At 46.5% G+C, this 72089-nt stretch overlaps 1 protein-coding gene across 1 annotated transcript; it reads left to right on the top strand.

The window, feature by feature from the left end:
- Positions 1-35046: 35046 nt before the first annotated feature.
- Positions 35047-61935, top strand: LOC132835317 (equilibrative nucleobase transporter 1-like). The gene is made up of 13 exons (XM_060854763.1): positions 35047-35224; positions 39655-39787; positions 40708-40754; positions 42164-42240; positions 44496-44588; positions 46006-46145; positions 48516-48748; positions 50357-50515; positions 55193-55287; positions 56149-56348; positions 57933-58056; positions 60583-60693; positions 61009-61935. Exons 1-13 carry the CDS (start codon positions 35047-35049, stop codon positions 61933-61935), a joined length of 2517 nt encoding a protein of 838 aa, XP_060710746.1.
- The last annotated feature ends 10154 nt before the right edge of the window (positions 61936-72089 follow it).

The raw sequence follows: 72089 nt of genomic DNA, 5'->3' as shown, positions 1-72089 counted from the left end.
TAATCCTCCCAGAAACACTCAGAAAGAACATTAATCCCATTTTTCACCATCTTCACGATGCACCCAGAAAACTCTCACCCACAGTAGCTCACAACAGCTCCCGAGTCTATGCACCAGCCCACGGTGCATGGGCAGGGCTTAAGTCAAATCCTTTTCTGTTTGGTCCATTATTCTGCCAATTACTATTATCTAACCAATTAGGAGTTAGAGGTGGGCCTTTTCCGTGCTCGACCTTGCGTTCTAATGATTTAATTGGTCATTGTTTGAAGGAACGGGTCGGGGATTGGTTAGCAATGTGGCCTCGAAACTTGCCTTTTTTCTTCTCCGTAGATGCAGCCGGACCTGCTCAGTTTTTCCACCTGTTTCGGATTTTCTTTCTTACTTCCAGCGTCTGCAGGTCTGAAGTTGTTTTTGTTGTGGGTTCAGTGGAGTCCAGAGTGAGGTCGAGAAAGGGATTGGCCTTGAAATTAGAAAATGGGAGATGGAATCATAGAGTTGTATTTTCAGCACAGAAACATGATATTCAGCCCATCACATCTACGCCAATCATTAAATATCCGTCTGGTCTTAATCCTATAGTCTATGCTATGATGCTGTAGGATCAACTAAATGATTTTGAAGTGGTTGCGATGATTCACACCTGTACCATCCTTCAAGGCAGTGCATACCAGATACTCACCACCCTTCAGGTGAAAGACTTCTCCTTCAAATCTCCTGCCCCTTATTATTGATTCCACTGACCCACAATGGAAAAGTTTTTTTCCTTTCAACCCAATCTATACCCCTCATGTTTTTGCAGACCACAATCTGGTTCTCTCGCTGCCTTCTCTGCTCCAAGGAAAACAACACCAGACTATCTAGTCTCTGTTCAAAGCTGCAACACTTCAGCCTCATCAACATTCTGGTGAATCTCCTTTTGTACCTTCCAGTGCAATCCCATCCTTACTGTTGTGTGGCAACCAATACTCGCACACAGTGGAAGCATGTGGCCTAGCCATTATCTTATACAATTCCCTAACATCGTTGCAATTGTATTTAGTGCCTAGTCTCATAAAGTAAGTATCCCATGTAGCTTTTTAACTACCTTCTAGATTAGAGTGGTGCTGGAAAAGCACAGCAGGTCAGGCAGCATCTGAGGAACAGGAAAATCGACGTTTTGGGCAAAATGTGCTTTTCCAGCACCACTCTAATTTAGACTCTGATTTACAGCATCTGCAGTCCTCACTTTTGCCTTCTTAACTACCTTGCCTACCTGTCCTGTTGACTTCCTGAGGTCTTGCCATTTATTGTACACTTCCTTCTCTTGTTAGTCCTTACAAAATGCATTCCCCCACTTGTTTCAGGGTGAAATTCCATTTGCACAGCTCTGTAGTCTCAGGCTTTTGTCCCTGTTAATTACTACACTAATTTTCATGTCACCAGCAAGTTTGTATCAAAATCATTAATGCACTTTAAAAAAAATTGTGACTGGGGAAGCACAAGCAACCAGAATTAGAGGAACACAGAAATCCTGGAACACAAAAAATTGAAACCACTGGAAAATCTCAGCAGGCCTGGCGTCGTCTGTGGTGAGAAATCAGAAACATTTCTGGTCCACTGTCACCAGATTTTTAAAACAAGTATCCATACTTCACAGGAGTCAGTCGAATGATTTTTTCTGAACTATTTCCAATGCATTTTAATAAAGGAAACCAAAGCGGCATGAATATAGGAGTTGGGAGGTTATGTTGCAGCTGTACAGTTAGGCTACTTTTAGAATGCCATGGCCAATTCTTGTGTCCTTGCTACAGGAAGGATGTTGTGAAACTTGAAAGGGTTTAGATAAGATTTACAAGGAAGTTGCCAGGGTTAGAGAGTTTGAACTATAGGGAGAGGCTGACTATTAAGGCTAGGCCTATTTTCCCTGGTGCAGAGAGGTTTATAAAATCATGAGGAGGGTGGGGGGTGGACAGGGTGTATAATCAAGATGTTTTTTGCAGCTTGGGGAGTTCAGAACTAGACAACTTTGGTTTAAGGTGAGAGTAGAAAGAATTAAAAGGGACCTAAGGGGCAACTTTTTCATGCATAGGATGGTACGTGTATGGAATGAGCTGCCAGAGGAATTGGTGGCTGGAACAGTCATAACATTTAAAAGGTATCTGAGTGGCTATGTTGTGTTATATATGGGCCAAATGGTGGCAAATGGGACTAGGTTAATTTAGGATATCTGGTTGGCATGCACGAGTTGGACTGTCAGGTCTGTTTCTATTCTGTATATCTCTGTGACTCTAATACTTGAGGACTGGGTCAGGTTTTTCAAACAATCATATCATCATTAGACTTCAGGTACTTTTAAAACTGGAGCTCAGCTTCCACAATTTACCCTGGTGGGACTTGAGCCCAGCATTGATTAATAAATCTAGCAATAAGGCACTCGACTGTTGGCTCCGTATAAATTAAATGACAGAGTATGTGGTTGAATCCTGCTCCTAGTTCTGAGGTTTTTCATATTCTGACTAGAGAGTAATGTCCTTGCACAATGACAGATGCTTATAGTCCATTGCCTGGCAGACAAGAATTGAAGGTCCAAATGTGGTCCTGAGCCACGTTTTTCAATCTCTCTGCCAGAGGGCTGGAGGAGAACTAATGTTGCTGCACTTTAAAGTAATTCTGGTGCAGCTAAACCAAGGAACTGTAACATCTGTGATGGGGAAACTATTGGAGAAAATAGTGAAGGAGAAAATTAATCTCTGTTTTGAGACACAAGGTTTGATTCGAGGTATAGCTTTGCCAGAAGCAGGTCATACTTAACAAATTTGGTGACATTTTACAAGATGGCCATATGTTTGTTTGAAATGAGGATAGTTGATGTAGTTTACATGGCCTTTGGCAAAGTCCCACATCGGAGACTGATAAGAAGTTAAAAGTTCATGGGATCCAGGGTAACTTGACAAGATTACTCCAAAATTGGTTTCATGACAGGAGTCAGAGCGGGAGAGAGAGAAGGGAAGAGAGAGAAGGAGGGGGAGAGAGAGGGGCAGAGAAAGAGGGAGGAAGGCGGAGAAGGGGGAGAGAGAGTGGGGGGCAGAGAGATCAGGGAGGGGGGGCAGACAGAGTTGGGGGACAGAGGGGCAGAGAGGAGGAGGGAGAGAGGGACAGAGAGAGAGTGTGAGAGAGGGGGTGAGAGTGAAAGTGAGAAGCTTTTGTCATTTCTATCATATACAATTGATACAGTAAAAACGAGACAGTGTTCCTCCAGTGCCGAGGGTGCTACATGAACAGCACAAACTACACCAATCGTACACAGCATAAGTGCATAAGAAGTGCAAAACACAAGGATGATGGAATATGAACATCTTTCTAGGAGAATAAGAGAGAATTTCAGATTGGAAAGAGTCCATTCAGACAGTGTTAGGGAGCCTGATGGCTTGAAGGAAGGAAATGTTACACAGTCTGGCTGTGAAAGACAGTACGCTCCAGTATCTTCTGCCAGATGGCAGGAGGGAAAGGATTTGGAGACGCCGGTGTTGGACTGGGGTGTACGCAGTTAAAAATAACACAACACCAGGTTATAGTCCTACGGATTTAATTGGAAGCACTAGCTTTCGGAGCGCTGCTCCTTCATCAGGTGGTTGTCAATGAGGGAAAAGAGTTTGAGTGAGGGGTGTGTGTGATCTTCCACAATTCTGTTAGCCTTTCGAATGCAGTGTATGGCATAAATGTGTATAATGGGGGGGAAGAGAGACCCGATGATCCTCTCAGCTGTTCTCACCATCCGTTGTAGGGTCCTAGATCCGAGACGGTGGAATTCCTGAACCAGGCAGTGATGCAGAAGCTTGGGGTACTTTTGGAAATAAAGGTAGTCACCAATCATCCTAGAAGGTAATCCAGGTAATCATTACCCCAGAGAGATTTAGAATGTGGACCTCTCTACAAAAGAAATTGATCAGATGATTACATGGATGAAAGCTGACTGAACAAAGGGAAGGTTTACAGGAATACAGGTGAGAGAGGGTATGTAAGGAGCACTTGAGGCAAATGAGGCATAGACAATGTCAATGTGGGAAGGCAGTGACCTAATGGTATTACTGCTAGACTGTTAATTCAGGAACTCAACTCATGTTCTGGGAATCTGGGATCAAATCCTGCCATGGCAGATGGTGGATTCAAATTCAATGAGGAAACTGGAATTAAGGGATTAATGATAACCATGACTCCATTGTCTATTTTTGAAAACAGCTCCTCTGGTTCACTAATTTTCTTCAGGGAAGGAATTCCGTCATCCTTCCCTAATCTGGTATGTGTGAAATTACAGACCCACAGCAATGCGGTTGACTCTTACTGTGGGAGGCTCAGTACTGAGGGAGTGCTGCATTATTAAAGGGTCAGTACTGAGGCAGTGCTGCATTGTTGAAGGGTCAGTACTGAGGGAGTATCTTAAATGATAAATTGTACTCGCCTCACCACTACCTCTGGCAGCTCATTCCAAATGCTCATTCTAGACCTGCTACATTGGGTCTTCTGCAAAAGTACACTTACTGTTTCATAGGGTCCGAGGAAGGTGCACTTAACTGGAAGCAGTCACAATCCACTTCATCAGACTACCAGACCACTCAAAAGTAAGAAACCTGCAAGGAAACAGGGTATGTGTGTCAGCCTGCTAGTAAGATTGAGGCTATGCGGTTTCAAGACTCCCCTTCCTAGCTTATTCCTAGCAAATGTACAATCTCTGGAGAACAAAATGAATGAAGTCAGATCACGTTTCAGCTTCCAGTGTGAACTGTTGGACTGCTGCACTCTGCTTCACAGAAACCTGGCTCAACCCATCCATTCCCGATTGAGCATTTCAGGCTGATGGTTTTTCTATCCATCATATGGACCGTACAGTGTCCTCGGGTAAGACAAAGTGTGGAGGGGTTTGCTTTTTAATCAACTTGTGGTGCACAGAAACTGCAACTCTGTGCGGCCACTGCTCCCTAAACCTTGAATTCCCCTTCTATCTACTATGGGAATTTATACTAACTACTGTGGAACATACCGTCATGAGCAAAGGTTGAGGGAGCTCTGGATGTGCTGTACTCCATCACTAACACCCTGGAGATGGAACACCCCAAGGCCATGTTCATTGTAACTGGCCACTTCAATCAAGCTGTGGAAGGTATTGTCCAAGTACCACCAGAACATTATCTGCCTCACCAGGTGCACGAAAGTTTTAGACCACTGCTACATCACTGTGAAAGATACCGCTCCATCCCCCGCCCTCATTTCGGGAGCTCCGACCACAGTGCTGTGTTTCTTCTCCCGGCTTACAGGCAAAAGCTCAAGCAGGAGACCCCCTTGCGGATCGAAGTTCACTGCTGATCGGAGGAGGCAGAGGATCAATTCTGGTGCTGTCTGGAATCAGCTGATTGGCCCGTGTTCAAACAGTCCACATGTACGCCACCACCGTCACAGACTTTATCAGCAAGTGTGTGGCAGACTGCATACCAAGGAAGTCAATCCGGGTATTCCCCAACAGGAAACCTGGATGAATCAGGACATACAAAAACTACTAAAAATCAAGTGTGAGGCCTTCAGGTCAGGAGACCCACTCAAGTTTAAGGAATCCAAGTCTGACCTTCGCAGAGCCATTAAGACAGCCAAGGACCAATACCGATCCAAACTGGAGACCCAGATAGACACCTGGCGACTATGGCAAGGACTGAACGACATCACAGGTTCGAAAAAGAGACAGTGCAAGATAGCGGACAATGACCCATACCTCCCAGATCGTCTCAATGCCTTCTATGCTCGTTTTGAGCAGAATTTCAGTGGAGAGGCAACACTTATTCCGACAAGTCCTGACAAACTATCCCAACAGTGACTGCATCAGAGATTAGAGCAGTTTTCCTTCGTGTGAATCCAAGGAAAGTGATGGGACCAGACTGAGTACCAGGCCATGCACTCAGAGCAGGCGCAGATCAACTGGCAGAGTTCTTCTTGAATACCTTCAACCTCTCCCTGCATCAGGCCATGTCCCCGCCTGTTCCAAGAGGGCCAACATCATCCTTGTGCCTAAGAAGGCTCATGCAGCATGTCTCGATGACTACCGCCCAGTGGCCCTAACTTCGATGGGTTTTGAAGTGCTTTGAAAGGCTGGTCATGGCATTAATCAACTCCAGCCCCCTCTGACTACTCTTGACCCACTCCAATTTGCCGACCTGGCCAACAGATCCATGTCAGATGCCATATCACTTGCCCTTCACTCCTCCCTAGAACATCTTCATACCAAGAACAGCTACATAAGAAATTTGCTCATTGACTACAGTTTAGCCTTCAACACTATTATCCCCTCAAGATTGATTACTAAACTTAGTGATCTCGGAGTAAGCCCCACTCTCTGCAACTGGATCATTAGTTTCCTGACCCACAGGCCACAATCAGTGAAGTTTGGGGACAATATTTCATTGTCACTAACACTCAACACTGGAGCCCCCCAGGGGTGCATACTCAGCTCCCTACCGTAATGCCACTTACAAGTTCGCTGATGATACCACCATAGTCGGTCGAATCTCAGATGGTGATGAAACAGACCACAGACGAGAGGTGGAAGATCTGAAAAAATGGTACACTGAGAACAACCTAGCTCTCAATGCTGGCAAAACTAAGGAACTTATTATTGACTTTCAGCAGGCTGATCCTCATGCCCACCCTACACATTAACAGCACAGACATGGAATGAGTAGAGAGTGTTAAACTCCTGGGAGTGGTCATCAGCAACAAGCCTTCTTGGACTCTTCATGTGGATGCACTGGTTACAAAGGCCCAACAACGTCTCTTCTTCCTCAGACAGCTGAGGAAATTTGGCATGACGGCGAATACCCTTAACAACTTTTATAGGTGCGCCATCGAGAGCATTCTATCTGGATGTATCACTACCTAGTATGGCAACGGTACCATTCAAGATCGGACACAGTTATAGAGAGTGTTTCCACACTGTAAGTAATCTAATCTAATCTAAAAAAAACCTCACAAATTTCTGAATTAAACTCCATCTGCCACTCTGCAGTCCAATGATCCAGTTGATGAAAATCTCGCGGCATTCCCAGATATCCTTCTTCACTGTCCACAATGTTGGTGTCATCCACAAACTTACTTACCAGACCCTCCTAAATTCTCATCCAAGTCATTTTATATAAATGACAAGTAACAGTGGACCCAGCACACCCTCTACCACTATCCTCTATTTTTTACCATCAAGCCAATTTTGTATCCAATTGGCAGGTTCTCCATGGATCCTGTGAGATTAACCTTACTCAGCAACCAACCTTATCAAAGATCTTGCTAAGGTCCATGTAGAGAACATCTACCACAATGCCCTCATCTACTTTCTTGGTCACTCTTTCATCAAACGTAAATTCATGAGACATGATTTCCCATGCACAAAACCAAGCTGACTATCCCAACTGAGTCCTTGTCTCTCCAAATTCATGCAAATGCTGTCTCTCAGAATTCCCTTGAACAACTTACCCATCACAGACTTGAGGCTCACCGGTCTGTAGTTCTCAGGCATTTCCCTGAAGCCTTTCAGAAATAATGGCACAACATTAGCCACCCTCCAATCTTTGGGCACTTCACCTATGGGTCTTGATGATACAAATATCTCGGTTGGGGCCCAGTAATTTCCTCCCTAGCCTTCTACAATGTCCTGGGACACACTTCATCAGGTCTCGGGATTTAACTACCTTAATGCATTTTTAGACTTCCAGCACCTCCTCTTCTGGAATGCACTCTCCTCAAGACTTAGCTATTTATTTCCCCAAATTCCCGAGCATTCATACCTTCTTCAATGGTAAATACTGATGATAAATATTCATTTAGGATCTCACTCAGCTCTTGTGGCTCTGCACATAGACAGCCTTGTTGATCTTTAAGAGACCCTATTCTCTCCCCAGTTACTCTTTTACTTTTCATGTATTTGTAAAATCTCTTTGGATTCCCCTTTGCCTAGTGTTCTCTTTATGCCCTCCTGATTAATCTCTGAAATGTTCACAGACACCCTGTATACTCCTCAAGGTACTCACTCAATCCCAGCTGTCTACACATGTTATATGCCTCCATGTTTTTCAAGACCAGGGCCTCAATAACTCTAGTCATTCAGGGTTTCCTATTGCTGCCATCCTTACGCTTCACTCAAACAGGAGCATGCTGCCCCTGAACACTCATTAACTCACTTTTCAAAGCCTCCCACTTACCCGACATACTCGAGAGACAGCCTCTTCCCAATCAACCTATCCAAGTTCCTGTCTAAAATCATTAAAATTGGCCCTGCCCCAATTTAGAACTTTAATTTGTGCACCAGATCTAAACTTTTACCATAGCTATTTTAAAACTAATAGAATTATGGTCACTGGTCCCACAGTGGTCCACTGCTAACATTTCCATCACTTACGTTGATGTAGAGCCATCTAAATATTGCATGAGAACTTCTTCCAGAACACACTTAACAAGTTTCTCTCCATCCAGGCTCTGAATACAATGGCAGTCCCTATTGATGTTAGGAAAGTTAAAATCTCCTCCTATTGCAAACTTTTATTCTTGCGCCTATCTGTGATCTCTTATATAATTGCTCCTCAATCTCCCGCTGACTATTAGGGGGGCTGCAGTACAATGCTATCAAAGTAATCTCCCCATTTTTTATTTCTCAATTCTACCCTCATACAATCAGTGAATGTACCCTCAAGAATATCTCCTCTCAGTCTTGCTGTGATATTCTCCATAATCAAATTTTACCCTCTCTGATGTTTGTAATATATCCTGCCCAAAATGTTGATACAGAGCTAAAATCCCAGATAATGTTAGTGTTTATATCATCGTGATTTATAAAGGTAATGTGATTTGTCTATTTGATGATAATGGTGTATGTACCATGGAATTATTGGGTTTATGTATGTTAGAAGTGAGAGCTTTAGTCTGGATCACGATGCAAGTGCATCAATATGCTCTGGTTACATTTTCCATGTGATTGACCTGATCCTGATGTTAATCTTCAATAATTAGTGTTGCATTCTAAATATGATTGTGTTGGGATTATATCTGGTACATTCTCAGGGTACTGGAAATGAAGGCATCAGTCCATCAATTGTGCAGCATTCCTGTTCGGATGGGTCTCCTGAGAATCAGCGTTTGGGATATGTCGTTTCCACTTTCAGCACCAGGACTGATCCCAACACCGACAGCCAAGGTCTGTGGTGTGGAGAAGGCAAATGCAATTGGTTGCTTGTAGATACATGAGAAGCGGATCTGAGTGTCACTCTCAACAGTCAGGAGATGCAGTCATATGCCCAATCAGTCAGGGTTAATGCCCTGGTCATGTCCTGGGGATCTGGGTTTGAAACCTGCCATGGCAAATTATTTGTAAAAAATAAAAATCTAGAATTCAGTCTGATGATGATCATGAATCCATTGCCTATTGTCAGGAAAGTTGGTCCAGTTCACTACTATCCTTGAAGAAGAATACCTGTCCTTACCTGGTCTGGCCTATATGTGACTCCAGGCTCACAGGAACATGGTGGACTCTTGACTGCTTTCAGGGCAATTAGGGATGGGCAACAAATACTGCTTCAAAATAGCTGAGAGAAGGTGAGTCAAGGCTTCATCTAGCAACGCCCACATCCCATCACAAGTTTTGTAAAAATCCATATTCACGACCAATTTGGATGGTCACGGCCAAGGAATCAGGAGCGGGATCTGCCTAGCAAACCATTCACACGTTCAGTCAAATGATCCTCATCCCCACTTACAGGTAGCTCTCCTATAACGTGGTGGTGATCGCTTCTCGGCCTTTTCGCTAAGATCAAGTGTCTGTTCATATCAGGACGGGTGTCGAGTTGCGAGTCGTCGGAGCTGGTGGAGATCATCGCTGGATCGTGATTGGACGTTGGAGATCGTTTGGTTGTGCTGACCTGCTCTTGGTGGATCTTTATGCTGGCTTTGGCCTAACGCCAATTCAGGGACCAGTCAACCTCAAGAGCTATGGCCTCAGCAGCCGCTCGCAGCCCTAGACAGGGGGTTCAAAACACAGTCAGGATGACTGTGAAGAAGGTGGAGGGTCATACACCGGTCGACCGCATCCTGTTTATTAAGAAAGTGCTGTTGGGATGCTCTGGGTTTGCTGCAGAGGGTCAGGTCTGCTCTTTGCCGAGTCCATCAGGAAGGATGTGAGCCTGAGAGGGGTGACTATTCCGGGCAGCGGGGGCCTGCAGGTTAAGGCCTCCCTGTACATGGATGACGTCGCCGTTTTCTGCTCGGATCCGCTGTCCGTGCGCAGACTCATGTGCATTTGTGACCAGTTCGAACGGGCCTCGGGGGCCAAGGTAAACCGAGGCAAGAGCGAGGCCATGCTCTTCGGGAACTGGGCCGACCAATCCTCGATCCCCTTCACCGTCAGGACCGACCACCTGAAGGTGCTGGGTATTTGGTTCGGGGGGGCTGGGGCGTGCGCCAAGTCTTGGGAGGAGCGTATCAGTAAAGTGAGGCAGAAACTGGGCAGATGGAGGCTACGGTCGCTCTCCATCACGGGAAAAAACCTGGTCTCATCAGGTGTGAGGCACTGTCATTGCTGTTGTACGTGGCACAGGTCTGGCCTATTCCCAGAACCTGCGCCGCTGCAGTCGCCCGGGCCATCTTCCAGTTCATATGGAGTTCAAAGATGGACCGGGTCCGAAGGGACTCACTATACAAAGATCTGGGCAACGGGGGAAAAAATACACCCAATGCCACCCTCACCCTGATGGCCACCTTTGTGTGTGGCTGCATCAAGCTGTGTGTGGATCTCCGGTACGCAAACACCAAGTGTCACTACGTACTGAGGTTCTACCTGTCCCCGGTGTTGCGAAGGATGGGCCTGGCCTCGCTGCCGCGGAACGCTCCGAGTAGTTGGACCGTTCCGTACCACCTGTCCTTCGTGGAGAAATTTCTGAAAAAAAACACCTTTGACCACAAGTCCATCAGGAAGTGGTCAGCACGTAGCGTCCTCGAGACCCTTCGGGAAAAGGAGAGGGCGGATCCTGTTGAGTGGTTCCCTGAGCAGACTGTCAAAGCAATTTGGCAGAATGCCTCATCGCCAGAACTTTCCAACAAGCACCAAGACATGGCTTGGCTGGTGGTGAGAAGGGCTCTACCTGTGAGATCGTTTATGCACGCCCGGACTCTCAGCCGCACCGCACGCTGCCCTCGAAGCGGCTGCGGGGGGGACGAGACTGTCACACACCTCCTTCTGGAATGTGCCTATGCAGAGGAAGTCTGGAGAGGAATGCAGTGGTATTTGTCGAGGTTCGTCCCGAGCAGCGCCGTGACGCGGGACTCCGTGCTCTACGGCCTCTTCCCCGGGACGCACACCGAGACGAACGTCAACTGCGCCTGGAGGATCATCAACTCGGTGAAGGACGCTCTCTGGGCGGTCCGAAACCTGTTGATCTTCCAGCTGAAGGAGTTGACCCCGACTGAGTGTTGCAGACTGGCACATTCCAAGGTCCAGGACTACGTGTTGAGGGACGCGCTGAAGCTTGGGGCAGCTGCCGCCAAGGCGCGGTGGGGAAAGACCACCGTTTAACATCTGCCTGTCTAAAGAAAAGCAGGGGGCCCATGCAGTCATTTGGGCTCTGCTGACGCCTTAGCTCAATATGTGAGTGAGAGATGCACAGATCTGTATGGAATAATGATAATTCGGAGCTGTGTATGTAAATGTGGAAATATGAATGGCATTACCTAATGTACAGTGTATCAAATTATTCTATGCATATTTTATGAATAAAGTATATTTTTGAAATAAAAAAAAGGATGTGTACTGCCTGCAGGATTTCCCTGGGGCAGGCTACTTTGACGTGACCTTCAGGAGAGTGAAGCATTGTGAGCAGCTCCTGAAGGTCTTCAAGGCGAAGGAAAGGGAACCTCTGTTCTCCATTTTGTCAGCGGTCCCGTTGTGTGTGCTTCCTGCGCAGAGGAGTCGGGTTGTTACAATCCAAATGTACAACCCTTACGTCCCAGCGGCAGATGTTTTCACCTTCTTGAAGAGGTATGTCCAGGTTGAAGGAGAAAGCACCGATGTGGTCGATCCTTTCGGGATCTGGGCCAGTAATAGGCAGGTCAAGGTAACCCTGAGGGTCGATGGCAGCGGGAACATCCTCCATCCACCCTCCAGCTTCGCCATCGGAGGAAGCAAAGGTTACCTGACGTACGCAGGGCAGCCAAAGGTGTGCCGAACCTGCGGGAGGTCAGGCCACATTGCGGCCGACTGCAAGGTGACCGTATGCCGAAACTGCAAGCAGGAAGGCCACCCGACCAAGGATTGTAAGGAGGCCAAGAACTGTAACCTGTGCGGAGAGGCGGGCCACATCTACAAGGCCTGCCCAAGACGAGGAGCTGTCACCTACGCACAGATGGCCGGAGGTGGCAACACAAATACAAGCCGCGGGCCAACAAAGACAAGCAAGGCAACAGAAAATAGCGTGGAAACGGTGCCTGGAGACACTCAGAAGGAAGAGCAGGCGGTAGCGGAGCAGACGGCAGACAGCGGGGAGGTGCAGCAGCCGATCCAAGCTCCGTCAAGGCAGTCGGAGGAAATGGAAGAGGAGAAATCAAAGGAGGCAGAGGACTGGATCACAGTCAAAAACAGGAAGAGGGGGGCCCCAAAGCCACCCAGCGAAGGGGAAAGCGACACCTACAAGTCGAAGACGCATGCAGCTCTTCCGATGGTGAGGACGGGCGCAAGAAGAGTCGTCATCAGAGGAAGAGACAGAGCGCCGTGGGGAGAAAGGAGGGCAGCACTGCCCAGGAAGGAAAGGACGATCCCTCTGAGGGGAGGGGTAAAAGCCTCCCCCTACCCGGTGAGAACCAGGAGGTACCCACCGGCCCACAGCTCCAGGTATGTGGGAGCAGCGGTCCTATGACAGCCCTGCTGTCAGACGGAGAACTGTTCAGTGCGGACCACGGGCCCGACACGAAGACAACAGAGTGGGGTAATGGTCCCAGTGCGGAGCTGAACAGTTACCTCAGCCCTGGGAAGGTCCAACAGTTTGCCGCCACCACGGGGATGCACGCAGCTACCCCAGAGGGGCAAGACCAGCAGCAAATGGACACCGGTAAACCTGTAAACTGCTAAAATGGGGTTTAAAATTGCCAGCATCAACGTGCGTAGCATCAAATCAGCTCCGCGATGTGTTTCTACGATGGCCTTCCTGGCCAGCGTCAAAGCCGACCTCCTGTTTCTGCAGGAGTGTGGGATACCGCACCTCAGCAGCTACAGGAGGTGGTCGAGCTTGTGGGCCCATGGGCCGGCAGTGTGGTCGGGGGGCAACGATAGCCGCGCCTCCGGCCTAGGGTATCCTGTTGCGAGGAGGCAACTTCACCATCTCCGAGGTTAAGGAGGTGGTGGGCAGGCGCCTCCTCGTCGCGGATGTTAAATACAGAAACACTCCCGTAAGACTAATCAACGTGTATGCCCCAGCGGATGCCCCTGTTACTGGCTACGTCCAGGCCAGTCATTCTGGCCAGAGACTTCAACTGCATCATTGATGCAGATGGACGATCCGGCGGTGGGGACAGTAAACTGGACACTACGTCCAGAGCCCTGATGGAAACGGTCAAAGATGCCAAGCTGCACGACGTCTTCAGCACCCCTGCAGATGGAGCGCAGCGTAGATACACATGGTCACGGGCAGACGGGTCTATCTGCTCAAGGATAGATTACCTGTTTGTGTCCCGAACGTTCTCGATCAGAACCACCGACGTCAAGCCGGTGTTCTTCTCTGACCACTGCCTCCTACTGGCCGACTGTCACCTACAGGACAAGCAGTGGGCGGGCAAGGGAACGTGGAAACTGAACACTGAGCTGTTGACCCCGGGTAACATCAAGGAGCTCAAGAGGGACTACGCAGGTTGGAGAACCGTGATGCCCCTCTTTGAGTCTCCAGCAGACTGGTGGGAAACAGTTAAAGGGAACATCAAGAGGTTCTTCATCCTCAAAGGTGTTCAGGAGGCGAGAGAGAGGCGGGGAAAACTGTCCCAGCTCCAGGAAAGTATGCAGAACCTGCTCCTGCTGCAGACGATGGGGGTCAATGTCACGGAGGACCTCAAGGAGGTGAAGGGCCAGCAAGCCTCGCTCTTTGCCTCAGAGGCCTCCAAGATAATCTTCCGGTCCAGGGTCCGCGCGGTGGAGCAGGACGAGACGTGCTCACGTTTCTTCTTCCAGAAGGTGCACAAAGAAAGCTCCGTGCTCAGCAGCCTGAAGGAAGAAGAGGCTCGACAACGTCATCTCAGGCTGACGTCATGAGGATCAGTAAATCCTTCTATGCCAGTCTGTATGACGCGAAGCCGACCGACAGCGCGGCCTCCCAGTCGTTCCTGTCGTCTATCACGGAGGTCTTAGACGACAGAACACGCGAGAGGCTGGACCAGCCGCTATCTCTGGACGAGCTGACCAAGGCCCTCGAGTCCTTCGAAAAGAATAAAACTCCCGGAAGCGATGGCTTACCGGTCGAGCTCTATTCCGCTCTTTGGGACTTGATTGGCCGGGATCTGCTGGAGGTGTATGTCAGTATGCTTCGGGCAGGTACCATGAGTGAATCCATGAGGAAAGGCATCATCACCCTCATCTATAAGCGGAAGGGGGAGAGGGACGTAATTAGAAATTGGAGACCGATCTCACTGTTAAACACAGACTACAAAATCTTGTCAAAGGTAATCGCTAACCGGGTCAGGTCTGCTCTGGGAGCGGTGATCCACCCCGACCAAACCTGTGCTGTACCGGGCAGGAAGATCTCTGAGAGTCTTGCACTCCTCAGGGATACGATCGCCTACGTGCAGGACAGGGGAGTGGACACATGTCTCATCAGCCTGGACCAGGAGAAAGCCTTTGACAGGATATCGCATACATATATGAGGGATGTCCTCTCCAAAATGGACTTTGGGGAGGGAATTTGCAATTGGATCAGACTGCTCTACACCAACATTGTCAGTGCAGTCTCAATCAATGGGTGGGAATCAGAGAGCTTCCCTGTAAGATCTGGAGTCAGGCAGGGCGGCCCACTCTCTCCTGCCTTGTTTGTGTGTTGCATAGAGCCATTTGCCGAATCCATTAGGAAGGATGAGAGCCTGAGAAGGGTGACTATTCCTGGCAGCGGGGGCCTCCCAAGACCTGGGAGGAGCGGATCAGGAAGATGAGACAGAAACTAGGCAGATGGGAGCAACAGTCGCTCTCCATCGCGGGAAAAACCTGGTCATCAGGTGTGAGGTACTCTCAGTATTGTTGTATGTGGCACAGGTCTGGCCTATCCCCAGAACCTGTGCTGCCGCAGTCACCCGGGCCATCTTCCACTTCATGTGGAGATCAAAGATGGACCGGGTCCGAAGAGACTCCATGTACAAAGACCGGTGCAATGAGGAAAAAAACACTCCCAATGCCACCCTCACCCTGATGGCCACCTTTGTGTGTGGCTGCATCAAGCTGTGCATGGATTCCCGGTACGCAAACACCAGGTGTCACTACGTACTGAGGTTCTACCTGTCCCCGGTGTTGCGAAGGATGGGCCTGGCCTCACTGCCGCGGAACGCTCCAAGTAGTTGGACCATCCCGTACCACCTGTCCTTCGTGGAGAAATTTCTGAAGAAAAACACCTTTGACCACAAGTCCATCAGGAAGTGGTCAGCACGTAGCGTCCTCGAGACCCTTCGGGAAAAGGAGAGGGCGGATCCTGTTGAGTGGTTCCCTGAGCAGACTGTCAAAGCAATTTGGCAGAATGCCTCATCGCCAGAACTTTCCAACAAGCGCCAAGACATGGCTTGGCTGGTGGTGAGAAGGGCTCTACCTGTGAGATCATTTATGCACGCCTGGACTCTCAGCTGCACCGCACGCTGCCCTCGAGGTGGCTGCGGGGGGGACGAGACTGTCACATACCTCCTTCTGGAATGTGCCTATGCAGAGGCAATCTGGAGAGGAATGCAGTGGTATTTGTCGAGGTTCGTCCCGAGCAACGCCGTGACGCGGGACTCCGTGCTCTACGGCCTGTTCTGCGGGACGCACACCAAGACGAACATCAACTGCCCTGGAGGATCATCAACTCGGTGAAGGACGCTCTCTGGGTGGTCCGAAACCTGTTGATCTTCCAGCTGAAGGAGTTGACCCCGACTGAGTGTTGCAGACTGGCACATTCCAAGGTCCAGGACTACGTGTTGAGGGACGCGCTGAAGCTCGGGGCAGCTGCCGCCAAGGCACGGTGGGGAAAGACCACTGTTTAACATCTGCCTGTCTCAAGAAGATCGGGGGCCCATTCAGTCATTTGGGCTCTGCTGACGCCTCAGCTCAATATATGGGCATATGGGTGAGAAATGCACAGACCTGTATATAACAATGATAATTCTGAGCTGTGTATGTAAATGTGGACATATGTATGGCATTACCTAATGTACAGTCCATCAAATTATTTATTTTACGAATAAAGTATATTTTGAAATAAAAAAAAAGACGTGTACTGCCTGCAGGATTTCCCTGGGGCAGGCTGCTTTGATGTGACCTTCAGGAGTGTGAAGCAGTGCCAGCAGCTCCTGAAGGTCTTCAAGGAGAAGGAAGGGGAACCGCTATTCTTCATCTTGTCAGCGATCCCATTGTGTGTGCTTCCTGCACAGAGGAGTCGAGTCATTACAATCCATATGTACAACCCCTATGTTCCAGCGGCTGATGTCCTGACCTTCCTGGGAAGGTACGTCCAAGTTGAGGGAGAAGCCACCAATGTGATCGACCCCTTTGGGATCTGGACCAGTAAGCGGCAGGTCAGGGTAACTCTGAGGGTCGATGATAATGGGAACATTCTCCACCCACCCTCGAGCTTCGCAATTGGAGGGAGTAGAGGCTACCTGACATATGCAGGGCAGCCGAAAGTGTGCCGAACCTGCGGGAAGGCGGGACACGTGGTGGCGAATTGCAAGGTGACCATCTGCAGGAATTGCAAACAGGAGGGTCATCTGACTAAGGACTGTCAGGAAGCAAAGAGCTGCAACCTGTGTGGAGAGGCGGGCCACATGTACAAGACCTGCCCAAGATGGGGGGGTGGGGGCACTTATGCACAGATAGCTGGAGGTGGCAATGTGAGCTGTGGACCCCCAAAGACCAGCAAGGTCCACCCAGACAGCAGGGAAACGGAGACTGATGGCACCCAGAAAGAAGAACAGGCTGGAGTGGAGGAGGCAGCAGCCAGCGGAGAGACACAGCAGCTGATCCTAGCTCTAGCTGGGAAGATGGAAGCAATGGAGGAGGAGGTAATCAAGAAGGCAGAGGAGTGGATACTTGTTAAAAACAGGAAGAGAAAATCCTGCCAGGCCCCCAAAGCCTCCCAGCAAAGGGGGAAAAGACAGCTGCATGAGGGAGAGACAGACAGCGCTTCGGATGGGGAAGACGGGCGCAAAGAAGGTCATCACCACCAGAAGCAGAGACAGAGCGCCGTAGATAAAGAGGAGGGCATTTCCTCCCAACCAGGAAACAACGGACTCCCCGAAGTCCACCCTCCACCCAGTGAGAACCAGGGGGTACCCACTGCCCCAAAACTACAGGTAACTGAAAGCTGTGATCCTCTGACAGTCCCATTGTCAAACACAGAACTGGACGGTGCAGACCCTTGCCTTGGCTCAATGACGCCAGAGCGGGTAAATGACCCCAGTGAGGAGTTGGATAGCCACCTCAGCCCAGCGAAGGTCCAGCAGTTCGAACTCGCCATGGGGATGCAGACAGCTATCCCAGAGACAGGACAGTCAAATGGACAATGGTAACCCCATAAACTGGGAGTTAAAGAAGGTTCCTTTGCTATCATATAACAGGGCACCCACTCAGTAGGTGGGTTCCGCTGAAGCCACAGCTAAATAATAAGAGACTGGAAGGTTAATAAAGGGAATTGTAAATAGGAAAACTGTAAATTCGATTAATTCAATCTGTTCTTTGTAATGTTAAGACATGCAATGTATATATCTAAACGACATGACAAATTGTACAGGTACCAAAGATTTATTTCTATGAATAAAGTATATTTTGAAATGAAAAAAAATGTGGTGGTTGTGTTCCTGTGTGACACTGTGTTATAGAAAATCATGCAATAGAAATAACGGGGCCTATGGGAAAAACAGGGTTGGGGCAAACCACCAGAAATATCAGTAAGAATCGAAACAAAATCAGTTAGCTCAGCCTAAGTTAATCTATAAACCATATATATTAATAAAACAAAACAGTAAATGTCACACTTCAACACTAAAATCGCTGACTACAGCACTGTAGCTTTCACGAAGCTCTTCATCAGAAAGCATGCGAGCCGACGGACTATGTGATCTCAACATGGAATTCCAGTCCTCCTCAAGATCTTCCAGGTTTGAAATAAAGTTCTTTCTAAACATACGTTACAATTTCCAGTTGCAAGCTAAGTTTCAAGGTTTGCAGGGCTCATTGCATGCCTGTTTTAGCTGAACACTGAATTTGCACTTTGCAGACAGAGGATCCTGAGGCTGGGTTTTGCTGTTCAGGTAAATTCTGGGGATGGGAATCGTGTAGCAGTGAATGGGAGCTCACTTTATTAGAAAAAGCCCACAGTTCACAAATCGCACTAAAACTAACTTGTGTCTAATAAACTCGCGTTGTACCTATATTGCAATTACAATCCCCTCCTATTCAAACAACCTGGAGTCAAAATAACCAAAAGAGAAAATGCTGAAAAATCTCAGCAGGTCTGGCAGCATCTGTAAGGAGAGAAAAGAGCTGACGTTTCAAGTCTAACTGACCCTTTGTCAAAGCTAAAAAAAAAGGAGAAATAGGGAGGTATTTATACTAGACTGTGAGAAGGTGAGTCATGGCTCCAGAAGCAAAGCTAGAAATAAAGAGGTGATAATGACAGTGCATAGAGAGAGTATAGGGAGATTAGGAGCTGTGAATGACCAAGGCTGAAGCCTATGTGACAAAATATATGGGGGATTGGGGGGGGATAGGTGAAGCAGAGGCAAAATGGAAAACGGGGGAGAAGGGTAGCAAAAGGGGAAGAGGAGAGGAAAAAGATGGTGATAGAGTGGGGAGCGAGAGAAAGAGAGACAATCAAAAAATAAGAGGTTATAAGAGTCAAAATAATATGTACCATCATTAAATAGTGAAGGGGGACAGCAAGAGATAAGAAAGAGAAACAAGGAAATGGGCTTCAGAAATGGAGAGCAGGAGTGAATGAACATGAGTCATAGTAGACTCAAAGTGTTCACTCTCTTTCTCTCCACAGAAGTTGCTGAATTTTTACAGCAGTCTCAGTGTCTCAGATTTCCAACATCCGAAGTATTTAGAGTCATAGAATCATAGAATTGTAAAAAACTGAAAGAACTGGGGACACTATAAGCCAAACACAAAACAGAAGTTGCTGGAAAAGCTCAGTAGGTCTGGCAGCAACTGTGAATAGAAATCAGAGTTAACATTTCAGGTCTGATGACCCTCCCTCAGGTCCCAAATATTCTGCTTTTCTTATAGCAGGAGTGGAGGTACTGCAAGGGAGGGAAACTAAGACGGAGAGAGATTCCAGAGGGAAGTTGGGATAAATAGAGACTGAAAGAGAAAAGAGACAGAGGGAGAGAGAGAAAAAAGCAACGGCGAGCTGTGAAATGTTTTCGGCAATCAAACTGACATTTTTCAAGAGCTAATTTACCTCAATGCAATGAGGAGGGGGATAAGACACGAGATTAATCGAATGGTTTCAGACATGTACAGCATGTCAGTATTGCAAATGCCAGTTCTGTATCATCAGAAAAGGGAGAGAGTGCAGGTGAATGGAGAAATGGAGAGATGATTCACAAAGAGAGGGTGAGACAGGAGTGTGACCCAGAGATGGACTGCCACAGACCATTGTGAGGTTAAGGAAAGCGGTGACTGAAAACAGATGAGACAAAGGCAGGAGGAGAGATTGAGAGTGAGTTATAGAGGGAGGGAGATAGAAAAGCAGCAAACAGAGAAGGAGGAATGGAGAAGTGAATAAACATGGACAGAGAGAGAAATTGAGACAGGAACAGAGTCAGAGGTTTTACTAAAAGCAAAGTGACGGTGGCTTGAAACATGACACTATTTCTCTCCATGTTTTTTCCCCCGGAATATTCTGCTTTTTAATTCGAACAGAGCTCTTTAAAGAGATTCACCAATAGAAAACCACTCCTTGAAAGTTTTGCAGAAAATGAAAGATTCTTTATTTATGCATGACTCGATTCGGAGAGATACCTGCTATAAACAAAATTCAATCAGAAACAAATCTTTTCGTCTTCTTAAAAACTGTGTACTTTATCTTTCCAACTTAATTTTCCAGACAGTAAGCTGCCCGTGTCACTGAAATAATTGACAGTAATTTGAAATACTTACTACATCCAGCGCAGAATTTAATGAAGTACACAGATTTATGGCCAAACGTCCTTCCACTCTGCTTTGAATTCCTGACCTTATCAGAATTCCCAACAGTCAGTGACAGTACACTCTGCCTCAGGACTAACGTATGAATGAACAGAGACAACATTCTTCATTTGCAAACAGCAAACTCAGCAGCTTGCTCATAGGTCCATTAGCACTGACTCATGAGGGCAGTACATTTCAAAATGACGGCGCCATTACGGTCAGTCATGTTCCGGCTTCTGAGCCATTCTGGTCCAGGGCAGCAGAATTCTTCTCTCTCTCTCTCCTCATCTTTTCTCTGTTTCTTTTCTTTCTTCATCTTTGAGGCCAGAACAGTGTTGGCAGAGTGATGGCTGCAGCGTCAAAGATGTGGATCAGGACACCTGGCGGCAGCTGCAGTGCCCAGAGCAGTAGGCCGAGCCTGGGCACATGGCGATGCCAGGAATGGGGATGCCTGACTGTGGTAGGCCTGAAGCAGAGACTATTGGAGGTGGCAGAGGCCAGAGCAGGGATTCCTGATTGTGGTAGGCCCAGAGCCTTGGCTGTGTGGCAATGTCTGGAGTGGGGACTCCTGGCTGTGGTAGGCCCAGAGTCTGGATTCTTGGTGGTGATGGTGCCCAGAATGAGGGCTCCTGACTGCAGTAGACCCAGAGCTTTGCCTTTTGGTGGTGACGGTACCTGGAGTGGGGACTCCTGGCTGTGGTAGGCCCGGAGCATGGACTCTTGGCAGTGTCAACTAGGCAGTGTTAGCAGCGAGACCAGGGTCTCCTGACGCATCAGCATCATTGGTACGGTACCTGAATCAGGGACTTCTTGAGGCGAGGAACATCTTGCGGCGACCTTGCAGAATCCCTGGAGCTGTGTTCAAGATGAACTCTATTTAAATAATTGCTTTCAATTCTTTTGTACCTCAAAGTAACAGTGGATTATAGCAACAGAATGCTTTTCACTGTATTTTCCGAGATATATGTGACAATAAATCATTCAGATTCAGACAGATGATTACTTTAACACCCCAACCTGTTCCCTGGTCAGCATCTCTGTCTCAGGTTTGTTGCAGTGTTTCAGTGAAGCTCAGCATCACATGGAAGAACTACAACCTTATTTTCTGCATGGGGACCCTGCAACCCTCCGGACCCAATGTCGATTTCAAAAACTTTACCTGAAAGATAATAGTGTAACAAGCTACACTGCACTTGCTTGGACAAATGCAGCTTTAATAACCTTGTCATGACCTGCAAAACTCCGAACATGATCAGTAATTCTTCTACAACCGTAAAAACATCAGATTAAGCTCAATTATCAACACTAGGCCCAAAGTCTCGAATGTTATGACACTTCAAGTGTTCATCCGCAAGCTTTTTCAAGGTTGTGTAGTTTTCCTCCTCCACCACCCTCCCATTTTATACGCTCCAGTTTTGAGGGAAAATGTTTCCCTCAAATTGCCTCTAAATTTCCCACTCTTGATTTTAAAATGATGCCCCTTGTTACTGATCCTTCAACTGTGAGCTGCTTCCTAAACACCCTGCCAATGTCCCTCACGATGTTATACACCTCCATCAGACCCCACTCAACTGTCTGTGCTCCAAATTATGCAACCTCTCTTCATCTCTGAATTGCTCCATCTCAGGCACCATCCTGGTGAATCTCCTCTGCAGCCCCTCCAGTACAATCCCATCCTTCCTATAGCGTGGGAACCAGAACTGTACACTGTACTCCAGCTGTGGCCTCACCAAAGCTCCAAACATCAGGTTGTACCAGATCTTGGAGAGATCTCTTCTGGGATACTGTGTCCTGTTTCAGTCACCCGGTTATTGGAAGGATATTATTAAGTTGGAAAGGGTTCCGCAGAGATTTACAAGGATGTGTCGGGTATGGAAGGTTTGAGATATAAAGAAAGGCTAGATAGGCTGGGACGTTTTTCACTGGGTTGTTGAGGGTTAAGCCGTGACTTCATAGAAGGTTATAAAATAATCAAGGGTAGATATTGGATGCATTGGAAGGGTCTTTTCCATAGGATGTGTGAGGGATGTCAAGATGAGGGGGCACATTTTTAAGGTGAGAGGAGAGTGATTTGAAAAAGACACAATTAAATTCTTTACACAGAAGGTAGTTCCTGAGGAAGGGGTGGATGTGGACACAATTACAACGTTTAAAGAACATTTGGATAGGAACATGATTCGGAAAGGTTTGGAGGGATATGGGTCAGAAGCAGGCAGGTGGGACTAGTTAGGTTGGAATTATGTTCAGCATGGACTGGTTGGACTGAAAGGTCTGTTTCTGTGCTGGATGACTTGAAGACCTTCCTGGAGTTTGCTATAGAATATTAACATGAACCAAGGGTGGCTTAACAGACGGCGAGCAGTGATTAGGAATAAACAAGATATTTTTGGATTGCTCAGTTGTAGCTAGTGGGACTCGAAGGTTCAGGACCTGTGTCACAAGCTATTTATGCTCCGTATTAATGACTGATCTTCAGGGACTGAGCTGTGGCTGTTTAATCATTGATTAGATTCAAGGCAGAGAGTGATGGAACATTCGGACAATACCTGAGGATACCAGGAAAGTTGGAATGGAGGGTTATCCCTGATATTGATGGACCAAGCAGCAAATGGGCGATTGGAACTCTATCCCCTTTGTTCCCCTTTCTCCACACAAGTCCCACGATGTCCCTGCACAGTGCAGAAAGATGAAAGCTCATTCTTTGGAAAGCAGAAACATCTGACAGTATCTGACAGAGAAAACACTGTCTTCTCAGCTGGAGATTCCAACTCCATGGAATTAGGCCTGAGATTTGAGCAGAATTCAATACAGCAACAACTCCTAAAAGGAGCAGCCCTCATAGAGGTGGTAAAAAAGTGAAAGGGTAAGTCTGCCGGTGTTTTAGTGCCGTCTGGATTGTTGTTCCTGGGTGTGTAAAAGTGATTCCTTCTTCTCATCCACGTTCCCTTCCAAGGAACACTGTGAAATCAGGATGTGAGAGGGAGCTTGCTCCCCTCAAACTCTCAGTTGACTTTGATTGCATCTGTTTGAACATTTCCTTGTGATACCTGCATCCGCAGGAGCAAAGAAATTCCTGCCAATCTTAACAGAGCCAAAACAATGCCACAAACTACAGTCACGGAGTCACAGAGGGTGTACACAAAAAGACCCTTCAGCTCATCATGTCCGTGCCTGCTCAGAAACAGCCACCTAACTATTGTGATCCTGTTCCCCAGGACTTGGCCCACAGCCTTGTAATACATCTTCAATGTTCCAAGGGTTTCTGCTTTTCCCTCCCAACAGGCTGTGAGTTCCATGTTCCCAACACCCTCTGGGTGTAAGCGTTTTTCCTCACAACCTCTTTTGTCCTTTACCTTAAATAGTTGTCTGTCTATATCTTTAATAGAAACACAGAGACATTGGGGATAGATTAGATTTGATTCCCTACAGTGTGGAAACAGGCTCTTTAGCCCAACCAGTCCACACCAGCCCTCTGAAGAGTAACCCAACCGGACCCATTTTCCTGTGACCGATGCACCTCTCACAAAGGGCAATTTAACATAGTCAATTCACCCTAACCTGCACATCTTTGGACTGTGGGAGGAAACCCACGCAGACATGGGGAGAATGTGCAAACTCCACACAGACAGTTGCCCGAGACTGGAATCAAACCTGGGACCCTGGTGCTGTGAGGCAGCACTGCTAACCATAAAACTTTTTTTTAATTTCAAAAATATACTTTATTCATAAAATATGCATAGAATAATTTGATACACTGTACATTAGGTAATGCCATTCATATTTCCACATTTACATACACAGCTCCGAATTATCATTATTACATACAGATCAGTGCATTTCTCACTCATCTATTGAGCTGAGGTGTCAGCAGAGCCCAAATGACTGCATGGGCCCCCTGCTTTTCTTTAGACAGGCAGATGTTAAACGGTGGTCTTTCCCCACCGCGCCTTGGCGGCAGCTGCCCCAAGCTTCAGCGCGTCCCTCAACACGTAGTCCTGGACCTTGGAATGTGCCAGTCTGCAACACTCAGTCGGGGTCAACTCCTTCAGCTGGAAGATCAACAGGTTTCGGACCGCCCAGAGAGCGTCCTTCACCGAGTTGATGATCCTCCAGGCGCAGTTGACGTTCGTCTCGGTGTGCGTCCCGGGGAACAGGCCGTAGAGCACGGAGTCCCGCGTCACGGCGCTGCTCAGGACGAACCTCGACAAATACCACTGCATTCCTCTCCAGACTTCCTCTGCATAGGCACATTCCAGAAGGAGGTGTGTGACAGTCTCGTCCCCCCCGCAGCCGCTTCGAGGGCAGCGTGCGGTGCGGCTGAGAGTCCGGGCGTGCATAAACGATCTCACAGGTAGAGCCCTTCTCACCACCAGCCAAGCCATGTCTTGGTGCTTGTTGGAAAGTTCTGGCGATGAGGCATTCTGCCAAATTGCTTTGACAGTCTGCTCAGGGAACCACTCAACAGGATCCGCCCTCTCCTTTTCCCGAAGGGTCTCGAGGACGCTACGTGCTGACCACTTCCTGATGGACTTGTGGTCAAAGGTGTTTTTCTTCAGAAATTTCTCCACGAAGGACAGGTGGTATGGAACGGTCCAACTACTCGGAGCGTTCCGCGGCAGCGAGGCCAGGCCCATCCTTCGCAACACCGGGGACAGGTAGAACCTCAGTACGTAGTGACACTTGGTGTTTGCGTACCGGTGATCCACACACAGCTTGATGCAGCCACACACAAAGGTGGCCATAAAACACAGAATGGTTTTATGCAGCATAGAAAGCTGTTGGAGTAAGAGCAACGATCACTCCGTCCCTGGGTGGTCTCAAACCACCAACCTTTCAGTTAACCTTTCAGAACACACTGACCAATTGCACCACAGAGACTGGATAGGAGTAGCCATTTAATGCTTCCAGCCTGGCCCACTGTTCATTTTGATCATGGCTGATCATCCAACCGAGCAGTCTGTTCCCATTTTCTCTCTTGATCCCTTTAGATTGTGTATCCGACTCTTTACCCACCAACACTTTCTATGTCTGCAACCTCCACCAGCACTCTGTCCCCCTGACCTTCTCATACCTTTATCGTGTCTGGAAAGTATTCAGCTAGAAAGTTGTGAAGCAGATTACTCAAATGTTCAGGAATTGGAGTGTAATCTTTATATAACAGGTATCATGAGTTCCAATCTCACTTGCAAACGTTTCTATTGTTTTCATAGTCTACCTTTTTTGATAAGTGGTACTTGCTGACATGTGAATAGTGTTTTACAACTGATAAACATTATCTGAACAGCACCGAAAGCACGCATATTCCGCCATGAATATTTTCTCTCTCACTGCCTCTCTCCCTCTGCATGTCTGGCATGCTCTCTCTCTCTCTCTCTCTCTCTGTCACACACACACACACACACACACACACACACACACACACACACACACACACACACACACACACACACACACACACACCTTCAGGCCATGATTACCATTTTCCCTAACTAAATTAGTTCCAACTGACTGTGCATGGCCCATATCCCTCCAAACATTTTTTGCACATGTACATATCCAACTGTCTTTTAAACGTTGTAACAGTACCCACATCTACCACTTCTTCAGGAAGTTCATTCCACACATGAATCATCCTGTGTAAAAATGTTGCCTCACATGTATTTTTTTTAAGTCTTTCTCCACTCACTTTAAAAATATCCCCCCTAGTCTTTAAATCCCCAATTTAAGGAAAAGGCATTTACCATTCACCTTATCTTTTCTCGTCATTATTTTATAAATCCCTAAAAGGTCACCTCTCAACCTCCTATGTTCCAGTGAAAAAATGTGCCCATCCATCCAGTGTCTCCTTATAACGCAAACATTGCATCGCTGGTAACATCCTGCTGAATCCTTTCAGAACCCTCTCCAGCTTACTAAAATCTCTGCTACCTTCCCCCACCCTCCTCTTTGACCTATCACCTCCATCCCCACCCCCATTCACCTCTTGTACTCCTTGCTACCTTCTCCCCAGCGTGCCCCGCCCCTCTGGCCACCTATTTATCTCTCCACCCTGATAAAGGGCTTTTGCCCGAAACATCGATTTTCCTGCTCCTCGGATGCTGCCTGACCTGCTGTGCATATCCAGCACCACTCTGATCTAAACTCTGGTTTCCAGTATCTGGAGTCCTCGCCTTTGCCTAAAATCTTTCCTATAACAGGTTGACCAGAACTGGACACAGTACTCCCAAAGAGGCCTCACCAATGTCCTGTGGAGTCTCAACATTACATCCCAACCCCTGTACTCAAAGAGCAATGAAAGCAAGTGTGCTAAATGCCTTCTTAATCACCCTGTCTAAATGCAATGAAAACCTCAAAGAATTATGAACTTGAACCATTAGGTCTCTCTGTTCTACAGCACTACCCAAGGTCCGACTTTGAGTTATATAAGTCCTCTCCATGTTTGTGTTACCAAAATGCAATGCCTTGCGTTTATCCAAATTAAACTCCATCTACCATTTATCAGTCCATTGATCCAATTGATCAAGATCCCTTTGATAACCTTCTTCACTATCCAGCAAACCACCAATTTTGGTGTCATCCACAAACTTACTGACCATGCCTTCTATAGTCTCATCTAAATCATTTATATAAATGACAAACAGTGGAGCCAGCTCTGATTCTTGTGGAACACCGCTAGTCACAGGCCTCTAGTTCAAAAATCAACCCTCAACCACCACTCTCTGTTCCTTACTGTTAAACCAATTTTGTATCCAATTGTCAAGCTCGCCCCGAATCCCATGTGATCTAATTTTACTAACTCGTCTACCATACTGAACCTGGTCAAAGGCTCTACTAAGTTCAGTAAACGATGTCTACCATGCTGCCCTCATTGTTCTTCCTGGTTCCTTCCTCAAAACAATCCTGTTTGCGAGTCATGCTTTCCTTTGCAAAAACCATTCTCCCTAATCATTCTCATCCTGCCTACACTCTCCTGCTCTCTGTTCCTATTTCCATAAAAGACAGCAAATTTGATTATTCTAACAGTAATTGCAGTGCAAAGTGCATCTCAAACAGTATGCTCCATGAATCGCATTCAGGATAAAGCGAGTGCAAAGGTTAGCAATTTGCTGAGAACAATCATTCAGTGTCTCAGTGGAAAGTGTTACATTTAGTCAGCACTACCTCCTTCGTCTAATGTCGTGAGAGTGAGTATTTAAACTTTACTTTTGTCTTTAGATATTGAGTGTTCAGTGCTGATTGGTAAAAGAAGGCAAAACAGTTCCCAACAGCTATTTATAAGTGCTGAAAGGTGAATAGTTGGAATGTGGTGATGGTATCAGAGGTTTTCAAGATCATTACACTGACAGTTTCACATGTCCACATATCTGCAGTCATTACCCTCCTGTTGAATCTCCCCAGCTCACGCTCTGCGACCTTGAGAGCGGGTTGCAGATGCCAGGAGATACAATGTTCAACAAGAATCAGAAGACCCTGCAAGAAATAGAAACAGGACTAGGCCATTTGTCCACTCAGGCCTGCTCTGCCATTCAATAGGATCCTGGCTGATAAAGACATTCCTCACTTTCACTATCCTGCCCTTTCCCTGTAACCCTTGATTCCCCGACTGACTGAGAATCCATCTGTCTCAGCCTTAAATTTACAGGAGCACTCTGCCCGTACAGCTCTCTGTGGCAAGGAGTTGCAAAGACTCACAACTCTCTGTGAGGATTCATTCATCCTCATCACAGTCTTATTCCTGAGAAAGTGCTTCATATGGGTAATAATGTGGAGAGTGAGGGTAATAATGTGGAGAGTGAGGGTAATAATGTGCAGATAGGTAATACTGTGCAAAGTGAGGATAATAATGTGCAGAGTGAGAGTAATATTGTGGACAGTGAGGTTAATAATGTGGAGAGTGAGGGTAATAATGTGGAGAGTGAGGGTAATAAAGTGCAGCATAAGGATAAAAATGTGCAGAAAGGGTAATAATGTGCAGAGTGAGCATAATAATGTGGATAGTAAGGATAAGGATGTGTAAAGTGAGGGTAATAATGTGGAGAGTGAATTCAATAATGTGGAGAGTGATGGTAATAATGTGGAGAGTGAGGGTAATAATGTGCAGCATAAGGATAAAAATGTGCAGAAAGGGTAACAATGTGCAGAGTGAGCGTAATAATATGGATAGTAAGGATAATGATGTGGAGAGTGAGGGTAATAATGTGCAGAGTGAAGGTAATAATGTGGAGAGTGAGGGTAATAATGTGCAGAGTGAGGATAATAATGTGCAGAATGAAGGCAATAATGTGGAGAGTGAGGGTAATAATATGCAGAATGAGGGTAATAATGTGGAGAGTGTGGGTGATAATATGGAGAGTGAGGGTAATAATGTGGAGAGTGAGGGTAGTAATGTGGAGAGTGAGGGTAATAATGTGGAGAGTGAGAATAATAATGTGCAGAGTGAGAGTGATAATGTGGAGAGTGTGGGTAATAATGTGCAGAGTGAGGGTAGTAATGTGCAGAATGAAGGTAATAATGTGCAGAATGAAGGTAATAATGTGGAGAGTGTGGGTGATAATGTGGAGAGTGTGGGTGATAATGTGGAGAGTGAGAGTAATAATTTGGAGAGTGAGGGTAATGATTTGCAGAGTGAAGATAATAATGTGGAGAGTGAGGGTAGTAATGTGCAGAGTGAGGGTAATAATGTGCAGAATGAAGGTAATAATGTGGAGAGTGTGGGTGATAATGTACAGAGTGAGAATAATAATGTGGAGAGTGTGGGTGATAATGTGGAGAGTGAGAGTAATAATTTGGAGAGTGAGGGTAATGATTTGCAGAGTGAAGATAATAATGTGGAGAGTGAGGGTAGTAATGTGCAGAGTGAGGGTAATAATGTGGAGAGTGCGGGTGATAATGTGCAGAGTGAGGGTAATAATGTGCAGAGTGAGGGGAATAATTTGGAGAGTGAGGGTAATAATGTGCAGAGTGAGGGGAATAATTTGCTGAAAATGTGTTGCTGGAAAAGCGCAGCAGGTCAGACAGCATCCAAGGAGCAGGAGAATCGATGTTTTGGGCATGAGCCTTCTTCAGGAATGAAGAAGCTGTGTCCAGCAGGCTAAGATAAAAGGAGGGAAGAGGGACTTGGGGGAGGGGCATTGGAAATGCGATAGGTGGAAGGAGGTCAAGGTGAGGGTGATAGGCAGAAGTGGGGGTGGGGGCGGAGAGGTCAGGAAGAAGATTGTAGGTTAGGAAGGCGGTGCTGACTTCGAGGGATTTGACTGATGCAAGGTGGGGGGAGGTGAAATGAGGAAACTGGAGACATCTGAGTTCATCCCTTGTGGTTGGAGGGTTCCTAGGCAGAAGAAGAGGCGCTCTCCCTCCAGCCGTCATGTTGCTATGGTCTGGCGATGGAGGAGTCCAAGGACCTTGGTGGAGTGGGAGGGGGAGTTGAAGTGTTGAACCACGGGGTGGTTGGGTTGGCTGGTCCGGGTGTCCTAGAGGTGTTCTCTGAAACGTCCCGCAAGTAGGTGGCCTGTCTCCCCAATATAGAGGAGGCCACATCGGGTGCAGCGGATGCAGTAAATGATGTGTGTGGAAGTGCAGGTGAATTTGTGATGGATATGAAACGATCCCTTGTGGCCTTGGACAGAAGTAAGGGGGGAGGTGTGGGCGCAAGTTTTGCATTTCTTGTGGTTGCAGGGGAAGGTGCCGGGAGCGGAGGTTGGGTTGGTAGGGGGTGTGGACCTGATGAGGGAGTCACGGAGGGAGTGGTCTTTTCGGAATGCTGATTGGGGAGGGGAGGGAAATATATCTCTGGTGGTGGGTCCGTTTGGAGGTGGCGGAAATGACGACGGATGATACGATGTATCTGGAGGTTGATGGGGTGATAGGTGAGGACCAGTGGGGTTCTGTCAAGGTGGTGATTGGAGGGGCGGGGCTCAAGGGTGGAGGAGCGGGAAGTGGAGGGCATCGTCGATCATGTCTGGGGGGAAATTGCGGTCTTTGAAGGTCACTAAGGGCGGAGGTGGTTGCAGCGACGGCAACCTAGGGGGCGGAAGTGGCTGTGGCGACAATAGAAACGGTGTTATTCCCGATAGCTGGGGACCCCGTGGAGGCCACGAATCTGTCGGCGGTGGTCTTCCTGGCGATCGTGGAGGCGGTTGTCTGGGTGGCGATTGTGGAGGTTGCGAGATTGGTGGGGGCGGAAGTGACATGGTTCGCATGATAAATGGCGCCCAAGTGATTTCGGAGGCCAATGGAAGATTCTGGAACAGTTGAGGAACCCAGTGTGTGGAGGTAAGTACATGAAAGTTTTTGGTACTTACTGTCTTTAATTTCCGATATGGCTAGGAAGAACTGTTTGTTTAGTGTATAGATTCTTCTGTGGATCAAGAACAGTAGAAGTCCTTTGCAGGTCTGTGAGAGTGTTGGCCTGAGCTGGGGTAGGTCTAATTGCAGGGAATGTAGTTAGCGGCGCATGGCTGCAAGCGTGGAGTGAAGGATTCGGAGGGAGGTCTGTTGCTGGAGGCTTCGGATTTGTTGTAGGTACTGGTTGTCCTGGTTGGGTCCAAATTTTGTTGGTCTGAACATAGTCCGGAGTCCGTGCGGGGTCAGTCGGTTCTGTCGGCAGGTGCTGAGGAAGGAGATGTGGCTGTGGTAGCCTATCAGCGTTCCGAAAAGACCACTCCCTCCGTGACTCCCTCGTCAGGTCTACACCCCCCATCAACCCAACCTCCACTCCCGGCACCTTCCCCTGCAACCGCAAGAAATGCAAAACTTGCGCCCACACCTCCCCCCTTACTTCCGTCCAAGGCCACAAATGATCCTTCCATATCCATCACAAATTCACCTGCACCTCCACACTCATCATTTACTGCATCCGCTGCACCCGATGTGGCCTCCTCTATATTGGGGAGACAGGCCACCTACTTGCGGAACGTTTCAGAGATCACCTCTAGGACACCCGGACCAACCAACCCAACCACCCCGTGGCTCAACACTTCAATTCCCCCTCCCACTGCACTAAGGACATGCAGGTCCTTGGACTCCTCCATCGTCAGACCATAGCAACACGACGGCTGGAGAAACAGCGCCTCATTTTCCGCCTAGGAACCCTCCAACCACAAGGGATGAACTCAGATTTCTCCAGTTTCCTAATTTCCCCTCCTCCCACCTTGTGTCAGTCAAATCCCTCGAAGTCAGCACCGCCCTCCTAACCTGCAATCTTCTCCGCCCCTGCCCCCACTCCTGCCTATCATCCTCACCTTGACCTCCTTCCACCGATCGCATTTCCAACACCCCTCCCCCAAGTTCCACCTCCCTACCTTTTATCTTAGCCTGCTGGACACACTTTCCTCATTCCTGAAGAAGGGCTCATGCCCAAAACATTGAATCTTCTGCTCCTAGAATGCTGCCTGATCTGCTGCGCTTTTCCAGTAACACATTTTCAGCTCTGATCTCCAGAATCTGCAGTCCTCACTTTCTCCTCGAGACGAATAATTTGGAGAGTGAGAGCAATAATGTGCAGAGTGAGGATAAGAATGTGCAGAGTGAGGGCAATAATGTGCAGAGCGTGAGTAATAATGTGCAGAGCAAGGGTAATACTATGGAGAGTTAGTGTAATAATGTGGAGAGTGAGGGTAATAATGTGCAAAGTGAAGGTAATAATGTGGAGAGTGAGGGTAATAATGTAGAGAGTGAGGGTAATAATGTGCAGAATGAGAGTAATAATGTATAGAGAGGGCAATAATGTGCAGAGTGAGTGTAATAATGTGAACAGTGAGGATAAGAATGTGCAGAGTGAGGGCAATAATGTGCAGAGCGTGAGTAATAATGTGCAGAGCAAGGGTAATACTATGGAGAGTTAGTGTAATAATGTGGAGAGTGAGGGTAATAATGTGCAAAGTGAAGGTAATAATGTGGAGAGTGAGGGTAATAATGTAGAGAGTGAGGGTTATAGTGCAGTGAGTGAGGGTAATAATGTGCAGAGTGAAGGTAATAATTTGGAGAGTGAGGGTAATAATGTGGAGAGTGAGGATAATAATGTGCAGAGTGGGAATAAGAATGTGCAGAGTGAGGGCAATAATGTGCAGAGCGTGGGTAATAATGTGCAGAGCAAGGGTAATACTGTGGAGAGTAATAACGTGTAGAGCGAGAGTCATAGTGTACAGAGAGGGTAATAATGTGCAGAGTGAGGGTAATAATGTGCTTAGTCAGGGTAATAATGTGAGAGTAAGGTTAAAACAGGGGAGGAAATAAATGACGAATCACAGAAATGGAGTTCGCCATTTGTTTCAATCTCCCAAGTTCCCGTGACGGTGAAGATGAAGATTGCTGATGGGTCAGACAAAATGCAGATCACAGCAACTTGTAACAGGGGCTGTCAAAAGCAGGAGGAGGAAGTAAAGCATCATGGATTCAGTGCTGAATGGGTGAATTAGCATTATAAATGATATAGATCAAGAGGCACACGCAGTACGTTTATTCATTTGTTACAAGGTTAAAGTTATGCAGATGCTATATAATCCAGAAAGTGTGTGGTTATCCACTTTGGTAGCAAAAACTGGAAGGCAAGTTATTATCTGAATGGATAATAGATTGGCAAAAGGGGGGAAGTGGAACGGGACCTGTGTGTCCTTGTACACCAGTCGCTGAAGTTAAGTACCTAGGTGCAGCTGGCAATGAAGAAGGTAAATGGTACGCTGGCCTTTATAGCGAGATAACTGGAGTACAGAAGCAGGGAGGTCGTGCTGCAATTGTACAGGGGCCTTAGTGAGACCACACCTGGAGGACTGTGTATAATGTTGGTTTCCTTATCTAGGGAACAATGTACAGCCTATGGAGGAAGTGGAATGAAGGGGTTTGTCAGATTGATAGCTAGGATAGCACCACTGACCTACGAAAAGAAACTGGGTCAGTTAAGACTATAGTTTTTAAAAAAATGAGGAAGTCTCATTGAGAGAGGACTAGGCAGGGGAAACTCAGGAAGAATATTCCTGATGACCCAAGGAGTCTGGAGCTAGGGATCACTCTTTAAGGATACAAGGTCAATCATTTAGGACCAAGATGAGGAGAAATGTCTTCATTTAGAGATAGGGGAGCTCCAATTGTGGAATTCTCTGCCAGAGAAAGTGGTCGAAGCCAGAACATTGATATTTTTCAAGAAGGAATCAGATTTTGTTCTTCGGGCTTAAGGGGTCAAAAGGTTATCGGAAGAAAACAGGAACACAGGACTAAGTTAAATGATCACCCATGATCACATTGAATGGTGGAGGAGGCTCAAAGGGTCGAATGGTCTACACCTGCTCCTATTTTCTATGTTTCTACAATACCTAAAGCTGCCTTGAAAGGATACCGGAGTGGTCGAGAGAGAGAATCCATTCTAACCCTGAGGGTAGCCAAAACATAAGGAAGAAATGACCAAACTCCTGTAGGGAGATTACCAGGAACTAGAAGCTAAACCAATGAAGAGGACGTTGAAGAATTATTACCTTAGGATTATCATGTCAATCATGTGTAAATTGACATTGGGACAGACCGATGGAGTTGGATGAAAGAATGGGGCGGAAAGGATGGGTCCCATTTCATGGGTGCATGTGCCTTAACTAAGGGACGACAGGATTGTACCATTGAAATGGATTGCATTGGAGTTAGCTGGGGACTAGGTGAGTTAGCCATGGTATATGCAGGGATACGGAAGTAGGGTGAGGGCTGGGTTGGGTTGGGATGCTCTTTGGAGGGTTGGTCCAGACTCAGCAGGCCAAATGGCCTCTGTCCACACTGAGGGAGACTTGCAACGTGGAGAAAATCAGTGCTGAGCTGTCATGACTTCCATCTTCTAGGATGATGTGTGCAGACTGGTTCCTCATCTTTTGGAGCGGATATAGAAATCTCATGAAGGTGATTGGGTTAAAAAAAAGAGCAGGGAAGCTTTCTGCTCTGTTGTAGGCCCATTGTTTTCTCTTCCTCCCCAACTAGAATAATTTGAATAAGTCATCAGACATCACCGCATTGAGTGACTTGCTTCTTACTCTGCTCACATTGGCCAGAATGCTAGTATTGTTAGGCTGTACAGACCAATGAGTCTCACTATCTTCCAGCTCACGGCAGACTGGAAACAGAAGCACCTTGGAGCTTTACCTCAGATTTCATGGCCCTGGTCTTACGACATCCAGTCCAATGGTGAAAGTCCAAAGTGCTCGATATTAATACTATTCTGCATCTAATATTACATGCTTATCAACATTTCTTAGTACTTTCAATACTTTCTTGGGTACTCCCTTGTGTGAAAACAAGTTGGAATAACACTTCCAAAGTATCTCAATGTTTTCTACACAATGGTCTGTTCCCATCCTAGCTCGGATCACCTTCCAGCCAAGGCAAGTTTTTTATTTACTCTCGGCCTGTTTTTCATGTCATTTCCCATCTTACTTCCATCGCTCATTGCCATGTCCAATCAACCCCTAATGAAGCTTTTTTTTAACCTCAACACAATGATGTCCTGAACAAGTCAACAGCAGCTGTACCTGAACGTTATCCCGCAGGCGTTTGCAATGTCTTACAATGGGGGAAGTATCTCTATAGAAGGCATTTCCTTTCTTTTACCTCAGACCCATGAAGATAACACTCCAAGGACGTCCAAGAGAATTCCCCATAATTCGAGGCAAATGTTGAGCATCAAAGTCAAGCAGTATTTGACCTTTGCAAATGGCCTCTTCGAGTGTCTATGCTTCGGGGGTACCATCTTCGGCTGGGCCTCCCTGGTCTTTGTACTGAAGAAGGAGGGGTATTTCTCCGATCTCTGTGACTCAGTCAGCAACATCAGCCACCATGGAGAGAGGAACAGTACAGGTAAGAGTGTATCACTGAGTGTGTGCGGGAGAGACACAGAGTTAAAGGGAAAAGGACAGATGTGGGGAAGTGACAGCAAGACAGGAGGGATGAGGGCTCTGAAGGGAGACACAGGGTGATGAAGGGGAGAAGGGGGATCAGGAATTAATACCTGCAAGGGTCTTGCATCCTTGTCCTAGACATGGTCCAGAAAATGATCAGCTTTGATGTTATGGACCAGACCAAATCCGCCCCCTCTCACAATGTGTCAAGGAATATCACTGAGATGCTATTTTACCTTATTTAAAGGCAGGTTTTAGGCACTCTGTTGCTGTTGTAATTCAATTGGTCAAACTACTTTATCAAAACAGACTTTATTCTTATACCACAGTTGAAATACAAACAAAGAACTGTTCCAATTTCACAGCATCCCATAAATACACCCTTGGCAAAGGAAATACAGCAAAACAGGTTTCTCTCATTTATCTCACTCCTCCAGTCAAGGAGAGAACACCACCACCTTTAGGTTCCACTCCAAGATACTTAGCATTCTGACTTGGAAATACATCAATGTTCCTTCACTGTCGCCGGGTCAAAATCCTGGAATTCCCTCCCTAATGTGGGTCAACTCACAGCAGGTGGGCTGCAGTGGTTCAAGATGCCAGCTCGCCCTCACCTTCTCAATAGGCAAATGGGAATGGTAATAAGTGCTGTTCCAGCCAGTGCTGCCACATCCCACAAAATGAATAGATTTTTCAAAAATGGATCTAGCAGCTGAAAGAGAACTCATGCTTTTTCTTACAGCAGCAGAGAGAGACAGAGAGAGAGAGAGAGCGGTATCTGGCAGCTTCAACTCCAAAAACACTAACTTCACCAAATGAAAGGGAAAACTAGACTCTTCGGTCTGTGTGTAAGCCTGACTCCATCCGTCTTCTTCTGTCTACTTTAAAGAAAACCCAAAACTATTTTCTCTGCCTTCCATGGAACAGACACCTCACCATGAGCTCTCTTCAAGAGAAGCAGGATAGAACTAATCCCTCTTAAAGGCACATCTCAACCCACTTGAGACTGACAAATCACACCACCTGACCTTAGCTTTATTTTGGTGGCTGCACCCATTCCATAAACATAATTGGGTTTACTGTTGAACAGACATTTGATGGACCAAGAATATAGCTAGAAAAGTCCAGCAACTACAAATTCTGCTGTAATCACTCCCATCTTAACTCTCCAAAGTTGGACCAAAACCCCAGTCAGATGAAATATTCTGTGGTTGATTAGTTTTTTTTGATGATATATTGTAAGGGTTGGCAATGGCCTAGTGGTATTATCATTAGACTATTAATCCAGTGACGCAGGGAATATTCTGAGAAACCAGGTTCAAATGCCACCATGGCAGATGAATTCAATAAACTCCAGGGATAAGGAACTAATATTGATGACTGTCAGGAAAAATCTACTTGGTTCACTGATACCTGTTCAGGAAGAAAATCTGTCAGCTTTATCTGTTGTAATCGACATGCCACATACTGCAATGTGGTCAACTCTCAACTGCCCTCTGGACAATTAGGGATAAGCAATAAATACTGACCTGGCCAGTGATATCCACGTACTGTGAATGAAGTAAAGTATATATAAAAAATTGGCTGGATAAGTGCAGCTACATTAACATTCAAGAACACAATCTCCAATCCATGCAAAATACCTTCTCTTGATCTGTACTGAAACCACCCCCAGAACATTGACTGCAATTTTAGTGAATGATGAAGTGGTGCTGCTTCAAGCACAGAATGTGTTTCCTAATCGCCCTGTCAATATAATGTATAATGTGAACTGTAACATTACCGAGGGATTTTGGCACCATACTGTATAGATGCATGAAACAGGATCAAACACACTATGAGACAACGTGATTGCATGAATTGTAAGACTTGGATACTCAGAGAGCAGAGACACCACAGGTAGTTAGCCATCACTTTCATGGTTCATTTAGACCGGGGAACAGGAGTAGGCCATTTGGCTCATTGTGTTTGCTCCACTATTCAATGAGATTGGGGCTGATCTGACAATCCTTAACTCCAAATTCCTAACTAATCCCCATCCCCTTGCTGATTACAAATCTTGAATATACTTAATGACCCAGCTTTCCCAGGCCTCTCTGGGAAAGGTTTCTAAGAAGGTGAGCAAAGCTCTTCCCAATCTCTTTCCTTGATGTGTGAGCCCTTCCTCTGAGATGATGTCCTCTGCTCCTCCATTCTCCTTCAAATTGAACTGACCCAAATAAACCTCCTAAGTATTTTCTATGGTTTAATAAAGTCTCCTATCATTCTTCTGTACTCCAGACACAAACATCTCCTTCCCCTGTATTCACCTAGTGAAATTTCTCAGGATTGCTTCCATGGCCAGTATATTCCTCCAATTTGGAGGATGGACTTGTTCAAAATACTCCAGGATTGGTCTAATAATTTTTTTGTTCGCTCATGGACTTTGGGCATTGCTGGCAGGGTCAGCATTAATTACCCATCCTGAGTTGCCCCCCCCACTCCCCGAGAAGGTAGGGATAAGCTGCCTTCTTGAACCACTGCAGTAGACTGACCAACAATGCCCTGAGGGAAGGGGTTCCAAGGTTTTGACCCAGCAATAGTGAAGGAATGCTGATATATTTCCAAGTCAGGATGATGAGTGGCTTGGAGGGGAACGTGCAGGGGCTGGTGTTCCCATGTACCTGCTGCCCTTATCCTTCTAGATGGAAATGGTTGTGGTTTGGAAGGTGCTATCTGAGGATCTTTGGTGAGTTTCTGCAGAGCATCTTGTTGATGGTACACACTGCTGCTACTGAGCATTGGTGGTGGAGAGAGTGGTTGTTAGTGGATGTGGTGCCAATCACGCGGCTGCTTTGTCCTCGATGGTGTCAGGTTTTTTGAGTGTTGTTGGAGCTGCACCTATCCAGGCATGTGGGGTGTATTCCCCCACACTCCTGACTAGTATCTTGTGGACAGGCTTTGGGGAGTTAGGAGGTGAGTTACTTCCAGCAGGATTCCCAGCCTCTGAATGATTGTCAATAACTAAACAGCAATGGACATAATGTGAGGCCACATAATCTCTGAGTTGCAAAATTTGAAAGTTGAAGGTGAAGGCACCACCTCCATGACTCGCCATCAGTCACACTTGATAGCTCTCATTCCTACCCCTGACCAAAAGTATTGAAGTTACTCTCGGAACCTGACCATGCGTAGACAGGGTCTTGGTGTTAGTACTAGAGGAGGGTTGTCCTGGGATCAGGACAACATGGAAGGAGAGCTGGATTGTCAGATGTGGGTGTGCCCCATTGTCAGAGGAAATCTCCTGAGGATGCACTGTGACTAGACAATCAGTACCAAGGACAGCAGTCCCGATGAAGTACAACCCAAACGCAGGACTGGAGAAAGATCTGCACTGTCAGTGAGCTGGTTTTGAATGCTTAAGTACCAGAGGGGCATTGCTCTGTGAGGGTTTAACCCTGAGAGAGCACTACTGAAGCAGCGAGCTTGAGGGAGGATCCCATTGCCATAGTAATGAGGGAATACTGCACTATCTCTGGAACTGACTGAAACCTCATCTTTTATCTCATCTGAATATAAGGAGAGTGCTCAGCACATTGACAGAAATTCTGGAGCTGGTTATCCTCCACGTCCTGGCCCTGCAGTCTACATTCTAATTTATCACAAAAATGATTAGCTTTCAAAATGATCTCCGGTGAATTGGTGGATGAATTGCACTAGCAGTTCTTATTAACTGTTTCTTACTCATTGGCTTTTGTTCTCTCACTCGGTATTCATTGGCCTGGGGCTCTGACAGCTCAGTCGGCTGGCTTGCAAAGTGTATGATGCCAACAGTGTGGGTTCAATTCCTGTACTAGCTCAGGTTACCATTTAGGATTCTCCGTCTCAACCTGTCCCCTCACCTTAGAGTCTTCCAACCCTACGGTCTCCGTCAGTCTCTCTGTCTCTAATGACAGAACAGCCCCATGGTCCTTGCAGACTACATTGACTTTATCTTTATACGTCAACCTCCATTGAACACAGTCTCAGTATTTTGTCTCACTGCCTTTTTCTGTGTCTTTGTCTCCTTCTGACGATCTCACACGTTCTCAGGCATGTTTTCTGCTCTGTCTCTCTCCCTCCGGCTTCTTCAATTTTTTTTTGTTGTCAGACTCTTTTTGACTTAATCACTCCTGTTTACTATTTCTCTCTTGATACTTAATCCTTTGTGTTGCTCACCCTGTCTATCTTGCTCACTCTGGTCTCATGCTTTTCTTGATAGTTTCCCTCATTTTTGGCTTCACTTCACACATTTTGCCTCTCATTGCTTTCAACTTATTCTCTCTTCCCATGTTGTCCCTCCCCAACCTTGCTCTCCCTCCTTTTCACTCCCTCTCATTGTCTCTCCACCTTCCTTTGAACTAGTGGACTGTGATCTACAGGATCAGCACTTCACCCTGGTCTTCACGCTGGCATCGTTCTCGCTCTCTTTCATCACCCTGCCCTGTGGGTTCCTGTTTGACTACTGTGGCACCATGGTGACACGATTCACAGCCATGTGAGTCCTCAATGTTTTCTCTGCCTGGGTTACACTGCCTGTTCATGCTAAATTGCCTTGCAGTGTTCAGAAGGTTTGATGGATTAGCCACGGTAAATGGGATGTTATGGGGTGATAGGGTGGGATGCTCATTGGAGGGTCAGTGCAGACTTGATGGGCTGAATGGACTCTTTCCACTTTGTCGATTCTAGGTCAGAGAGTGAACCACAGTGGGGATGGGAGCACGAAGGTGTCTGGAGAGGAAGTGTCAAGGGCAGGTGGATGGAGAAAGAGAGGACAGAGGGTTAAAATGGATTGGAGGGGAGAGGCAGAAGTTGGAGCACAGCTTTTGGGGCACGTTCGGGGGATGGGTGGGCAGGAGGAGAGAAAAGTGGTTGGATAGATTTGGAGTCAGAACTGGGCGAGGCCAGTGCAATCAGTAGTTGGAATGAGGAGAGGAGGAAGAGGGTAATCCATGGGATGGAGTGAACAGTAGTAAAGGAAGAATAAAGCCCCGTTGGTGAGCACATCATTCTGAGGAAACAATCCAGTTTGTGTAACAGTGTCCGAGATTGTGCATCTGGTGTGAACTGGCCTACAGTGACCCACTGGCCAGTTTTGAATGTTATTATCACAAACACCAGCAAAATATTTGTGATTTAAAGGAATTCAGGAGGAACCTCCTTCAAAGTTCAAATCATGTATTCACATGGCCATCTTGGTCTTATTTGGCCCTCGAAGGATTGTAGGTGGAGTTAAGTCCAGCATTTATCACCCATCCTTAATTACCCTTGGGGCAGGGGGAGGGTAAGTGATAGACTGGTCTGCATGTGGCCGGGTATCTGGGATTTTGTTCAGGCTGGGTGAAAGGGTACAAGGAGTACAATGTGGTGACGAGAGAGCCTTGTATTTTATCGCACTGTCTTTCTCCATCTCTCCAGATCTCTGTACACCTCTGCCAATTTAATGATTGCCTTCTCCACTCCAGGTGAGTCGAACACCTTTACTTCTGTGCAGAGTCTTGGCAGATGGGTAACGCTATAATCCAGTACATAAAGCCTATTAATGATGATGGACAGAACAGAAAGATGTCATTCATTCTCACCATATCCTACCAAGCTTTACAACATTCTAATGTTACTCACATGTTAACACATACCTGAATGACCGCCATTTATTGGCATTCAGGCTTAGCTTGGTTCATTTTAAATGCACATATTGTTCATCTCAACTAACTCATCGGTTAGCAGACACCATAACATCTCCTTGCTGCATTTCCCTTTTGGATTTATTGCTGTGTATTGCACATTAATGACCAACAGGTTCCTCAAGTTGAATTCAACCTCTGTCTGCTTTATTCAAATGTTTCCAAGTGCTAATAAGCTTGATGAGGGATCTTTCAATTCCCTGATGTCAATGCAGCCTGTCAGACAGGGAGAGATCATTTTAAAGTTGAATGAGGAAAATTGATGACCAAGTGAACATGTGAAGCACGGCTGATGATGAAGGGCTTCACAATCCAAGGACAGGATTGTGGGTATCATCAGAACACAGGGACAGGAGGAGGCCAGTCAGCCCCTCAAGCCTGTTAGGCCATTCAATGGCTGCTCTGTGGCCTAACTCCATACCTCTGGCCTATACCTCTTAATGCCTTTATGTGACAGAGGTTAGGTCACCAGGCATGTATTTTTCAACCAGTGCTGAAAATGCACTCATTACAGAAACATACAATCCCTACAGAGCCGATAGAGACCAGTCAGCCCATCAAGTCTTTCTCCACCCTTCGAAGGGCATCACACCTTATCCATGTAGCCCCACGTTTACAGTGAGTAATCCTCCCAACTTGGACTCTCTGGGATAATTCTTCAATGCCGCCAATCCACCTAAACTGCACACTTTGGTCTTTGGGAGCAAAGTACATGCAGGCGCGGGGAGAACATACAAATGCCAAACAGATAGTCTCTTAAGACTGGAATCAAACCCGGGTCCCTGGCACTGCAAGGCAGTAGTGCTAACCACTGAGCCACTGCCACAGCCAAAACAAAGCTGCATCGAGATTTGAAATCAGGGTCCCCTGCTTACATGGCAGGCACTTTAACCCACTAAGCTATGAAGTAAAATACACATGACACTAAAATCATTCATTCAGTAAGGCACTGAACCCTCTCCTACAGCACTGCATCTCTGTGGGTGTCCATTGTTCTTGTTTGTGATGCTATTCTCAATGTTAGTGACAGTGAAAATTGCCTGCCCTTTCCCTCACATTGGTCCACTGCTCCATGTGATGGACCATCTTGGCTATAAAGTGTTAGCTGATGAGCTGAGGCTCCACATGCTTGCAGTAATGCAATTCCCTTTTATATATCATGATCACTGTCACCCTCTGTTCCCTCACAGATTCTGATATCCTGCTGTTCCCTGCAGCCTGCATGATCGCAGGTGGTGGAATCCTCTTCTTCACCACCAACATACAGGTAATGGCCAGTCATCTGTCAGAATCTCTACAGGGAGTGCTGTACTGTCGGAGACTCAGCGTCAAGACAAGCTCAGAGATTGCTGGAGAAACTCAGCAGGATCTGGCAGCATATGTGGATTAAGAAACAGAGTTAACATTTCAAATCCAGTGACCGTTTTTCGTTACCCTGTCTTTCAGCTGAGGTTGTACAGCACTGTCGCTGTCCGTACTGAGGGAATGCCGCATTATTGGGATTCAGTAACCATGCAATATCCACTATTATAGGATCAGTATTCGAATAGTCTGACAGTGTCTCACAGGACAGTACTGAGGGGGTTATGTCTTGTCACTCTGATAGGGAGCCTGTAATGTTTGAGAGTCTAATATTAAGGGAGTGCTGCAGTGCCTGAGGGTCTGTATTGAGTTACACCATTACAGAGATTGACCATTGATTGTTCATCTCACAATGTGAAGGAGCTTTCTGCCTACAAATTGGTTGCATTTCAATGATGAATGTTGCTTAGGACATCGGCAATCCTGAACTCTCCAAACCGGTATCTCCCCTCATTACTGACCTGGCGGCATTCCTGCAGTGCTGCTATTCTGATCAAGAAATAACCCTTCAGTTCCTGAGACTGAGGGGAAAACCCTGACTTCCACACAGATGGTGAAGCACCTCTTCCCTATGAAACTCCCTCAATACTGCCGCTCCAACAGTGCAACGCTGTACCTTCACCAGCTCCAACGACTGGAAGTCAAGCATTTTGATTGGATGAATCTCCTTCGATGACACCATGTGCTTTTCTGAATGTTCTCAGCACTCTCTCCACAGTAGGTCAGCATTTATTGCCTGTCAGGCAGTTTTTTGTCAACCACAGTTGGATAATTGTAGGCCACACCAGGTCATGACAGCAGTTACCTACCTTATGGACGATACCAGATGGGTTTTCCTCCCCTACTGACAATTTGGTCATTATTGGACCCTAATTTCAGGTTTTATATTGAATCCACCATCTGCTGTGGCAGGGATTTGAACCTGGCTCCCCACATCATGACCTGGGTGTCTCTGGGTTAATAACTCCACAAGGCCATTGTCTCCTGCTATTGGAGAGTAGGCCCTTAATCGAAGCCCTTTCTCGTGAATATTATTATCTCGGGGAGCCGAATGCATGTCGTTAGCATCAGTCAATAGGATTCCATGACGTACTGCTAATAAGAGGGAGAATCAGTTCAGATCACTTAAAATATTAGGGCTGACTGACCTAATTTTGCTCATATAATCTAATAGTCTTATGCCAACAGCATTGAAGAAATGTACCTCTTTCCATCATTTCTATGTTTCTGCTCTGTTAAGCTCTGCTGTTAACAATTGGATAGTTGAGGGAAGTGAAGGGAATTGGAGCCATTTACCGTGACTGGGTATGCCAATGACCTGTGGTATTGAGGCCATTCCTGAGGGCTGGACACTGTAAATAACAGGAGCTACAGGAGGAGGCCATTCAGTTCCTTGAGCCTGCTCAGCCATTCGAAACAATCATGGCTGATCTCATCTCGGCCTCAACTCACTTTCCTGCCTGCCTTCCATAACCCTTCAATCTGCTGCCCATTAAAAATCTGTCTGTCTTCTTACCTTCCAAGTTGGTATGGTAGCTCAGCACTGCTGCCCCACAGTACCAGGGACCTGAATTCGATTCCACCCTTGGGCGACTGCCTGTGTGGAGTTTACCTGTTCTCCCCATGTGTGCGTGGGTTTGGTCTGGATTCCTCCCACAGTCCAGAAATGTGCAGGTCCGGTGAATTGCCCAGAGTGTTTAGGGACGTGCATGCATTACTCATGGGCAATGTGGCATTATTATGATGGGAGGTGGTCTGGGTGGGATGCTGTCTAGAGGGTTGGTACAGACTTGATGGGCGAAATTACCTCTTTCTATACTGTAAAGATTCTACAAATTTATTCAATATCCCAGCATCCATTGCTGTCTGAGGAAGTGGATTCCACAGTTTCACAGCCCTATGAGCAAAGTCATTCCTCCTCATCTCCGTTGGAAATCTGCTATCCCTCATCTTAAATTGAGGCCCTCTCATTCTGGATGCCTCACACAAGAAAACATCCTTTCTCTGTCTAAACCGTGTGAGATATGGCTCTCTCAGTGCAAGGCCGAGATTGGATCCATGCCCATCACTGTTCAGTATAAACTGCTAACACCCAGAATGGTTTGCAGGATTACACACCACCCCCACTCCACTGATGGTTTCTGTTCTCTCTGACACCAGGTTGGGAATCTGTTCGGGAACAAACGTGCCACTGTCATCACTCTCTACAATGGGGCTTTCGGATCGTCAGCAGCCATGTATCTGCTGGTGAAGGTGAGGTGGGCAGTAAGGGAACAAACAGATGGAGTAACATGCTGGAATCACGCTCCAGAACAGACTTAGGAAAGTGTAGCAGGAGATAACGTACTGGCCTTGCCCATCTTCTAGAAAACCACTGCCTTTCTTGTTTAATTCATTCATGGGATGTGGATATCACTGGCCAGGCCACAATTTATTATCCATCCCGAGAGGGCAGCTTTGAGTCAAGAACATTGCTGAGGGTCTGAGTCTCAGGTAGGCCAGACCAGGTAAGGATGGCAAATTTCCTTCTCTAAAGGACATGAGCGAACCTGATAGGCTTTTTTTTCCCCAAGAATGGATGCATGGTCACCATTAGGCACGTAATTCCAGATTTTTAACTGAATTCAAATCTTACCACCTACTGGGGCAAAATTTGAGCCCAGGTTCCGAGGTGGGTTTCCAGGTTAGCAGTGCAGCGATAACACCATTGGGCCATCACCTCTCTGCCCTCTTCCTGTATCAGTGGGAGAGTCAAAAACCCTCATCACATTGGGCAAGTGTATTAATGTGCACTTGCAATGTTAAGGCTAAGGCCAGGTGTTGGAAAATGTGAAAGGACCAGTTAGATGATTGTTTGTGACCAATGCAGTTTCAATGGGCTGAAAGGCCTTTTCTGTATTGCAGATCCTCTGTGGTGTTCTTCCCATTGCCAGTGAGAAAAAGGCTGGGGGAAGAGGCTGAGGAGAATACATGGGTGTGACAGGAACAGAGAATAGAACTGAGAGACAAGGAGGTGGCAAAGAAATGAAAGGTACTGCAAACAGGAAAGCGAAGAAGCAACTGAGAAAGCAGTGGAAAGGCAGAACAGGGTATGAGAGAAGGCTGGAGATGCATTAGGTATTGAACAGAAATAATTTTGATTTGTGTGTATCCTCCCGGTGCTCCCGTTTCCTCCCACAGCCCAAAGGTTAGATAGATAGATTCGCCTTAGGAAATTGCCCATAGTTTCCAGGGATGTGCAGGTTAGGTCAATAAGCCATGGAAAATTGTCCCATAGTGTCTAGAGATGTGCCGTTTAAGTGGATCGGCCATGGGAAATTGTCTCATAGTGTCCAGGGATGTGCAGGTTAGGTGTATTGGCCATGGGAAATTGTCCCATAGTGTCCAGAGATTTGCACTTTACATGGATTGGCCGCAGGAAATTGTCCCAGAGTGTCCAGGGATGTGCAGGTTGGATGGATTAGCTGTGGAAAATGCGGGATTACAGGGGTACGGTGGGATGCATTTTGGAGGGTTAGTGCAAACTCAATGGGCCAAATGGCCTCTATTTGCACTGTTGGGATTCTGTGACTCTAGCAATGGGGAAGAGGTGGGAAGATTAGATGGAATCTTATGTGAGCTGTTAGTAATATGTATTTCATTTCTTCACATGCTGACACACCTTCTCTAGGGTTTGTACGAATCTGGTGTATCCCTGAGATCCATGTTCATCTTCATCAGCTGCTTCAGCTCCATCCACATTTGCAGTACCCTTTTCCTGCTCCCACGGACACAAATTCCCAACAAGCTCCCAAAGGACTACAGCTATGGGTAAGTAGCACAGGGAGTGTGTCCAAGTCTGCAATCTCAATGAAGGATTCGGCTACTTTCTCAAGATTCACTGGAAAGCCTCGAATCCAATTGGGGAATGTCCAGAGGGTGACATAGTGACTCAGTGGTCAGTACTGCTGCCTCATAGCACCAGAAACCCAGGTTCAATTCCACCCTCAGGCAACTGTCTGTGTGGAGTTTGTTCTCTCGGTGTCTACTTGGGTTTACTCCAGGTGCTCTGGTTTCCTTCCATAGCCAAAGATGTGTAGGTTAGGTGGACTGGCCATGCTGAATTGCCCCACATGTCCAGCTGAATGGCCTACTCCTGTTCCTTTTTGTGATGGATTGAATTTTCATTAAATCAGGATTGGACCCTTGAATCAATGCTAATGGAAGAATGGGGGAATATGTCAGTGCATGAGGTTACAGCTTCTGACTGAATACAGTGCTGCTGCTGTTGCAGGTCCACATTTTCTCCATGATGCCCAGTTTTCAGTGGCGCGGTCTGTTCAAATTGGTCATATTTTGTAACAGAAGGTAGCCTTGGTTCTTCCACATAAGGACTGAGCAGAGGCTGTTTATATCTGCTTGTATCTGTACTCTGATGGGAGATGCCTCTGTTAGATAGGTGGTCAGCTCAAATAGGTTTTGCCCATCTTGTTGCTACCACAGACTGAGTCTGAATATTGGGCTTGTAGCGACCCTCTTTGCGGTGCACATTAAAGTCCTCCACCCAGACCGCATACGTGCCCTTATCATTGCTGTGTTCACCCCATTTGGAGTTCCACACAGACAGATCCTTACTTATCTGTCAGAATTGTCCCTTTCTGTCTGGAGATCTTGAAGGAGAACCATTGCTGGTGTTTTTGAATCCATTGTCTGTACTGTTTGATCTGTTCAGTTCCGAACTCTGCTGGTTTAAAGATGGTCCGGAGTCCATGTGGGATGAGTTGGTTATGGAGGCAGGTACTGAGGAAGCAAATGTGGCTGTAGTAGCAACTCTGTTTTAGGACATGGTTGAAGAGCTTCAGGGCAGAGGAAATGACCTGGGAGTTGCAGTGGAAGAGGGACTCCCTGAGATTCTTGTAGAGAGAGGAGGAAAACTTCTTCAAGGCAGGCATCCTTGCAGGAGGATTCAGAGTAGGGTTAAAATCAACGAGGTAAAAACAATGACTGCAGATGCTGGAAACCAGATTCTGGATTAGTGGTCCTGGAAAAGCACAGCAGTTCAGGCAGCATCCGAGGAGCAGTAAAATTGACGTTTTGGGCAAAAGCCCTTCCTCAGGAATACAGGCAGAGAGCCTGAAGGGTGGAGAGATAAATGAGAGGAGGGTGGGGGTGGGGAGAAAATAACATAGAGTACAATAGGTGAGTGGGGGAGGGGATGAAGGTGATAGGTCAGGGAGGAGGGTGGAGTGGATAGATGGAAAAGAAGATAGGCAGGTAGGTCAAGTCATGGGGACAGTGCTGAGCTGGAAGTTTGGAACTAGGGTGAGATGGGGGAAGGGGAAATGAGGAAACTGTTGAAGTCCACATTGATGCCCTGAGTGTTCCAAGGCAGAAGATGAGGCTTTCTTCCTCCAGGCATCGGGTGGTGAAGGAGCGGCGGTGAAGGAGGCCCAGGACCTCCATGTCCTCGGTAGAGTGGGAGGGGGAGTTGAAATGTTGGGCCACGGGGTGGTGTGGTTGATTGGTGCGGGTGTCCTGGAGATGTCCCTAAAGCGCTCTGCTAGGAGGCGCCCAGTCTCCCCAATGTAGAGGAGACCGCATCAGGAGCAACGGATACAATAAATGATATTGGTGGATGCGCAGGTAAAACTTTGATGGATGTGGAAGGCTCCTTTAGGGCCATGGATGGAGGTGAGGGAGGAAGTGTGGGGGCAGGTTTTGCAATTCCTGTGGTGGCAGGGGAAGGTGCCAGGACGGGAGGGTGGGTTGTAGGGGGGTGTGGACCTAACCAAGTAGTCACGGAGGGAACGGTCTTTGCAAAAGGCGGAAAGGGGTGGGGAGGGAAATATATCCCTGGTGGTGGGGTCTGTTTGGAGGTGGCAGAAATGTCAGCAGATGATTTGGTTTATGCAAAGGTTGGTAGGGTGGAAGGCGAGCACCAGGGTCGTTCTGTCCTTGTTACGGTTGGAGGGGTGGGGTCTGAGGGCGGAGGTGCGGGATGTGGACGAGATGGGTTGAAGGGCATCTTTAACCACATGGGAAGGGAAATTGCGGTCTCTAAAGAAGGAGGCCATCTGGTGTGTTCTGTGGTGGTACCATCCTGCAGTAATTAGATGCCCCTCATTCATTTGAACAAAATCATTTGGATTGTTCAATTGTGGCCTTACCTTCGATAAGCAGATTCCTCCCTTGTCTGGATAGGATCACTTATACAGGTTTCGGATTGAAATCGTTATTCCGAGCACAGGAGACTCCGAGCCAGAGGAAAGCTGTAAGAGGTGGAGATGGAACCACCAGGTGGATCCCCAGGAAGTGGACAGAGGTGGAAGAGCCTGGCAGAGAGACGTCTAAAATCATGCAACCAGACAGGGGAGACAGAATGGAAAAGGAGGAAATGGTTGACGGTTGGAAAACTCAGACCAAAGGACGAGGAGGTTTGAAAACATGGGCTCTCTCTGCATCCAATTCCTTCCCTCTCCCCTCCCTTCTCAATCCCCTCTTTTCCTTCCTCCTCACCCTCCCACTGAGTCCGTGGGCCAGTGAGCGACAGATAGGGTTTAATGCAGATCAATGCAAGGGGTTGTATTTTGAATACGAACACGGACTTACACAATTAATGTTAGGGCCCTGGGGAATGTTGGTGAAAGACAAAACTAGAGGTGCAGAGTTCCTTGAAAGTGGCATCGCAGGTGGACAGGGTGGTGAAGAAAGCATTTGGCATGCTTGCCTTCATCGATTAGACCATTGAGTGGAGGAATTGAGGCAACATTTTATAATTATACAAGACTTTAGTAAGACCACGTTTAGAGTACTGCATACAGTTCTAATCGCCATGCCAGTGGAAGGATTTTATTAAAATAGAAAGGGTGCCAGAAAGATTTACAAGGATGTTACTGAGTTTGCAAAGTTTGGGTTGTAAGGAAAGGCTTTTTATCCCTGGAGCATTGCAGGCTGAGTGGTGGCCTGATAAAGGTTTATATAACAATGAGGTGCATCGATGAGGTGAATAGTCAAAGTCTTTCCCCAGGGTGGGGTCATCCAAAACTAGAAAGCAGAGGTTTAGGGCGAGAGGGGAGACATTTAAAAGGGACCAAAGGGGCAACTTTTTCACACAGAGGGTGGTACGTGTATGGAATGAACTGCCAGAGGAAGTGGTGGAGGCTGGTACAATTACAACATTCAAAAAGCAGCTGGAAGGGTATATGAAGGTTTAGAGGGATATGAGACAAGTGCTGGCAAATGGGACTAGATAAATTTAGGATATCTGGTCAGCATGGACGAGTTGGACTGAAGGGTCTGTTTCCATGCTGTACATCTCCAAGAGTCTTTGGTCGAGAAGGGTACAATTGCAATATTTAAAGTACATTTGGAGAGGTACAAGAATAGGAAAGGTTCAGGGGTATATGAGCCAAACGCAGACAATTTCAGTTTGGGAAACCTGGTCAGCATGGACCAGTTGGGCTGAAGGGTTCAATTGCTGGTTCCATGCTGGAAATTGAGGCGGCACAGTGGCTCAGTGGTTAGCTCTGCTGCCTCACAGCACCAGGGTCCTAGATTCAATTCCAGCCTTCAGCGACTGTTTGTGTGGAGTTTGCACATTCTCCCTGTGTCTGTGTGGGTTTCCTCCGGGTGCTCCGGTTTCCTCCCACAGTCCAAAAATGTGCGGGTCAGGTGAATTAGCCATGCTAAATTACCCATAGTGTCAGGTGCGTTCATTGGTGCGGGGGGGTGAGTTGCTCTTCAGAGGGTCAGTGTGGACTTGTTGGGCCAAAGGGCCTGTTTCCACATAAAGGGAAACTAATCTAATCTGAAACTATGTGAGAATAAGATAGTTTTGTGAAAAATCTCAAAAGGCTAATACAAAAGGCTACCATTTGTTGCCTCAGCTAGTGCAATGAAAGGACTAAAATTTTGGCCTGCGCTAGTTTTGATTTCATTTTTTGTTTTTCAGTGATCTGTGCAAGTACGGACTAGTTTCTCTCTTCTTCACCTCTTCCACCTTTTAATTATTTGTTTGTTCCACCCCCCCCTCTCCTATCAAGGAGTGGAAGAGGAGACCCCATCGTTCAGGAGCTGCATCTTCTCAAAGGTCTTCCTCACTCACCTGCTCTGGCTTTCAGTCATTCAGCTGCGACATTTCCTCTACATTGGTACCCTCAACCCCATGCTCAACCTGCTCGCCAACGGTGATTCCGGGCAAGGTAAGGTGGCAGAGGATGGGACAATTATGGGGGAGGGTGCCACTGGGATGTTGAAAGGTAAATGGAGAGAAGAGAGACAAAGGCAATGGGAGCAAGGAAACAGATTGGCGCTGCTGTGGGATTTGGAAACAGAGAGATGCAAAAGACAGCAGGAGAAAGAGGACGTGCAGATTTATTGTGTGTAGTGGGCGCTATCAAGGCAACAGTTATTGCTCAGCTCTAAATGTCATCGAAATGAACAGTTCACTCTCCATTTCAGAGTGAGCCAGAGTTCTGCATTCACATGAAGAATGGGCTGGGAAATCTCTCATTAGCTGTGCGTGCCAGTGGCCTAATAGATAAGGCACTGCCCTTGTAAGACAGGGGTTGTGTGTTCTCAGTCCCAGCTGGGGTAAGTGGCTGAGGGTCCTCATGTGGTGTTGTGGTAGCATTCCTGCTCCTGGATTGTGGCAACCCAGGTTCAAGCCACCCCTGATGTGTAGGGACATCTCTGAATGGGATGATTAGGGGAAAGCCCTCCATCCTTCCCTCCCTGAAGGTCCTTACTGTTTTTGACCACAATTAGTGGTGATTTCAGCCCAAGATTTTTATTTCCAACTATCAACCTGTTCAGGGATGTTATAACACTCTTCTAGAGCAGAAGGGAATCAAACCCTGGACTCCTGGCTCACAGGTAGGGACAGTACCACAGATTTATTAACTGCACTTAAATTTCACCAGCAGTCATGGTGTGATTTAAACCCATCACGACAGAGCATTATGCTGCCCCTCCAAATTATGACCACGCAACATTGAAACATTGTCCCCATCGCTCCTGATAGAAGCAACAATGGGCATCAATAGTAATGAGAGTGAAAGCTGTAGAACAAGAATGGTCAATAGGGTCATAGAGTCAAAGAGCTGGACAGCACGGAAACACACCCTTCAGTCCAGTGCCGACCAGATAACCTAACCAAACTAGTCCCATTTACAGAGTCATAGAGATGTTCAGTATGGAAACAGACCCTTCAGTCCAACTTGTCCATGTTGACCAGATATCCCAACCCAATCTAGTGCCACCTGCCAGCACCCAGCTCATATCGTTCCAAACCCTTCCTATTCATATACCCAAACAGATGCCTTTTAAATGTTGCAATTGTATTAGCCTCCACTACATCCTCTGGCAGCTCATTCCATACATGTATCACCCTCTGAGTGAAAAAGTTGCCTCTTTGGTCTCTTTTATATCTTTCCCCTCTCACCCTAAACCAATGCCCTCTAGTTCTGGACTCCACCACCCCAGGGAAAAGATTTTGTCTATTTATCCTATCCATGCCCCTCATGATTTTGTAAACCTCTAGAAGGTCACCCCTCAGCCTCCAACAGCTTTCAACACCAGCCTGTTCAGCCTCTCCCTATAGCTCAAATCCTCCAATCCTGGCAACAACCTTGTAAATCTTTTCTGATCCCTTTCAAGTTTCACAACATCTTTCCGATATGAAGGAGACTAGAATTGTACGCAATATTCCAACATTGTGGCGCAACAAATGTCCTGTACAGTCCCAACTCCTGTACTCAATACTCTGGCCAATCAAAGAAAGCATACCAAACACCTTCTTCACTGGCGTATCTACCTGCAACTCCACTTTCAAGGAGCTATGAACCTGCACTCCAAGGTCTCTTTGTTCAGCAATACTCCCGAGAACCTTGCCATTAAGTGTATAAGTCCTGCTAAGACTTGCTTTCCCAAAATGCAGCACCTCACATTTATCTAAAATAAACCCCATCTGCCACTTCTAAGCCCATTGGCCCATCTGATCAAAATCCCGTTGTACTCTGAGGTAACCTTCTTTGCTGTCCATTACACTCCAATTTTGGTGTCATCTGCAACCTTACTAGCTAAACCTCTTATGCTGCCATCCAAATCATTTATATAAATGATGAAAAGTAGTGGAGCCAGCACTGATCCTAGTGGCACTCCACATTTGCCAGCACCTGGTCCATAACCTTCTAAAACCTTTGATTCATAGATCCCCATCCAGATGTCTTTTAAATGCTGTAATTGTACCACCTTTCACCACTTCCTCTGGCAGCTCATTCTATACATGCACCACCCTCCATGTGAAAAAGTTACCTCTTAGGTACTTTTAAAATCTTTCCCCTCTCATCCTAAACCTATACTCTCTAGTTCTGTACTCCCCACCCCAGGGAAAATACCTTGCCTGTTTATCCTATCCATGCCTCTCATGTTTTTATAAACCTCTATAAGGTTACCCCCTCAGCCTCCGATGCTCCAGGGAAATCAGCTCCAGCCTGTTCAGCCTCTCCCTATAGCTCAAAGCCTCTAACCCTCGCAACATTCTTGAAGCTCTTTTCAGAACTCTTTTGAGTTTCACAATATCCTTCCAAGGACAGGACAGTTTCCTCCTTCTAATTTCAGGATGGCATCTGGTGATAGGGGACGTTCCACACAGGTTAGTGTTAGGATCACAGCTATTGACGCTATACATGGATGATCTTGAATAAGGAACTGAGGGTGTTGTTGTTATGTTAGCAAATGATACAGAGATAGGTGGAGGGACAGATAGTGTTGAGGAGGCTGTTGAAGGACATGGACAGCCTAGAAGAGCGAGCAAAGAAATACAGGATGGAATGCAATGTGGGAAAGGGTAAGGTTATGCACTTTGGGAGGACGAATCAAAGAGTAGACTATTTTCAAATGGTGAGAGGCTTCTAGAATCTGAAGCTGAAAGGGACTTATGAGTCCTGAGTTCAGGATTCTCTTCAGGTTAATGTGCAGGTTCAGTTGACAGTTAGGAAGGCAATCCAATTCACTTCGAGAGAACCGGAATACAAGAACAGAGATGTACTGCTGAGGCTCTATTAGGCACTGGTCAGACTGCATTTGGATTACTGTGAGCAGTTTGGGGCCCCGTATCTAAAGAAGGATGTGCTGGCCTTGGAGGTGGTTCACAAGATTTATCCTGGAGCTGAAAACCCTATCATGTGAGGAGAGATTGAGGACTGAGGGTCTGTACTCAATGGAATTGAGAAGGATAAAGATGGGGTGGGGAGGATGGGGGGAGGGAGTCTGATGGAAATGTACAGAATGTTGAGAGGCCTGGATAGAGAGAACGTGGAGAAGATATTCCCATGAGTAGGAGAGTTGAGGGCCCGAGGGCACAGCCTCACAGTGAAGGGTTGGTCCTTTCAAACGGAGATGAAAAAGAATTTACTCAGACTTGAATCTTGGCCCGCATTGCTACAGGAAATGGTGCAGGCCAAGTCATTGAGTACAATTAAGATTAGATTATACCCATTCCCCTACACCTAATACTTCAGGCAATTTAGCATGGCCAATTCACCTAACCTGCACATCTTTGGACTGTGGGAGGAAACTGGAGCACCCGGAGGAAACCCATGCAGACACTGGGAAAATGTGCAAACTCTCCACAGATAGTTGCCTGAGGTGGGAATTAAACCCAGGTCTCTTGTGCTATGAGGCAGCAGTGCTAACCGCTGTGCCACCGTGCCATCCAAGTCAGAGATTGATGGATTCTAGATTAGTAAGGGGACTGAGGGTTATGGGGAGAAGGCAGGAGATGGGGATGGAGAAACAAATCAGCCATGCTTGAATAGTGGAGCAGACATGATGGGCTGAAAGGCCTTATTCTGCTCCTCTATCTCATGGACAGTGAAAGAATGCAGGTTAGAGTGAAGAGTTTAACTTCTGCTTTGACTCAGTTGGAGCGGGTGACATTTTGCTGATGGGTGCTGTCAAGGGAGGGGGCGAGCTCCCTCTGTCTCAGGACTTCTCAGTCTCTCTGTCTGTGCAAGGGAGAAATCTCAGCTCCATGTGAAACATATTCTCTGCACATTGAGCAGGAGTGCAGAGGGTGTTGCTTGGAGTGACAATCCAGGAACATCAGCTGAAAAGCAACAACATTGTTAGGAATTCAGTTCGGAAATCGATTGTTTGTGCTCTGACATCAAACTCTAATATCAGCAATGGTGAACATGGAGAAACCACATTGTGGTCACAAGCATCTGGGGTGCCAATGTATTTTGGGAAGTGAGTTTACAAGAAACAATCTGACCTGTCATTTTTAAGTGGGTGCTAGAATACGGTTTTCTGTTTTCCCCTACGTTTAACTCTTATCTTTCAACCTCACTTTTCAGGGCAAATAAAACCACCCCTTCCAGAAAGCCAATGCGTGACATGTATAACTGGTTCACTTCAATCAGTTTTATGTGGAAGGCTCCTTTGGGTGGCATGGTGGCGCAGTGGTTAGTACTGCTGCCTCACAGCACCAGGGACTTGGGTTTGATTCCTGCCTCAGGCAACTGTCTATGTGGAGTTTGCATGTCCTCCCTGTATCTGCGTAGGTTTCCTCTGGGTTCTCTGGTTTCCTCCCCCAATCCAAAGATATGCAAGTTAGAGTGAAATGGCCATGCTAAATTGCCCACAGTGTTAGATGCTTTAGTCAGGGAAAATGTAGGGTAGGGGAATGAGTCTGATTAGTCTTTGGAGGGCCAGTGTTGACTTGTTGGGCTGAAGGGCCTGTTCTTCGCTGTAGGGAAGCTAATCGCTGTAAAAGCTCAGTAGCACCAGCTTTCAGAAAATAATATGTACGAGCCTTAGCAGTTCAGTGTTAAAGTGACAATTTCCTCCTCCCTCTTCTTGTTTCGGTTCCTCAGTAAGCAGACTGACGAATGCCTTTGCCATCACACAGATGAGCAGTGTTTTTTGTGCCCCATGGAATGGCCTGATTATGGATCGACGCAAAGACAAAAGGAAACTAGCAGCCGGTCTCTCAGGTAATTCAAATGTCCCTGTGCATTTCAGTTCCCATACTCCATCACCCCCCATTCCGAATACAGAAGGCAATTCATAGAATTGTAATCTGCACCCCGATCACTCCCAGTCTCAGATCATCCAGGTTTTCATTCTACTCAGAATGAGGACATCACTGGCTGGGCCCGCATTTATTACCCATCCCTAATTACCCAGAGGTCAGTTAAGAGTCATCCATATTGCTTTGGGTCTGGAGTCACATGTAAGCCAGACCAAATAAGGTTGGCAGCTTCCTTCCCTAAAGGGCATTAGTGAGGCAGGTGGCTTGTCCTTGATAATGGTTTCATAGTCAACACTAAACCCCTGATTCCAGATATGTATTGAATTCAAAATCCACGGTCTGCTGTGGCTGGATTCGAGCCAAGGTCTCTAGACAATAACTGGGGTCTCTGGATAAGTAGTCTTTTGATAATGCCACTATTGCATCCACATAAAACATGGTGATCATTCCCACGCCCGGGTAATCTAGGTTTAAACACTCCGATCATTCCCATGCCCGGGTAATCCAGATTTAAACACTCCGTTCACTCCCATTCCCGGGTAATCCAGGTTTATACACTCTGCTCCCACTTTGGTGCTGCTGTGCTGTGGTCTGAATGTTCCTCTTCCCCATAGGCAGGGGTTATCATCCCGGCTGGTTCGGTGATTACTGAGCTCTGATTCAATGCATTTGCTTGTTTTGTTTTGCTCCCACCTCTTCATTCCACCTCTCCCCTCCCCCTCCTACTGCCCCCTCTGCTCTCCTCCTCCTCTTGTCCCCTGCCCTCTCCCTCTGACCCCTGCCCCTCCCCCCTCCTCCCCAGCGGACTGTGCCACCTCGAAGAAACTGGATGCCATGATGGCGGCTGTCCTCTCTCTGACCGTTACCGTCACACACGCCGTCCTGTTCGCTGTCTGTGCCACCATCCCTGTGCTCCAGGTTCAGTACTTGACCTTCATCCTCCAAGTGATTAGCCGCACCTTCCTGTATGGAGGGGACGCAGCATTTATCTCTCTCATGTAAGTCAGTGCCTGATTCCTCACCGGTGGCCTAATGGCATTGTCCTTTAACTGTTGATTTTTGACACCCAGGTAGTGCTCTGGGGACCCACATTCAAATCCCACCCATGGCCCTTGGTGGAATTTAAATTCAATGAAATAAAATCTGGAATAAAGAGTCTACCAATGATCGCGAAACTATTGTCGATTGTTGGAAAAACCCATCTGGTTCCCTAATGTCCTTTAGGGAAGGAAATCTGCCATCCTTACCTGGCCTGGCCTGCATGTGATTCCATCCCCACAGCAATGTGGTTGACTCTGAGCTGCCTGTCCAGCGATGCCCACATCTTGTGAGTGAATTAAGAATTTTTAAAATTGCACTGAATGCAGTTGCACTGTTAGGATTGGTTCCTGTGGCCTGCATTCTCTCACTGGGTCTTATGTCAGTGACTATGAGCGGAGACCTCTCTCAGGTGTGACACTATGACCTGGAAACGATTCAGCTGTGGAAGAGATCAGAACCAGCTGCCAGGAAATGTCAGACAGTGAGTTCTGTGAAGGAATTCAGGGGAGAGCTCCTGACCCAACTAAAGGCCAGAATGTGAAGCCCACTATCATAATAAGTGGCTATGAACAATGATGTCATTACATTCCGAGGAAGGCTGAACAGACACTCGACCAGGAAATATTTTCAGTGCATCAGAGCTAGAAGCGTAGGCCATTCAGCCCCTTGAGCCTCCTCCACCATTCAATACAATCATGGCCAATCTCATCTCGACCTCAACTCCACACTCCTGCCCACTCTTCAACCTGTTATTCATTAAAAATCTGTCCATCTCCTCCTTAAGCTTACTCAATGTCTCAGCGTCTTGGGGAGTGAATTCCACAGGTTCACAACCCTTTGAGAAACTTCTCCTCGTGTCTGCCTTAGATCTTCCACTCCATATCCTAAAAGTATGGCCTTAGGTTGCCCCCAGGAGAAAACATCTCCTCTACATCTGCCTTGTCCATCCCCTTTAGCATTTTATAGGCCTCAATTAGATCTCCCCTCATTCTTCTAAACTCCAGGGAGTGTAGGCCAGAGCTGGTATTATTCCATCAGGAAATGCAGGCATCCCTTGTCCATCCCTCTAGGCCATTGGAGCTGCTTAGAGACAACCAGGTCAATGTGAGTTTGAGTCACAGGCCCACATGTAAGCCAGACCGTGTTAAAGATGTCAGCCTCCCTTGCCCAAGTTGCAGCTAGTACCAGAGACTTTCAGTTCTGAATGGCAATCGACAACAGCTTCATTGCTGCTGTCAAAGAGAGGAGCTGATAATACAGACAATTTGTTTCAAAACAAGCTTTAAATTTGAGTTCTGTCACCTTGACGACACGATTTGGAATCATTTCTCAAAAGACAGCAGCAGCCTGGGTTAGGCGACCACTGGCACCGCGCTATTACTGTGACACCGCAATTCTACTGAGGTGGGCATGGCTCAGTATCAGATGTGAATGAGATGCCTCGTCTTATGCATAAACGCGAACACCAACCTGTGCAGGGTAGGACACGATGAAGTTTGATTTGATATTCTCTTCCATCTCTCTCCTCTTCTCTTGTGCAGATTCCCTTCCTGCCATTTTGGGAAGGTCTATGGACTGGTGCAAGCTCTCGCAGCTGTTATTTCTCTTCTTCAGTACCCATGCTTTACTTTGATCCAGGGGCCTTTGCACGGTGACCCACTTTATGTGAGTAACAATCTGTAATGATGACCCAATCCTCTCAATGATTAGAAGTCAGAGATTGAGCTGGCAATGAAGATGCAAACGTCATTAATTTGGATGATGGAGAGTATCTCACCCATCTCCTGTGGTTCTGCACAAAGACAGACTTGTTGATCTTTAAGAGGCCCAATTCTCACCCTAGTTATTTAATGTACTTGTAGAGTCTCTTCTGATTCTCCTTGACCTTTTTTCCAAAGCTAGCTCATGTAGACAAGGAGGAGGCTGGAAGCAGGTCAGGTAGATTAGATTCCTTACAGTGTGGAAACAGGCCCTTTGGCCTAACAAGCCCATACTAACCCGTCAAAGCGCAACCCACCCAGACCCATTCCCCTACATTTACCCCTTCACCTAACGCTATGGGCAATTTAGCATGGCCAATTCACATTTTTGGATCGTGGGAGGAAACCGGAGCACCCGGAGAAAACCCATACAGATATGGGGAGAATGTGCAAACTCCACACAGTCAGTTGCCTGAGGCGGGAATTGAACCCGGGTCTCTGGTGCTGTGAGGCAGCAGTACTAACCACTGTGCCATCGTGCCACCCACGATGGTAGTGTCAGGAGGTGGTGAAGTCAACAATTCAGGTATTACCCTTCTTCAGCTATCTCATGTCTCATTTTGCTCTCCTGATTTCCCTCTCAAGTGTACTCCTACTGTTCGTGTACACCTGCAAGGATTCACTCAATCCCAACTGTTCCTTTTTCTTGACCAGAGCTTCAGGGTAGGCTGGGCTGTTTTCCCTGGAGCATCAGAGGCTGACAGGTGACCTTATAGAGGTTAATAAAATCATGAGAGGCATGGGTAGGGTGAGTAGACAAGGTCCTGGAGTGGGGGAGTCCAGAGCTAGAGGGAATAGGTTTATGGTGAGAGGGTAAAGATTTAAAAGGGAGCTGAGAGGTAAGGTTTTCACATGCATGCATGGAACGAGCTGCTACAGGAAGTGTTCAATGCAGATACAATTGCAATTTTTAAAAGATATTTGGACGGGTACATGAATAGGAAAGCTTTAGAGGGCAATGGGACAAATACAGTCAAATGGGATTAGTCCAGTTTGGAATACCCGGTGGGTAAGGACGAGTTGGGCCGAAGGGTCTGTTTCCACATTGTATGACTCTGTGGCTAGGGAGATTTCGAGGGTGAGAGAGAGCATGTGAGCAAGAGAAAGAGAGAGAGAGAAAAAAAACTCTGACACAGACATGTCGACACACATGGAATTTGTGATGCCTCCACTATTGGGTTGGTTTCAAAAGTGAGGTCATCCCCAGGTCTTTAAGATTCCTGAATCTGTAGGAAGTCTAAGTAAAACCATCAATACACCCCATAAAATTAAAGTAAAAACTCACAATAACTAATCAAAATGTAATGCATGGGACATACTTTATTTGCAGTATCAATATCACGATAGATCACAGTATTTGAAATATATAATTTTTTTGTTGATTTATCAAGTGTGCCAGCTGATAAGGTACAGATTAAGCCCACGTTCATATAGTAGCGTGTGCCTGAGGGACTGTATACATCACTGGGCAGATGAGAAATAATGTCGAGTGTTTAATGAACATGTGTAAGAATGCACTTGAATGCAGTCACAAATGAGGAAGTGGAGTTAACATAGAACATAGAATATAGAACAATACAGCACAGAACAGGCCCTTCGGTCCGCGATGTTGTGCCGAACATTTGTCCTAGCTTAAGCACCTATCCATGTACCTATCCAATTGCCACGTAAAGGTCACCAATGATTCTGACTCTGCCACTCCCACAGGCAGCGCATTCCATGCCCCCACCACTCTCTGGGTAAAGAACCTACCCCTGACATCCCCCCTATACCTTCCACCCTTCACCTTAAATTTATGCCCCCTTGTAACACTCTATTGTACCCGAGTTGTTTGAAGAAAGTTCATATTGTTCTCTTTGGCACAGCGAAGCTAAAGAGAAGACTTTATGGGGTGTATGAAAACTTGGAATATTTTGACAGGGAAAAAGTGAAGAAGCTGTCTATGTTGATGACAGTGATTCCATATCAATATAAGCAGGACAACAATTTCAGATGGTGAACCAGAGGTGACTTGGTGATACATCTGTTCAAAGAATGAATAATGATGTTTTGGAATTAATTGGAAGGGGATCAGAGTTATAATTGCAGGATTCAAACAACAGACGTGATAAACACAAGAAAAGTTGTGACAACTGAAAATTTCAGTACAAATCCCAACAATTCGGGGCCACGGGGAAAGATTGTACAGTGGAGTCCAGTGGATAGTTCTTTCAAAAAACAATCCTAGGCAAATTGGGCAGATCGCCCAGCTGTGCTGTAATAGGTAAAGGTATATGAACAGGGAAAGTTTAGAGGGAAATAGGCCAAATGCGGGTGAATGAAATGAGTTCAGTTTGGGATACCTAGTTGATGGGAACTGTGTGAGATGACTTCGAACTGGAGACTTGCTCTCTCATTTTATTTTTCTTGTTATTGTGAATGTACGGGGCAGCTGAATCTCGGATTCATCGCCATGCTAATGCTAGCGTATATCCATCCCGTAAACATCTACCTCCACTGCCGACAGGAGAGTCAGAGGGAAAGCACGTGCACACATCACTGGGTACAACTCGCAGCTCGGGAAGGATGACAGGCAGGAAAGATTGGGATAAAGTGCTGTGCACAGATCATGGGATTTGCTGGGCAGAAAAGAGGATTGTGCAGATGGGCAGATGGCCACCATAATCAGCATGAGAATGAGCACTACGAGACAACAGTCTCTGCATCAATGTCAGCAAGAGAAGTCTCTCCATCAATGTCAGCAAGACAACAGTCACTCCACTAACATCAACAAGGCAACAGTCTCTCCCTCAGCATCATCAACACAACAGTCTCTCCATAAACGTAAGTAAGAGAACAGTCTCTTCATCAACGTCAGCAAGACAACAGTCACTCCATCAACGGCAGCAAGACCACAGTCTCTCCCCAACATCAGCAAGAGAACAGTCTCCCCATCAACATCAGTAAGAGAACAGTCTCTCCATCAACGTCAGTAAGAGAACAGTCTCTCCATCAACGTCAGCACAACAACAGTATCTCCATCAGCGTCAGCAAGAGAACAGTCTCTCCATCAACGTCAGCAAAACAACAGTCTCTCCATCAGCGTCAGCAAGAGAACAGTCTCTCCAACAACTTCAGCAAAACAACAGTATCTCCATCAACGTCAGCAAAACAACAGTCTCTCCATCAGCGTCAGCAAGAGAACAGTCTCTCCAACAACTTCAGCAAAACAACAGTATCTCCATCAACGTCAGCAAAACAACAGTCTCTCCATCAGCGTCAGCAAAACAACAGTCTCTCCATCAACGTCAGTAAGACTACAGTTTCTCCATCAACGTTAGCAAGACAACAGTCTCTCCATCAATGTCAGCAAAACAACAGTCTCTCCATCAACGTCAGCAAGAGAACAGTCTCTCCATCAACTTCAGCAAGAGTACAGTCTCTCCATCAACTTCAGCAAGAGAACAGTCTCTCCATCAACGTCAGCACAACAGTATCTCCATCAGTGTCAACAAGACAACAGTATCTCCATCAGCGTCAGCAAGAGAACAGTCTCTCCATCAACTTCAGCAAGACAACAGTCTCTCCATCAACGTCAGCAAAACAACAGTCTCTCCATCAACGTCAGCAAGAGAACAGTCTCTCCATCAACTTCAGCAAGAGAACAGTCTCTCCATCAACGTCAGTAAGAGAACAGTCTCTCCATCAACGTCAGCAAAACAACAGTCTCTCCATCAGCGTCAGCAAGACAACAGTCTCTCCATCAGCATCAGCAAAACAACAGTCTCTCCATCAACGTCAGTAAGACAACAGTCTCTCCATCAACGTTAGCAAGACAACAGTCTCTCCATCAATGTCAGCAAAACAACAGTCTCTCCATCAACGTCAGCAAGAGAACAGTCTCTCCATCAACTTCAGCAAGACAACAGTCTCTCCATCAGCGTCAGCAAAACAACAGTCTCTCCAACAACTTCAGCAAAACAACAGTCTGTCCATCAACATCAGCAAAACAGTCTCTCCATTAACATCAGAAAGACAACAATCTCTCCATTGACATCAGCAAGTCAACAGTCTCCACAAACATCAGCAAGCGAACTGTCTCTCCACCAACATCAGGAAAATGAAGGAACCGGTCATTGACATGAGGAAGTGGAGTGGAGAGCATACCCTGTCTACATCAATGGAAATTCAACATGGTCCTCAATGCCTTACCAATGTTTAAAGATGCACCTCAGATAGTATCCTATCTGGATGCATCACAGTGTGATATGGTAACTACTCTTCCCAAGACTGACAAAACTACAGAGAGTCTTGAACTTAGCCCAGTACATCACACAAACCAGTCTTCCTGCCATTAACTCCATCTATTCATCCCACTGCCTTGGAAAAGCAACTAACACGATCAGAGACCCCTCCCACCCCAGTTATGTGATCTTCCACCCTCTTCCATTGGGCAGAAGATACAAAAGTTAGAAATCCCGTACAAACAGATTTAAGAACAGCTCCTTTCCTGTTGGTATCAGACTTTTGAATAAACCTCTCAAAATATTACAGTCTATCTTGCTCTCTTTCTCTCTGCACCTTTTCTGTGGCTGTAACATTGTATTCTGCTCCATTACCCTGATGTCTTTTCTTGTGTTATGACCTGCCTGAATAGCACATAAAACAATAGTTCTCACTGTATCTCGGTGCTTGTGCCAATAATAAATCAAATCGAAGATTCTGTGCAGAAACATCACATTTGTTTTCTTTGGATTGCATTTTCTTCACAGCAGGAGATCCACAAAACATCAGAGTGTTGGTTGTGAGGACACCAACGGTGCAGACTCTATGGCTCCCTCTGGAGACATGGACCAGGATTGTCATTTCAGATTTTCATTGCAGAGCAGGACTTGACTCTGAGAGGATCAGCCAACATGACTCTACAATGCCCAACTTCAAGGCATTTTTACAAAATGCATTGTTGTATGTTCCATTCATGACTTTTCACGATCTCAAAGCAGTACCTCGATTGCCCATGAACATGCTATAGCTACATGGGTGCCCAGTTATGTTTATAAACATTGTTTTTTGTGTGACAACACATGATGAGCAAGACTGTGCAATGGTTTGACTGAAGACTCCTTGATATCAAAACCAGTGTCACCCAGGACTGTGACATTACAGTAACACCATGTTTGATTGCTCCAAATGTTTCCCCTTACGTCACCAATAAATTATTGCACTGACGGCAAACTGATTAATTTACATGTTCACCATTGTCTGAAAGAGAATTGAGTCTGTCCTGATTATCAGGAAGAGCAAATTGCCCAAAAGCAGGACAATAATGTTGCAAATTCAATGTTTTCAATCCAGATTCATGGTGATATATTGGAAAATAGACTTCATTCCACATAATGAAACCCCAATGACAAGGGATAACAAGGGACCTGAACCTAATACGCTTGCATTATAACTCCCTCCAGCTGCTATCAGTTCTGCTGGGCATTTCCAGAATTTTCTATTTCTTTTTCCATATTTCGATAGGACCTTCTTATTAGCTTTAATGTTGTGTCCGTGTTGGGAGGAAAGTTTAGAGTTTGTTACTTTATCTCTCCCTCCTGTTAGAAACTTACTCTGTTATCAATGCCATCTCTCTGCTGGTTCAAGTTGAAGAAGAGGCAGGATCTCATCCAAATTAATTTTTATTGTCTCATGGGATGTGGGCGTAGCTGGCTGGGCCAGCGTTTCTTGCCTGTCTCTAGATTCCCCCTTGCGAAGATGGAGGTGAGCTGCCTTCTTGAACCACTGCTGTCCGTGTGCTGTGGGCTGATCCTTAATGCCCTGAGGAAGGGAATTCCAGAATTCTGACTCAGAGACATTGAAGGAACAATGCTATATTTCCAAGTCAGGATGGTGAGTAGCTTGAAGGGGAACTTGCTGGTGTTCCCATGTTTCTGCTGTCCCTGTCCTTTCTGACGGAAGTTGTCATGAGTTTGGAAGGCGCTGTCTGAAGATCGTTGGTGAATTTCTGCAATGCATCTTATAGATGGTACACAGTCCTGCTACTGAGCACTGCTGGATGGAAAGAGTGGATTCTTGTGGATGTGGTGCCAATTGGTGTCAAGCTTCTTGAGTGTTGTTGGAGCTACACCAATCCAGGCATGTGGGGAGTATTCGATCACACTCCTGACTTGTGACTTGTGGGTAGGCTTTTGAGTGTCAGGATTGCGAATTTGCTACCAGAAAGGGAATTTCATTCCTGCAGGTCACTGCTGAAGATAAGTCCACCATTCATACGAAGGGAATCACTCACTCTGTGCAGAATGGGACACTTATAAATGTTGGGATCACGATTGGGATGAGTAGAGATCTGGAGAGATGTCTGATGGAGAGATGAGAAAGTGACGCTATTGAAACACAGAGAGGGTGAGAAGGGAGGGGAATTAAACAGAAAGGGAGAGAGGCAGCATTAGAGTGAGGGCAGGGAATGGGAAAAGTAGCATGAAAGTCTGGGAAATGGGAGATGAGATGGAAGAAGAAGACAGAAGAGAGAATGAAAGAGAAGCAGCGGCAGATGAAATGAATGGCAAGAGGAGGAGATAGCAGACACACATAGACTCTCACATACGCACAGAGGCAGACAGGGATAACAAACACAGACACACACGCACACACACACACGGACACTGACAAGCAGAAACAGTCTGTCACACATGCATATGCATTCTATCACAGAGACGCACACATAGAGAGATATAAACACAGCCAGACAGACACATATTCTCATATACATACACACACACACACACACACACACACAAACGGTCACACAGACATACACAGAGTGATATACACAGACATACAGACACACACGTGCACACACGCTGTCACACAGGTACACACAGAATGATATACACAGACATACAGACATGCATGCATACACACACAGACACACAGATACACACACAATGATATACACAGATATCACGTTGTACACAGATCTCTGAAAGTTGCCACCCAGGTAAATAGTGCTGTGAAGAAGGCATTTGGCGTACTGGCTTTTCTTGGTAGAGGAATTGAGTTCCGGAGTCCTGAGGTCATATTGCAGTTGTATAAGACGCTGGTGCGGCCGCATCTGGAGTATTGTGTGCAGTTTTGGTCGCCATACTATAGGAAGGATGTGGAGGCACTGGAACGGGTGCAGAGTAAGTTTACCAGGATGTTGCCTGGTATGGTAGGAAGATCGTATGAGGAAAGGCTGAGGCACTTGGGGCTGTTTTCATTGGAGAAAAGAAGGTTTAGGGGTGACTTGATAGAGCTGTACAAGATGATTAGGGGTTTAGATAGGGTTGACCATGAGATCCTTTTTCCACGTATGGACTCAGCTATTACGAGGGGGCATAGCTTTAAATTAAGGGGTGGTAGGTATAGGACAGATGTTAGGGGTAGATTCTTTACTCAGCGAGTCGTGAGTTCATGGAATGCCCTGCCAGTAACAGTGGTGGACTCTCCCTCTTTATGGGCATTTAAATGGGCATTGGATAGGCATATGGAGGATAGTGGGCTAGTGTAGGTTAGGTGGGCTTGGATCGGTGCAACATCGAGGGCCGAAGGGCCTGTACTGCACTGTATTTTTCTATGTTCTATGTTCTATATACAGACACACATGCGCACACACGCTGTCACACAGATACACGCAGAGTGATATACACAAACATACAGACACACATGCATAAACACACTGTCACAGAGATACACATACAGTGATACTCACAGACAGACACACACACACACACGCACACACAGACATACACACTAACTGATGAGTAGCTCAGATATTTGTGTTGTTCATCAGCTCATCTCCTTGTCTCTAGACCCCAGCTTGGAGCCTCTGTATTGTTCCTCTTGGTTGGAACTCCTGTCTCCTGTGCAAGTACAGGTTTAAGGGAAGTAATAGAGTCATCGAGATGGAAACAGACCCTTCGGTCCAACCTGTCCATACTGACCAGATATCCCAATCCAATCTAGTCCCACCTGCCAGCACCCAGCCCATATCCCTCCAAACCCTTCCTATTCATATACCCATCCAAATACCTCTTAAATGTTGCAATTGTACCAGCCTCCACCATTTCCTCTGGCAGCTCATTCTATACACGCACCACCTTCTGCGTGAAAAAGTTGCCCCTTAGATCTCTTTTATATCTTTCCCCTCTCACCCTAAACCTATGCCCTCTAGCTCTGGACTCCTCCACCCCAGGGAAAAGACTTTGTTTATTTATCCTATCCATGCCCCTCATCATTTTGTAAACCTCTATTAGGACACCCCTCAGCATCCGACGCTCCAGGGAAAACAGCCCAACCTGTTCAGCATCTCCCTGTAGATCAGATCCTCCAACCCTGGCAACATCCTTGTAAATCTTTTCTGAACTCTCTCAAGTTTCACAACATCTTTCCAATAGGAAGGAGACCAGAATTGCAATATTCCAACAGTGACCTAACCAATGTCCTGTACAGCCGCAACATGACCTCTCAACTCCTGTACTCAATACTCTGACCAATAAAGGAAAGCATACCAAACGCCTTCTTCACTATCCTATCTACCTGCGACTCCAAAGCTATGAACCTTCACTCCAAAGTCTCTTTGTTCAGCAGCACTCCCTAGTATATAAGTCCTGCTAAGATTTACTTCCCCAAAATGCAGCACCTCGCATTTATCTGAATTAAACTCCATCTGCCACTTTTCAGCTCATTGGCCCATCTGGTCCATATCCTGGTGTAATCTGAGGTAACCCTCTTCGCTGTTCACTGCACCTCCAATGTTGGTGTCATCTGCAAACTTACTAACTGTACCTCTTATGCTTGCATCAAAATCATTTATGTAAATGACAAAAAGTAAAGGACCCAGCACCGATCTTTGTGGCACTCCACTGGTCACAGGTCTCCAGTCTGAAAAAAAAAACCCTCCACCACCACCCTCTGTCTTCTACCTTTGAGCCAGTTCTGTATCCAAATGGCTAGTTCTCCCTGTATTCCATTAGATGTAATCTTGCTAATCTTGCACGGGGAACCTTGTTAAACGCCTTTCTGAAGTCCTTATAGATCACATCTACTGCTATGCCCTCATCAATCTTCTTTGATACTTCTTCAAAAAACTCAATCAAGTTTGTGAGACATAATTTCCCACGCATAAAGCCATGTTGACTATCTCTAATCAGTCCTTTCCTTTCCAAATAGATGTACATCCTGTCCCTCAGGATTCCCTCCAACAGCTTGCCCACCACTGATGTCAGGCTCACCGGTCTATAGTTCCATAGCTTGTCTTTACCACCCTTCTTAAACAGTGGCACCACGTTTGCCAACCTCCAGTCTTCTGGCACCGTGTATGTAGGTTAGGATTACCAGAATGATGAATCCAATGTTCCCCTTCATCAAAATGAAGAGAAAAGTTAACAGTAATGAAATACCCCAGCAATTCAATCTTGATCTTCCTTTCATGTAACAGTAGAAAGATACAGAGTAGGAGAACACCATCTTTTCTATGTATTTGTGTTGCAGTTTCCAAAAGGATATCCAATTTGTCCCAGTCCCTGCGAGGTTTTGCTTTCTATCATTTCAAAACATTTCACTTTCAGTTGGCAGAGCACAGTGCCTCAGCGGTAACACTGCTACTTCACAGTGTCAGGGATCTGGGTTCAATTCCAACAGTCCAAACATGTGCAGATTAGGTGAATTGGCCATGAAAAACTACCCTTAGTGTTTGCACTAGCCATGGGAAATGTGAGCAGAAGGGGTGGGTCTGAGTTGGATATCTGAGCTATTCATCAGTTAGTGTTGACTCGATGGGCTGAATGGCCTCTTTTTGTACTGTAGTGAGCTGACATTGAATCTGTATCGCTTATTAGTCTAAATAATGTATTTGGGGAGATAATGAGCCATTTTCTGTCTTAACCCTTCCTTATGGGTGAAAGTGAGGACTGCAGATGCTGGAGATCAGAGTCGAGAGTATGGTGCTGGAAAAGCACAGCAGGTCAGGCAGCATCTGAGGAGCAGGAGAGTCGACCTTTCGTGCATAAGGTCTTCATCAGGATGCTTTCTTGTGCTTGTTTCATCTTAAACCTGTCTTCTCCTAAAGTCATTGAGGTCTACAACACAGATGAAGGCCCTTCAGCCCATCAAATCCATTGCAGGTGAATACAGCCACCTAACTATTCCAATCCCATTTCCCAGCACAGGGCCCATAGCCTTATCTACCTCTGCATCACATGTGCACATCAAAATATCTCTTCACTGTGATGAGTGTTTCTGCCTCTCCCACCTTTAACAGGCCGTGAGTTGCACATTCTTACCACCCTCTGTGGGAGAAAGTGTCCTCACATCACCTTTAAACCACCCTGCCCCTTACATTAAATCAAGGTCCTGGGTCATTGATCCCTCAGTCAAAGGGTAATATTTCTGCTCTCTCCATGCCCCCTCTGGGTCTCCTCTGCTCTAAGGAAAACAGCCCCAGTCTGTCCAATCTCTCTTCATAACAGACTCTACAGCCCAGGGAACAGCCTGGCAAATTTCTTGCTATCAGCCCTGCTGACAAGTTGTATTTGTTTCTCTTGATTGTCTGCATATAATCTTATAATGATTTCAGTGAAGTCTTTCCTGAAGGTTATTTGTCTCCAGGAAACAACCCCACATCTCCTGCCTGACCCAGACTGAACTTCCCATCCAGGGAATTTGTGTCAATCTTTGCAGTTTTCTTTGAGTAACCATCACAATCTTCCTAAATTAAACACAAAATTCAAATGTCATAAATAAGTTATTTTGTGGGCGGCACGGTGGCACAGTGGTTAGCACTGCTGCCTCACAGTGCCTGTAGACCCGGGTTCATTTCCCGACTCAGGCGACTGACTGTGTGGAGTTTGCACGTTCTCCCCGTGTCTGCGTGGGTTTCCTCCGGGTGCTCCGGTTTCCTCCCACAGTCACAAAGATGTGCGGGTCAGGTGAATTGGCCAAGCTAAATTGCCCGTAGTGTTAGGTAAGGGGTAAATGTAGGGGTATGGGTGGGTTGCGCTTCGGCGGGTCGGTGTGGACTTGTTGGGCCGAAGGGCCTGTTTCCACACTGTAAGTCTAATCTACACTGAGCATAGCTGCTCTCTTCTAATTCTGTGTCTCCAACATGATATTTCTTTTCGAGTGCGGGACAGATGATAAAGAGGGTGTGAGATCAGTGACGCATCTGTCTTCACCTTTTGGAAACTAGAAGGAACTTTTTCTTCGATCCTATTCTGAAATAGCAGCATCAGAGACAATTCACTCATTCCTCTGCTCACCTGATTTATCCCTTCATCTCTCTCTCTCCCTTTCACATTCTTTCCCCCCTCTCTCCCTCTCTCTTTCAGATTTCTGATTTTCCCCTTCTCTCTATCCACCCTCTCACTTCTCACTCCCTTTTCCCTCTTCCCCCTTTCATGCTTCCACTTCCCAACCCCTTCTCCCTCTCACCTCTCTCTCATTCGTCATTTCAGCAGCACCCTCTCTTCTGATCTCACTTGCTTTTCTCGCATTCCCTTTCTCTTCTCTGTCCCTCTCTCTCCTTACTCTCTCCATTTCCAAACTTCTTCTCTCTCTTTGTCCTCGCTCTCTCAATCACTAATAAACAACCCATCTCTCTCCCCCACCACCTCCCAACTCATGTGTCTCTCTTCCCCCATGCTCTTCACTCCTCTATCTCTCTCCTCTCACCCCTTCTCCATTTCTCTCACTCTACATTCTCTAATTCCAAACTCGATCTTTTCTTCTGCTCCATCTCTCTGCTTCTCTTTCTCCATACTGTATCTCCCCGCACTCTCTGTCTCTTCCCCATCCTCTGTCATACCACCCTCGCACTCTCAGAAATGCCTCATATTTGCTCCATATTTGACCTTTGGTTTTTTTGTGAAATATTTGCAGGGGCGACCTGAACATATTGATTGGTGGCACACACTCACAAAGAAAGGGTCATTATTCAAGAGTCCCTGGATCAGTGCAAAGCCAGGGTACTAAAGCAGTGAAAGAAATGCTGAGTGAGTCAGCCATAGATTTTCCCGAAATGGTGGAAAGGGTGCCTGGAGGCAACAAGCAAGAACAGAAATTAAGGAAATGAATTGGAGAATGACATTGAGCAAGATGTGCAGTATCAGCGTACTATAAAATCATAGAGACTTGCAATGCCACAAAGGCCATTTGGCCCATCAAATCAGTGCTGGTCAGAAACTAGCAGCTACCTATTCTAATCCCATTTCCTCGCACTTTCGCCCATACCCTTGTGTGCCTTGGCATTGCAAATGCACATCAAAATCCTTCTTCAATATGATGAGGGTTTCTGTCCCTCGCACCCTTCCAGGCAGTGAGTTCTACATTCCCACCACCCTCTGGGTGAAAGAAATTTCCCCACATTCTCTCGAATCATCCTGCTCCATCCCTTCAATCTGTTCCCTCTGGTTATTGATTCCTCGATCAAAGGGAAACGTTTCTTCCTGTTTCTTCAATCTATGCCCCTCATGATTTTATACACCTCAATCCTGGTACTAGCAAAGTGTGAAGACCAAGTCAGAATACCAAGCAGAGCAGCAGATGTGATCTATATGGACTTCAGTAAGGCGTTCAACAAGGTTCCCCACGGGAGACTGATTAGCAAGGTTAGATCTCATGGAATACAGGGAGAACTAGCCATTTGGATACAGAACTGGCTCAAAGGTAGAAGACAGAAGGTGGTGATGGAGGGTTGTTTTTCAGACTGGAGGTTTGTGACCAGTGGAGTGCCACAAGGATCGGTGTTAGGTCCTCTACTTTTTGTCATTTACATAAATGATTTGGATGCGAGCATAAGAGGTACAGTTAGTAAGTTTGCAGATGACACCAAAATTGGAGGTGTAGTGGACAGCGAAGAGGGTTACCTCAGATTACAACAGGATCTGGACCAGATGGGCCAATGGGCTGAGAAGTGGCAGATGAAGTTTAATTCAGATAAATGCGAGGTGCTGCATTTTGGGAAAGCAAATCTTAGCAGGACTTATACACTTAATGGTAAGGTCTTAGGGAGTGTTGCTGAACAAAGAGACCTTGGAGTGTAGGTTCTTAGTTCCTTGAAAGTGGAGTCGCAGGTAGATAGGATAGTGAAGAAGGCGTTTGGTATGCTTTCCTTTATTGGTCAGAGTACTGAGTTCAGGAGTTGGGAGGTCATGTTGCGGCTGTACAGGACATTGGTTAGACCACTGTTGGAATATTGCGTGCAATTCTGGTCTCCTTCCTATCGGAAAAATGTTGTGAAACTTGAGAGAGTTCAGAAAAGATTTACAAGGTTGTTGCCAGGGTTAGAGAATTTGAGCTGCAGGGAGAGGCTTGAACAGGTTAGGGCTGTTTTCCCTGGAGTGTCGGAGGCTGAGGGGTGACCTTATAGAGGTTTACAAAACGATGAGGGGCATGGATAGGATAAATAGACATAGTCTTTTCTCTGGGGTCAGGGAGTCCAGAACGAGTGGGCATAGGTTTAGGGTGAGAGGGGAAAGATATAAAAGAGACCTATGGGCAACTTTTTCACACAGAGGGTGGTACGTGTATGGAATGAGCTGCCAGAGGATGTGGTGGAGGCTAGTACAATTGCAACATTTAAGAGGCATTTGATGGGTATATGAATTGGAAGGGTTTGGAGGGATATGGTTTGGACCATCGGGTCTGTTTCATGCTGTTCCTTTCTATGACTCTATAACTGCCACTTACAACTATACACAGTACTATTAGCAATATTGCTCTCAATGGGGTTATGATCCCTCTGCTAGCTACAGCTATGGGTGCGCACAATATAACAGCACTGAAACACCACCAGCAACCTCTTCCCTGATCACAGAAATGACACAACTGCCTGAGTTTCAGCAGAATCCCACAATTACCGATGAAATTGAAGAGGAATTTGTGGAAGATGCAGATCCCAAGTTGGATATTGATGAA

The sequence above is a fragment of the Hemiscyllium ocellatum genome, chromosome 44, assembly GCF_020745735.1.
Source record: "Hemiscyllium ocellatum isolate sHemOce1 chromosome 44, sHemOce1.pat.X.cur, whole genome shotgun sequence".
In the NCBI taxonomy this organism is placed as follows: domain Eukaryota; kingdom Metazoa; phylum Chordata; class Chondrichthyes; order Orectolobiformes; family Hemiscylliidae; genus Hemiscyllium; species Hemiscyllium ocellatum.
This window is presented reverse-complemented; position numbering and strand designations above follow the sequence as displayed.

Excerpts from the sequence above, each read along its gene's own strand:
- LOC132835317 (XM_060854763.1), top strand. The coding sequence starts at position 35,047 with ATGTTGAGCATCAAAGTCAAGCAGTATTTGACCTTTGCAAATGGCCTC. Across the intron at positions 48,749-50,356 it reads TCAGACCAAAGGACGAGGAG|GAGTGGAAGAGGAGACCCCA; the intron begins GTTTGAAAACAT and ends TCTCCTATCAAG. Across the intron at positions 55,288-56,148 it reads TGGATCGACGCAAAGACAAA|CCAGCGGACTGTGCCACCTC; the intron begins AGGAAACTAGCA and ends CCCCCCTCCTCC.